Source organism: Triticum dicoccoides, chromosome 7A (genome assembly GCF_002162155.2).
Source record: "Triticum dicoccoides isolate Atlit2015 ecotype Zavitan chromosome 7A, WEW_v2.0, whole genome shotgun sequence".
Lineage (NCBI taxonomy): Eukaryota > Viridiplantae > Streptophyta > Magnoliopsida > Poales > Poaceae > Triticum > Triticum dicoccoides.
This window is the reverse complement of record NC_041392.1, coordinates 681,037,314-681,100,131: the sequence shown is the minus strand read 5'-3', so window position 1 is coordinate 681,100,131 and position 62,818 is coordinate 681,037,314. Positions and strand designations below refer to the sequence as shown.

Below are 62,818 nucleotides of genomic sequence, written 5' to 3'. Positions count from 1 at the left end.
TTACTGGCGGGGCTCTATGGTGAAGTTGGAGTCTGCTTTTTGATGGGGCAACCAATGATGACGATCATGCTAGCCACCCCTCGACAGATGTCCTTCTCTTCTCCATAGCTTTATGTTGTTCACGTTGGTGGCCCGGTCGGTCGGTGGTGTCCATGTTCATGATAATATGCGTTAGCTTATAGCTGATTTAGACCAGTATTCCGCAAATTAATCGGACAACTCTTACTCGTTTCTTAATTAATGAAAATGAAAATGAGAAATCTTTTGTATCGTTTCATCAAAAAGAAAAAAAAAACTCAACTGCAAAGTAAGCAGTGACAAATCATCTAAGTTGGAGGGGCAAAAGATCAAAATCCCCCAGTCGTGCTAGAATATTTCCTAGTCTATGCTATGTTTCCAGTCTAACCAATAAACTCGACACCATCGAGAGGAAATCCGTGGTAGCGTGCGCGATTGGTATTGGAGACGAGCTCGCCACCGCCGCCTGAAATAAGTAGCGAGCACCGCCAGACGGCGCCGTCGCTCGCCACGTGCGGCTCTTCATTTTCAGGCAGCGTCCCACATGCCGGAGCCCGAGCGATCCTCCCTCGTTGGTGCCGATGGCAGAGGCGGCCCTTGCAATACCTTCCATGGTCGACGGCCTTAAACAAGGGCAGAGGAAGGTTTTGTTTTGCGCTTTCAGGAGGAATTTGGTCCAAGAAGCCAGCGTACGTGCGCCAAAGAGCTGTTGAATCAATCTGTTTCCTGGAAGCATCATGTCCGGCCTAAAACCGTTGCCTTCATTGGCTACATACAGGTGTCACAGTTTGCTCGCTATGTCACCGAACACTCGGCATTCAATTACTACCACCGTCAGCAGAGTCCAGCGAGGACAATCATCGGGATGGCTCAAGAGTTTGTTGGCAGCAACAACATCAATCTTTTGAGGCCCTGCTTCACGTTTGGTACCAGACATTGGGTGGGTTAGCTTTGTATAAGAAGCAAGCAAGTACCCTATTTCATGAACGACTTCTAATACTTACTTCTTTTGACTGTTTACATTCGTTTCAGGGAGGCAAAGGTTCGGGTAGAGCGAAATACATCTCAACCAGATTAGCACCTATCACCCGTTTAATTTTTTCCAAAGCACGACGACGCTCTGCTCAACTATCTGAACGAAGGAGGATGGCAGATTGAACCCGCTTTGTAATATTATTATCTCGTTGAACATTCATTCATCCTTCAAGACAATTGATTTGTGCAACCTAAAATATGCCAACTCTAATTTGTTCAGCTATCTGCCCATCATCCCCATGGTTTTGGTCAATGGAAGTAAAGGCTTTGGCGCTAGAGGGAGCACCTATGTCCCAAATTATAATCCAAGAGACATCATCGCTAACCTGAAAAGGCTGCTACATGGAGAGGCAGTCGTACCAATGGTCCCTTTGTACAAAGGGTTCAAGGTCCGTCACATGCTTTTACTAGCACGGTTTGTTGCTTGATTTGACAATTTAGTTTTTGATGTAAATTTCCCATTAATAACCGGACAGGGCTCTGTGAAGGAGAAAAGTTCAAAAGCTGCCGGTGTCAGATATACAATTACTGGTATTATAGAGGAAGTTGATGACACCAAGCTTAAAATTACCGAGCTTCCCGTCCGACGCTGGACTTCCGATTACGAAGAAATTCTTGTACCCTTGCGTACGGGCAAGGATAAGGAACCACCGTTTCTAGAGGTAATTACTTATACAATAGTTCATTCTCATGAGTTTCAAACGTTTTTTACTTTCTTCAGTTGTAACCGATTTACAGGACGTAAGGTCCCATTACAATCATGGGGCCGTGGATTTTGATGTTATCTTGAGTAAGAAAAACTTGAGTATTGCTAAGGAACAAGGCCTTGAGAACAAATTCAAGCTTACAACCACAATAGGAACAACTAACATGTGCTTGTTTGATTCGGACGGTAAAGTTCGAAAATATGACACCCCAGAGGACAGTGAGTATCTCTATCTAATATGGACATGTATTGACCCCTTCTCTTCTAGTGGACTTGAATCTGAAATTATGTTGCATTTTCAGTACTTAAAGAGTTCTTCGAACTGAGGCTCCAATTCTACGGCAGAAGACAGGTACTTGTTGATTTTCCCCCTCTGTGATGATGATGTTCATGTGCAACCTGACACATTAACTAATTTATGTCGTGCAGAGTGCAGACAGTAATGTTGCAAAATATTGGGAAAGAGTTGTTGAAGCTTCAGAACATGGTGAGGTTTATTCTTGCTGTTATCTCCGGGGACATCAAACTGGTTAAGAGGAACAAAACAGAGCTATTCCTGGAGCTTAAGCAGAAGGGGTATGAACCTTTTCCAAAGAGAAACATTACTGCCGAACCAGTTGGTGTAGGAGCTACAGAAGTGGAAGAAGCAGCAGCAGTAGGAGTTCATGCCAGCGATTATGAGTACCTTTTCACGGCAGTTGGTAGATTCACTCTTGCGAAGGTCGAAGAACTGATTGCACAACAGAAGAAATTAGAGGAAGAAGCTGAAAGTCTGGGCAACGCAACTCCGGAAACTCTGTGGCTGAGAGACCTTGATGTCCTTGAAAAGGAACTGGATGTAATTAAGCAACGTCTCTCTCTAAGGTTTTGCTCCATGTTATGTGCTTCACTTCTTCTCGCTCATTGATTTTTATGCAGGTGATTGATGCAAAATTTGAAGCCGAACAGGAGGAAATAAGATGTTGGCGGGAAGCACACTCCGAAGGCAAGAAGGCGACTGAAGCAGCATCCAAGAAGACTGCAGCCAAAACTAACAAGGTACAATGCCACGCAAGAAGTGAGAGTTCTTAGGTTATTTGCTGCGTTCACAAGTCGATTCAACGCTTTCATAGGCAAGCGCACAGGTGGTGGTGAGAGATGATGAGGACAAAGTGCTCGAACTAAAGGATCGTCATGACTCGCCTCCAAAAAATAGTGGTAATGCCCATGTACAATCGTGTGTTTGTGCTCATGAAATATAACATCTCCTACAAAAACTTTACGCTTTATGGCGTGGCCACTTGTGCAGCCATGGAAGCTGAGACTACACAAGAAGAGCAGAAAGGAAAGAAGAGGAGAAACAACAGCTCCAGTGCTGCTCCTCCTCCTCCTGAGAAGGTGCGAAAGATGGGGCCTCCCACCTAAAGAGAGTTTCGAGAGCTTCGACAGGAACAGAAGATGCCGACGCTCCTCTCTCCGGCAGCTCTGCTCAGCTAGTTGCAGCGAGGAGTAATCCACATCAATTCCGGCAGCTAGACTGACTGGTGACAAGCGACAACACAAGCTATATGGGGTGTCAAATTGTAAACCAACTGTTACATTATTATTTTTAGAACGAAGGCTTAAGAAGAGCCCAGCTTTGAATTAACAAAGCCATCAACCGGCCAGGATTACAGGACTGCTGAAATTTAGTCTATTTTGAGCAGCCCAACAACTATTTCAGAAATTCCTAATAAATCCTAGAGGTCCACTTAGCCCATTTGTCTAAGGCAAGGGATAATACAAAAGTTTAGTCCCAACATTGCTAGTTTAGTGGGAGTTGGACCTCCTTATAAGGGAGGTTCTTTCCCCACTTGTACGAGCATGAGAACAAGAGGGATATCCACGCGCGCTCCTTCTCCGACGCCCCTCTCGCCACGGCGCGCCGCGGTTATACGAGTATCTAAAATTTTGTCACGCACTACGGGTATACGAAAAGTCACACAGAAGCTGAAAAGTTTTTTGTGAAAGTGGAGTTCGAATGCGAACGGTGCAAGTGTCAAGTGTGTGTGCAAGCTAAGCAACCTCGTAAGTCTCACACGACTGCAGAAACGAGAAATCTTGCACTACTAGAGCTCATACATTCAGATCTATGGGAAATGAATGATGTTTTAACAAAAGGTGGAAATAAATATTTCATGACGTCAATTGACGACTCCACTAGATACTGCCGTGTGTATCTTCTGAAATCTAAGGATGAGGCTTTGAACTTTTTCAAGATCTATAAAGCTGAAGTGGAAAACCAACTTGATCGAAAAATCAAGAGGCTTAGGTCCGACCATGGTGGAGAGTATTTTTCCAATGAATTTGATGCTTTTTGTGCGGGACATGGTATAATCCATGAGAGGCGCCTCCCTATTCACCTCAATCAAATGGGGTAGCCGAAAGAAAGAGTCGTACTCTAACTGATTTGGTTAACGCCATGTTAGACACATCGGGTCTCTCCAAGGCATGATGGGCGGAGGCGATATTGACAGCATGTCATGTCCTAAACCGAGTTCCCACAAAGAACAAAGAGATAACTCCATTCGAGGAATGGGAGAAGAAAAGGTTAAAACTCTCTTATCTACGAACATGGGGTTGTTTGGCGAAAGTCAATGTTCCAATTTCAAAGAAGCGGAAGCTTGGACCAAAGACTGTGGGTTGTGTTTTCCTGGGATATGCTTTTCATAGCATTGGCTATAGATTCTTGGTTGTAAAATCTGAGCTACCTGAATGCATGTCGGTACGATCATGGAGTCGAATGATGCGACTTTCTTTGAAGATATATTTCCCATGAAGGATATGGCTACCTCATCTAATCAAGAGATGCCCAATTCATCGAATCATGAACCAGTTACAATTACCGAACCTACAATTTCGATGGAACACTTTGAAAATCCTGTGGAGGAGAATAATGAAGTTCCTATTAGGAGCAAGAGACAGAGGACTGCAAAGTCCTTTGGTGATGATTTTCTTGTGTACCTCATAGATGACACTCCCAGTTTTATTTCAGAGGCCTATGCATCTGAAGATGCTGACTACTGGAAGGAAGCCGTTCGTAGCGAGATGGATTCCATCTTGGCAAATGAAACTTGGGAGATAACTGATGGTCCTTATTGGTGCAAACCTATATGATGCAAATGGATATTCAAAAAGAAGCTTAGGCCCGATGGTACTATTGAAAAGTACAAGGCTCGGCTCGTGGCTAAGGGTTATACCCAAAAGGAAGGTGAATACTTCTTCGATACTTACTCACCTGTGGCTCGACTGACCACTATTCGAGTTCTACTTTCACTAGCTGCCTCGCATGGTCTTCTTGTTCATCAAATGGATGTTAAGACTGCTTTCCTAAATGGAGAGTTGGACGAGGAAATTTATATGGAACAACCAGATGCGTTTGTACTAGATGGTCAGGAAGGGAAAGTGTGCAAGTTGCTGAAGTCTTTGTACGGACTTATGCAAGCACCCAAACAGTGGCATGAGAAGTTTGAAAGAACTTTAACAGCTGCAGGCTTTATTGTGAACGAAGCTGACAAATGTGTGTACTATCTCCATGGTGGGGGCGAGGGAGTTATCCTGTGCTTGTATGTTGATGGCATACTGATTTCCGAAACAAATCTGAATGTTATTAAGGAGGTCAAGAATTTCCTATCTCGCTGTTTTGAGTGAAGGATTTAGGAGTGGCTGATGTCATTCTGAACATTAAGTTGTTGAGAGACGATGATGGTGGGATTACATTGCTTCAATCTCACTATGTGGAAAAGATCTTGAGTCGCTTTGGCTATAGTGACTACAAGCCCTCTCCAACACCTTATGATGCTAGTGTGTTACTTCAAAAAAATCGAAGAATTACTAGAGACCAATTGAAGTATTCTCATATTATTGGCTCGCTTATGTACTTAGCCAGTGCTACAAGACCTGACATCTCTTTTCCTGTTAGCAAACTGAGTCGGTTTGTCTCAAAACCAGGAGATGTGCATTGGAAAGCTCTAGAAAGAGTTTTGCGTTATTTGAAAGGCACTGCGAATTATGGAATTCACTACACCGGGCATCCAAAGGTGCTTGAAGGGTATAGTGACTCAAACTGGATCTCAGATGCTGATGAGATAAAGTCCACGAGTGGTTATGTATTCACTCATGGAGGTGGCGCTGTTTCTTGGAAGTCTTGCAAGCAGACCATCTTAACAAGGTCAACAATGGAAGCAGAACTCACAGCACTAGATACAGCTACGGTTGAAGTAGAATGGCTTCATCGGCTCTTGAATGACTTGCCGGTTGTTGAGAAACCTGTACCAGGTGTCCTTATGAACTGCGACAATCAAACTGTGATCACGAAAGTGAGCAGCTCAAAGGATAACATGAAGTCATCAAGACACGTTCAGAGAAGGTTAAAGTCTGTCAGGAAAATGAAAAACTCCAGAGTTATTGCGTTGGATTATATCCAAACGTCTAAAAATCTAGCAGATCCTTTACTAACACTACTAGGGAAAACCTTATACCCAGAATCTTAGCAGCAGTGCGGTCTAAAAACAGACGCTACTGCTAATTAGCAGCAACGAGCTTTAGAAAAGAGCGCTGCTAATGACTAAGTAGCAGTAGCGCTCTAGGTGAAAAGAGCGCTACTACTATAATTGCCACGGTGTTGCCTCCAGGCTAGATATAGTAGTAGCGCCCTTCCCGTGGACGCGCTACTGCTAAAGAACTTAGTAGCAGCGATTTTGCTCAAAATTCGCTGCTGCTAAGTATGACCTCAACTAATTAAGTTTAGTCCCATACTGCTAAGCGAACAAGGTGTTTACCACCTTAAATATGTTGCTTCTCAACCTATCTCGAGCACTTGGTCTTCATTGAACTATATGTGTATGATTTGTGGTTGCAATATGAATCCTCGCCTGGACCTATACAGGTACAGTGCGGATTCATGTTGACTATTGAGATTATACACAAAAAGATCAATGATGACCAATGTATATTTTTGATGTTTTTACTAAACAAAAGAAATAACTGCTTCCATTAGCAGTAGCGGTTTCCCCCAAAACGCGTTGTAGATAAGTTAGCTATAGCGCGTTTTCTGTACGTGCGCTACTGCTAGTTCGAGTTAACCACCCCCCGCATCAAAATTTCGCTAAGTCCTCCTTTCCCCCCCACCGGCCTGTTCCCCTACTCCCTATCGCCGCCGCCCGAGCCCGAGCGCGGCTGCGCCCTCACCGCCGCCGCCGCCGCCCGCCCTCAACCTCACCGCCGCCGCTCTCGACCACACTGCCGCCGTCCTCGACCTCACCGCCGCCGCCCTTGACCGAGCCCACCAAGCCCGCCGCCCAGGACCGCCTCCCTCCCGATCCCGAGCCCGCCCTCGCCGCCCCTCCGTCGCCGAGCATCTCCCCGCCACCATCTCTCCCTCTGTAAGCCCCCTACCCCTCCCCAACCCCCTCTCTCTTTGCTTAGTTAGTAGATGATTTAAGTAGTAGTAGATGTTAATTTAGGGTTCATAGATAATGATTTTTAGAAGTAGTGGATATTAATTACTAGTAGTGATGGTAAACTAGTTGTATAATTAGCAGTAATACATGTTAATTAGTAGTAGATGTAGTAGTTAGATGTTAATTAGTAGTAGTAGATGTGCTAGTTTCTTTCTATTTATAGTAAGTTTATATTTAGTAAGAACTAGTTGAATTAATAGAACTAGTTTAGTTTTAGTTGAACTAGTTAAGTTTTAGTTGAACTAGTATAGTAAGTAAATTAATAACTAGTTGAACTACTTCATTTTTAGAAAGAACTAGTTTTTTTCTTTTTATACTAAGTTTATATTTAGTAAGAACTAGTTGAATTAATAGAACTAGTTGAACATGCCATATTTGGTGTTAGTTTTTAGTTTAAGCAATTATTTCATGTTTTGGTTACACCTCCGAGTGGCCTATGTTTTGCCGGAGTGTTGATTAATTTCCGTTCCGGCAAATTTCAGGCACTCGATATGTCCTTTTTTAGCAAAGGTCATGCCGGATTTTTCCGTGAATTCTGGCATGACTTGTGCTAGAATATGTACAAGTTTAATCTTTGAATTATGAACGTAGGAAATGTCGTACTCGGACGACGACAGTTTCCCGGGGGAGTGCAGTTGGTGCCACGATGATCGAGGTTTGTGCGACAGGTTCGTTCACCTGGATGAAGATCGGCGCTTCAGCATTAAGCTCGAGGAGACCTTCGATGTTGAAACGGTATGCAACAACAACAAGTGTTTTTTTCGTAATTAAGCATGACTTCAACTATTTTAACGTCTAATTTTCATCTTTTACAATTCGACTAGCTTATCCCATGCCATGCAAGACGCTATGTCTTGGAGAGGATGGGTTTTGAAGACCATGAAAATTTTTAAACAAAGAAAATACACCTAAGGACCCATCATGATATCGATTTTGAAGTAAATCTGTACAATTCTCAAAGCGTAACTCATTTTGGTTGCCAAAATTGGGAAGCACTTTGCAAAATGTATGGTTTTTATGAGGGTATGATTGTCAGCATGGATCTTGGTGATCCTGACATCGAGCAAGACAATATGGACATTTGGGTCCTTGTTGATACGCTTCCGATTCTACCGCAATGTGAGTTTCTCAAACATAGTTATTAACTAATTTATATTATTTATTTCAAAATAGTTGACAGCTTATTTCCATTGACAGCTTATTTTGAATCTTCAAAGAATGTGCAGAAGATGGTAGACAAAACCCACTACGCTGATGGCTCCGAATTAACTTATAAGGAGAAAAATCATCTGATTGCTTATTGTACTTTTTTTGAGAATTACAATACCTATTATCGAACTCGTCCAAATTATGGTGAATACGTGCCACTAGTGCACGTGTTGAACCACGATAACTTCTATGGAGATACCCTGGTAAGATATTTTACTATTACGACATCCGTGCATCTTTTGCATACTTCTAAAACTAGTACATCATTGCTAACTATGAAGTTATTACTATGTTTTTCAACAGAAAATCCCGATGGATAGTGTGCCTCATCTGATGTATTACAATGGTCGCCTTGAAGTTCTGAACCTACAGCCAGGTCATCCTACGGATCTCACATGTGCATATCGAATTTCTGAAACCGGTGAACACATGCTAATCAAAGAGTGGAAAAAATGTTTGGACATTCGTAAGGAGGTTCTTGGAAGCAACATTAAGCGAAAGGCAAGAATTGGAGACAGGATAATCTGCATTCTCCATAATGGAGAGTGAGGGGCTGTCTTGTTCTTTGCTATTTTACCTTAGAGAATATAGTAGGTCCTAAGAGAATGTAGTAGGTCCTAAGAGGTACAATATGTTTATTATGTGATACAATGTGTTAGAGTTGAAGATGTGAGGAGAACTTGTGATTACGACTAGTGACCAATGATATGATGATGATGATGATAAGTTGTTAATGATATGATGATGATGATGATATTTATTATATCATTGGGTGAAAGAACCGCGGATTAGTTTCAAGTGGATGTCCGTCCACTTGAAACTAGTCCACACGGTTCTTTCACCCTGTGATGTAATAACTCATTATGATGTAAAAACAATTTGTAAATTCCTTTTGTATGAAAATTTGTGTAAAGGTGTACGAATACAACATGAAATAAAAAAGAAATAAAATACGAAATAATAGTAGCAGCGCGGGCAGAGAGAAGCGCTACTACTAATTACCAGCAGCGCTCCTCCTGGACCTTGCTGCTACTAAGTCGATTTAGCCGTAGCGTGAGTGGAGGCACGCTACTGCTATTCGTTAGCTGTAGCGCCTTATCAGTAGCGCACCATCCCGCGCTACTGATAGGTCTAAAACCCGCGCTGCTGCTAGCCTTTTCCCTAGTAGTGTAAGGGTCTATCACGTAATGTGATACATAATGCATCAAGGGAGATGGGTATGAGATCCACAATATGAGTTGTTCACAGTGGTAACCTATTCTTTGTGATCGGAGATCCCGTGAATTAGATGTGGAAGACAAGCTGTTGGTCAACTGAGAGGAGAGTATCCTTACTATTCACAATACCACTCCATGAAGATGCAATACTCTCCTAATCTGCATGGCAGGTTGATGTATATCTTAATGTGTTCTAACTGGCTTATTTAGGTAGAGATGTTGTCCTGCAGAACATCTTTTGAAGAACACACCTATATGAGTCTGATTGTCAAACGTCGCAATCTATGAGAGTAGGGTTCTCTCTAGTAAACTCATGAAAGGTCATGGAGTATGACGCATAAGCTCCACCCACGGGGAAGACCCACGGTAGCCACATATCGGTCAAGGCTTTATGTGAAGCTAGATTCGCAGAAAACTTGCAGTTCAAGGCCCAGTCCACTGTTCAAGTTGCTTACTAGTGTAGCATAGAGTTCTAGGTGGAAGTTCAACTTAACAGTCTCCACTGCAGTACCGGTATATAAAACAGTGTTTTGGAACCAAAGGCAAATTTCTGTGTGCCTCTGGGATCTGGTGGGGGATTGCTGGAATTTAGTCTATTTTGGGCAGCCCAATAACTATTTCAGAAATTCCTAATAAATCCTAGAGGCCCACTTAGCCCATTTGTGCAAGGCAAGGGATACTACTAAAAGTTTAGTCCCACATTGCTAGTTTAGTGGCAGTTGGACCTCCTTATAAGGGAGGTTCTTTCCCCACTTGTACGAGCATGAGAACAAGAGGGATATCCACGCGCGCTCCTCCTCCGCCGCCCGCCTCGCCACGCCATGCCTCGCCTCGTCACGCCGCGCCGCACCGCACCGCGCCGCGGGATGCGGGAATGAGCCGAGCCGATATCTAAATTTTTGCCACGCACTACGGGTATACGAAATTTCACACAGAAGCTGAAAAGATTTTTGCGAAAGTGGAGTTCGGATGCGAACGGTGCAGCCCTTCGGCTGCTAGCTGTTCGCTTCGCCTCCCGTCGTTGCACTCTCGCCTCTTTCTCTTGCGCCTATAAAAGGGAGGTCACTCCTCCCAGAGAGACGCACCAGAACTACTCCTTCCCTCGCCATCGGTTCCATCTCTGAGCTACTGCTGTCTTCCTCATCCCGGCTTGTGGCGTGCACCGCTCGTCGGGACAATAGGCCTCCGAGACAGCACCTTTTGAGTCCTGTACGGGAGAAGGGTGATAAGGTTTTTGGGGAGCGCTCAGCGTGACTACTGGCTTCATCATCACGGAATCCGACAACTACTTCCCCGACGATGACTTCTTCCCTGACGCCGACTACCTCAGCAACGACATGGCTGGAGAGGATGTCGACCCCAAGTCCAGTGCTTCTGTTGCTGCTGTCCCGTATGTGTTCTTCTTCTTTCTGTTAGATGTCCTGCCATAGTTTCTCGTACTAGTACTTGCCCTACATGTGTTAGGTTTTACTCCATATATGAAACATGATCTAGTGTCTGTCCTAGATGTGTTCAGTTCAAGTTCATATATGCATATGCTATTTACTTTTTCTCCGCTAGGTTGCATGACTTGTTTTATCGCGGCTATATTAGTCATGCTTTGTCTAATATTTCTGTTAATAAAATCATTTGGTAAATTGCTCATATTTCCAACAATCCAAAAACCTTATTATAGGCAATTTACCCCAAGTGGTTTTGCTGCTTCCATGAGACCTCCTATGTTTGAGGGTATCCACTATAAGAGGTGGTGCATGAGAGCAGTCTTATGGTTTCAAACCATGAGTTGCTACGACGCCACTCTTGGCAAACCTGAAGGAGAGCTTGATGCTCAACAGGCACAAGCTTTTCAGAAAATGGATACTCTGTTTAAGGCTGCTCTCTTGAGTGTTCTTGGTGAGAACATAGTTGATGCTTATGCGTCAATTGATAATGGAAAAGATATGTGGGATGCATTCGTGGCCAAGTTTGGGGTCTCGGATGCTGGCACTAAGCTGTACATCATGGAGCAATTCTATGATTACAGGATGACTGAATTGCGCTCCGTGGTTGAGCAAGCTCATGAGATATAGTCATTTGCTAGAGAACTTGAGCACTTCAGTTGTATACTACCGGACAAGTTTGTTGCCGGAGGTATCATCACTAAGCTTCCTCCTTTGTGGAGGAACTTTGCTACCTTGCTGAAGCATAAGAGGAAGGAGTTTTCCGTCCCGGATCTCATTGGTACTCTTGATGTGGAAGAAAAGGCGAGAGCAAAGGACACACGTGATCGAGGTATTGAGGGAGGATCTAGTGACAATTTGGTACAGAAGAAGAACTTCCAGTCCCACAAGTTCAAGAACAAGGGAAAGTTTGATGGTAAATCAAAGTTTGATAGGAAGAACAAGGCTGTGCAACACACGAACTTCAAGAAGAAGAATGACAAGAAGAAAGATGCTTGTCATGTGTGTGGGGATCCTGATCATTGGGCTCCTAGTTTCCCCAATCGCTATGACAAGCGTCATCCTGGGAAAGGCGACAAGACCGCTAATGTTGTCATTGGAGACACTGATATGAAGGATGCTGGGTATGGTATATTTCCCACTATTCTTTCAGTATGTCATTCTCCTGATTGGTTGATTGACACGGGTGCTAATGTGCATGTATGCGGTGATATTTCCATGTTTTCGTCTTATCAGACCGCAGGGACTTCAACTGTGCTGATGGGAAACAGTTCAAGTGCTTCTGTTCGTGGTGTTGGCATGGTCTATCTAAAGTTTACTTCGGGAAAGATCGTGCGGCTGAAGAACGTGCATTATGTCCCCTTCGTCAATAAAAATCTTGTTAGATGATCTCTTCTGTGTAGAGATGGCTACAAGCTTGTCTTTGAGTCGAATAAATTTGTAATATCCAAGTATGGAACCTTTGTTGGTAAAGGCTATGAGTCAGGAGCTCTGTTTTGTTTATCCTTATCAGACATTTGCAATAAAGTTGTTAATCATATTTGCAACAATACTGAATCAAATGTGTGGCATTCACGTCTTTGTCATGTTATATTTGGTTGCATGTCGTGACTAGCGAAGTTGAACTTAATCCCTAGTTTCACCACTGTCAAGGGATCTAAGTGTCAAGTATGTGTGCAAGCTAAGCAACCTCGTAAGTCTCACACAACTGCAGAATCAAGAAATCTTGCACCACTAGAGCTCATACATTCAGATCTATGTGAAATGAATGGTGTTTTGACAAAAGGTGGAAAGAAATATTTCATGACGTTAATTGACGACTCCACTAGATACTGCCGTGTGTATCTTCTGAAATCTAAGGATGAGGCTTTGTACTTTTTCAAGATCTATAAAGCTGAAGTGGAAAACCAACTTGATCGAAAAATCAAGAGGCTTAGTGCTACGTCTCGAGCTAGCATTGGTTTTCCCCGAAGAGGAGGGGGTGATGCAGCACAGTAGCGTAAGTATTTCCCTTAGTTTTTGAGAACCAAGGTATCAATCCAGTAGGAGGTCACGCGCAAGTCCCTCGTACGTGCACAAAACGGTAGCAACTCGCAACCAACGCTTAGGGGTTGTCAATCCCTTCACGGTCACTTACGAGAGTGAGATCTGATAGAGATAATATATTTGGTATTTTTGGTATAAAGATGCAAAGTAAAAAGTAAAAGCAAAACTAGTAAAATAAAGTAATGGAGATTGATATGATGAGAATAGACCCGGGGGCCATAGGTTTCACTAGTGGCTTCTCTCAAGAGCATAGATATTCTACGGTGGGTGAACAAATTACTGTTGAGCAATTGATAGAATTGAGCATAGTTATGAGGTTATCTAGGTATGATCATGTATATAGGCATCACGTCCGTGACAAGTAGACCGACTCCTGCCTGCATCTACTACTATTACTCCACTCATCGACCGCTATCCAGCATGCATCTAGAGTATTAAGTTAAAAACAGAGTAACGCCTTAAGCAAGATGACACGATGTAGAGGAATAAATTCATGCAATATGATAAATACCCCATCTTGTTATCCTCGATGGCAACAATACAATACGTGCCTTGCAACTCTTTCTGACACTGAGTAAGGACACCGCAAGATTGAACCCAAAGCTAAGCACTTCTCCCATTGCAAGAACTACCAATCTAGTTGGCCAAACCAAACGGATAATTCGAAGAGACTTGCAAAGATAACTCAATCATACATAAAAGAATTCAGAGAAGATTCAAATATTATTCATAGATAAGTTGGATCATAAACCCACAATTCATCAGTCTCAACAAACACACCGCAAAAAGAAGATTACATCGAATAGATCTCCACGAGAGAGTGGGAGAACATTGTATTGAGATCCAAAAAGAGAGAAGAAGCCATCTAGCTACTAGCTATGGACCCGAAGGTCTGAAGTAAACTACTCACACTTCATTGGAAAGGCTATGGTGTTGATGTAGAAGCCCTCCGTGATGGATGCCCTCTCCGGCGGAGCTCCGGATCAGGCCCCAAGATGGGATCTCGTGGATACAGGAAGTTGCGGCGGTGGAATTAGGTTTTTGGCTCCCTCTCTGGTCTAATGGGGGTACGTAGGTATATATAGGAGGAAGGAGCACGTCGGTGGAGCTCCGAGGGGCCCACGAGGTAGGGGGCACGCCCTCCACCCTCGTGACCTCCCCGGAAACTTCTTGGAGTAGGGTCCAAGTCTCCTGGATCACGTTCGGTGATAAGATCACGTTCCCGAAGGTTTCATTCCGTTTGTACTCCGTTTGATATTCTGTTTCCTCGAAATACTGAAATAGGCAAAAACAACAATTCTGGGCTGGGCCTCCGGTTAATAGGTTAGCCCCAAAAATAATATAAAAGTGGAAAATAAAGCCCAATATAGTCCAAAACAGTAGATAAAGTAGCATGGAGCACTCAAAAATTATAGATACGTTGGAGACGTATCAGGCATCCCCAAGCTTAATTCCTGCTCGTCCTCGAGTAGGTAAATGATAAAAAGAGAATTTTTGATGCGGAGTGATACTTTGGCATAATTTCAATGTAAATCTTCTTAATCATGGTATGAATATTCAGATCCGAAAGGTTCAAGACAAAAGTTCATATTGACATAAAAATAATAATACTTCAAGCATACTAATTAAACAATTATGTCATCTCAAAATAACATGGCCAAAGGAAGTTCATCCCTACAAAATCATATAGTTAGGCTATGCTTCATTTTCGTCACACAAAGATGTTCCCAACTTCTATACCCCCGATGACAAGCCAAGCAATTGTTTCATACTCAAATAATCTCAAACTTTTTCAACCTTCACGCAATACATGAGCGCGAGCCATGGACATAGCACTATGGGTGGTATAGAATATGATGATGGGGCTTGTGTGGAGAAGACAAAAAAGGAGAAAGTCTCACATCAATGAGGCTAATCAATGAGCTATGGAGATGCCCATCAATTGATGTTAATGCAAGGAGTAGGGATTGGCATGCAACGGATGCACTAGAGCTAAGAATGCTCAACAAAAGAAAACTAGTGGGTGTGCATCCAACTTGCTTGCTCATGAAGACCTAGGGGAAGCCCATCGTTGGAATATACAAGCCAAGTTCTATAATGAAAAATTCCCACTAGCATGAACAAGACAACTTATGAGACTCACTATATGAAGAACAAGGTGCTACTTTGAAGCACAAGTGTGGAAAAAGAGATAGTAGCATTGCCCTTTTTATTTTCTCTTTTTTTGGGCCTTTCTTTTTTTTCTTTTTGGCCTTTCTCTCTTTTTTTTGATTGGGCAATGCTCTAATAATGATGATCATCACACTTCTATTGATTACAACATAATGATTACAACTCGATACTAGAACAAGATATGACTCTATATGAATGCCTCCGGCGGTGTACCGGGATGGTGCAATGAATCAAGAGTGACAGGTATGAAAAATAATGCATGGTGGCTTTGCCACAAATACGATGTCAACTACAAGATCATGCAATGGCAATATGACAAAAGTAAAGCATGTCATGATGATGATGATGATGATGATGATGATGATGATGATGGAAGTTGCATGTCAATATATCTCGGAATGGCTATGGAAATGCCATGATAGGTAGGTATGGTGGCTGTTTTGAGGAAGATATAGAGAGGTTTATGTGTGAAAGAGCGTATCATATCACGGGGTTTGGATGCACCGGCGAAGTTTGCACCAACTCTCAATGTGAGAAAGGGCAATGCACGGTACCGAAGAGGCTAGCAAATGGCGGAAAGGTAAAAGTGCGTATAATCCATGGACTCAACATTAGTAAAAAGAACTCATATACTTATTGCAAAAATTTAGAAGTCATCAAAAATCAAGTACTACGTGCATGCTCCTAGGGGGATAGATTGGTAGGAAAAAACCATCGCTCGTCCCCGACCGCCACTCATAAGGATGCACAAGCCAGATACACTTCATGTTTCAAATTTGTTACACAACTTTAACCATACGTGCATGCTACGGGACTTGCTAACTTCAACACAAGTATTTCTCAAATTCACAACTACTCAACTAGCACGACTATGATATTATCACCTCCATATCTCAAAACAATTATCAAGCATCAAACTTATCTTAGTATTCAACCCACTAAAAAGAAAGTTTCACATATCTTGAATACCAAGTATATTAACATTAAGAAAATTACCATGCTATTAACGACTCTCAAAATAATCTAAGTGAAGCATGAGAGATCAAGTTTCTTTAAAACAATCCACCACCGTGCTCTAAAAGATCTAAGTGAAGCACTAGAGCAAAAATTATCACGCTCAAAAAGATATAAGTGAAGCACATAGAGTAAACTATCAAGCTCAAAAGATATAAGTGAAGCACATAGAGTATTCTAACAAATTTCCATTCATACATGGCTCTCTCAAAAGGTGTGTACAGAAAGGATGATTGTGGTAGACTAACAAGCAAAGACACAAATAATACAAGACGCTCCAAGCAAAACACATATCATGTGGTGAATAAAAATATAGCTCCAAGTAAATTACCGATGGAAGTGGACGAAAGAGGGGATGCCTTCCGGGGCATCCCCAAGCTTTGACTTTTTTGTGTCCTTGGATTATCTTGGGGTTTCCATGGGCATCCCCAAGCTTAGACTCTTTACACTCCTTGTTCCATAATCCATCAAAAGAATTCACCCAAAACTTGAAAACTTCACAACACAAAACTCAATAGAAATCTCGTGAGCTCCGTTAGAGAAAGAAAACAAAAGACTACTTTAAGGTACTGTAGTGAACTTGTTCTTTATTTGTATTGGTGTTAAACCTACTGTATTCCAACTTCTCTATGGTTTATAAACTATTTTACTAGCCATAGATTCATCAAAATAAGCAAACAACACACGCAAAACAGAATCTGTCAAAAACAGAACAGTCTGTAGTAATCTGTTACTTACGCAAACTTCTGGAACCCAAAAAATTCTACCAAAATTAAACGACCTGGGAAATTTGTTTATTTATCAGCAGCAATTGGAATCACTATTTTATCACGTTCTGGTGATTTTTTACAATTCGGGCACTGAGCGCAAATATTCTGGAAATTACAGCAAAATCAAATAACTATCTTCCAAGAAGATCTAATAGGTTTAACTTGGCACAAACACTAATTAAAAGATAAAACCACATCTAAACAAAATCTAGATGGATTATTTATTCCTAAACAGAACCAAAAACGAAAAACACAAAAAAATTGGGTTGCCTCCCAACAAGCGCTATCGTTTAACGCCCCTAGCTAGGCATAAAAGCAAGGATAGATCTAGGTATTGCCATCTTTAATTTTCAAATTTTTAGCGGAGTCATGCTCGAATCCGGGGGGTTCTTCCCTCTTCCCTTCATACTCGGAAATTTTTAGATCTAAAGAATCCAACCGTTTATTGCAAAGAGTAATCAACATATTCATACGGTTAAGATTTCCGCTAATATTTTTAAGAGGCGCAAGAGACTTTTGTAAAATCTTTGTTACTTCGCAAATCTTCTCAAACACTTGGGTTTCTTCCTGGGTAGGATGAGATCCTCCCTTTTGGGGTGGTGTTCCCACTATTCCCTCTATAATCTCATGCGCAATACCGGGGTCAATATTAATGAAATTTCCCTTGGCCATGCAATCCAAGAGTTGTCTATGCGTCATGTTTAACCCAACATAAAAATTGCGAAGAAGAATTCTAAAGTTCACCTCTAGGGTGCACTTACGATAAGATTCCATCATCCTATACCAAGCATCTTTTAAGTTTTCTCCTTGCCGTTGCTTGAAGTGAAGAACTTCAAACTCGGGAGACATAGGAGTTGATAAGGAATTCGACATAGCGACAGGTAAGCAAACTAACACACAAGCAAACAAAAGGCAAAGGGAAAAAGAGGAGGAGATTGGGAAAGAGAGGGCGAATAAAACGGGAAGGGTGAAGTGGGGGAGAGGAAAACGAGAGGCAAATGGCAAATAATGTAATGCAAGAGATAGAGATTGTGATGGGTACTTGGTATGTTGACTTTTGCGTAGGCTTCCCCGGCAACGGCGCCAGAAATGGCTCGTTGACGGGAGAGTAAATCTTGACTTGACTTGGCGTAGGCCTCCCCGGCAACGGCGCCAGAAATGGCTCGTTGACGGGAGAGTAAATCTTGACTTGACTTGGCGTAGGCCTCCCCGACAACGGCGCCAGAAATCCTTCTTGCTACGTCTCGAGCTAGCGTTGGTTTTCCCCAAAGAGGAGGGGGTGATGCAGCACAGTAGCGTAAGTATTTCCCTCAGTTTTTAAGAACCAAGGTATCAATCCAGTAGGAGGTCACGCGCAAGTCCCTCGTACCTGCACAAAACGGTAGCAACTTGCAACCAACGCTTAGGGGTTGTCAATCCCTTCACGGTCACTTACGAGAGTGAGATCTGATAGAGATAATATTTTTGGTATTTTTGGTATAAAGATGCAAAGTAAAAAGTAAAATCAAAACAAGTAAAATAAATTAATGGAGATTGATATGATGAGAATAGACCCCGGGGCCATAGTTTTCACTAGTGGCCTCTCTCAAGAGCATAGATATTCTACGGTGGGTGAACAAATTACTGTTGAGCAATTGATAGAATTGAGCATAGTTATGAGGTTATCTAGGTATGATCATGTATATAGGCATCACGTCCGTGACAAGTAGACCGACTCCTGCCTGCATCTACTACTATTACTCCACTCATCGACCGCTATCCAGCATGCATCTAGAGTATTAAGTTAAAAACAGAGTAACGCCTTAAGCAAGATGACATGATGTAGAGGAATAAATTCATGCAATATGATAAATACCCCATCTTGTTATCCTCGATGGCAACAATACAATACGTGCCTTGCAACTCTTTCTGTCACTGAGTAAGGACACCGCAAGATTGAACCCAAAGCTAAGCACTTCTCCCATTGCAAGAACTACCAATCTAGTTGGCCAAACCAAATGGATAATTTGAAGAGACTTGCAAATATAACTCAATCATACATAAAAGAATTCAGAGAAGATTCAAATATTATTCATAGATAAGTTGGATCATAAACTCACAATTCATCGGTCTCAACAAACACACCACAAAAAGAAGATTACATCGAATAGATCTCCACGAGAGAGCGGGAGAACATTGTATTGAGATCCAAAAAGAGAGAAGAAGCCATCTAGCTACTAGCTATGGACCCGAAGGTCTGAAGTAAACTACTCACACTTCATCGGAAAGGCTATGGTGTTGATGTAGAAGCCCTCCATGATGGATGCCCTCTCCGGCGGAGCTCCGGAACAGGCCCCAAGATGGGATCTCGTGGATACAGGAAGTTTGCGGCGGTGGAATTAGGTTTTTGGCTCCCTCTCTAGTCTAATGGGGGTACATAGGTATATATAGGGGGAAGGAGCACGTCGGTGGAGTTCCGAGGGGCCCACGAGGTAGGGGGGCACACCCAGGGGGGGCGCCCTCCACCCTCGTGACCTCCCCAGAAACTTCTTGGAGTAGGGTCCAAGTCTCCTGGATCACGTTCGGTGAGAAGATCACGTTCCCGAAGGTTTCATTCCGTTTGGACTCCGTTTGATATTCTGTTTCCTCGAAATACTGAAATAGGCAAAAAACAGCAATTCTGGGCTCGGCCTCCGGTTAATAGGTTAGTCCCAAAAATAATAGAAAAGTGGAAAATAAAGCCCAATATAGTCCAAAACAGTAGATAAAGTAGCATGGAGCAATCAAAAATTATAGATACGTTGGAGACATATCACTTAGGTCCGACTGTGGTGGAGAGTATTTTTCCAATGAATTTGATGCTTATTGTGCGGAACATGGTATAATCCATGAGAGGACGCCTCCCTATTCACCTCAGTCAAATGGGGTAGCCGAAAGAAAGAACCATACTCTAATTGATTTGGTTAACTCCATGTTAGACACATCAGGTCTCTCCAAGGCATGGTGGGGGGAGGCAATATTGACGGCATGTCATGTCCTAAACCGAGTTTCCACAAAGAACAAAGAGATAACTCCATTCGAGGAATGGGAGAAGAAAATGTTAAAACTCTCTTATCTACGAACATGGGGTTGTTTGGCGAAAGTCAATGTTCCAATTCCAAAGAAGCAGAAGCTTGGACCAAAGACTATGGATTGTGTTTTCCTGGGATACGCTTTTCATAGCATTGGCTATAGATTCTATGTTGTAAAATCTAAGCTACCTGACATGCATGTCGGTACGATCATGGAGTCGAATGATGCGACTTTCTTTGAAGATATCTTTCCCATGAAGGATATGGCTACCTCATCTAATCAGGAGATGCCTAATTCATCGAATCAGGAACCAATTACAATTACCGAACCTACAATTTCGATGGAACACTTTGAAAGTCATGTGGAGGAGAACAATGAAGTTCCTATTAGGAGCAAGAGACAAAGGACTGCGAAGTTCTATTTCAGAGGCCTATGCATCTAAAGATGCTGACTACTGGAAGGAAGCCGTTCGTAGCGAGATGGATTCCATCTTAGCGAATGAAACTTGGGAGATAACCGATCGTCCTTTTGGGTGCAAACCTATAGGATGCAAATGGGTATTCAAGAAGAAGCTTAGGGCTGATGGTACTATTGAAAAGTACAAGGCTCGGCTCGTGGCTAAGGGTTATACCCAAAAGGAAGGTGAAGACTTCTTTGATACTTACTCACCTGTGGCTCGACTGACCACTATTCGAGTTCTACTTTCACTAGCTGCCTCGCATGGTCTTCTCGTTCATCAAATGGATGTTAAGACTGCTTTCCTAAATGGAGAGTTGGACGAGGAAATTTATATGGAACAACCAGATGCGTTTGTACTAGATGGTCAGGAAGGGAAAGTGTGCAAGTTTCTGAAGTCTTTGTACAGACTTAAGCAAGCACCCAAAACAGTGGCATGAGAAGTTTGAAAGAACTTTAACAGCTGCAGGCTTTGTTGTGAACGAAGCTGACAAATGTGTGTACTATCTCCATGGTGGGGGCGAGGGAGTTATCCTGTGCTTGTATGTTGATGACATACTGATTTTCGGAACAAATCTGAATGTTATTAAGGAGGTCAAGAATTTCCTATCTTGCTGTTTTGAGATGAAGGATTTAGGAGTGGCTGATGTCATTTTGAACATTAAGTTGTTGAGAGACGATGATGGTGAGATTACATTGCTTCAATCTGACTATGTGGAAAAGATCTTGAGTCGCTTTGGCTATAGTGACTGCAAGCCCTCTCCAACACCTTATGATGCAAGTGTGTTACTTCAAAAGAATCGAAGAATTGCTAGAGACCAATTGAAGTATTCTCAGATTATTGGCTCGCTTATGTACATAGCTAGTGCTACAAGACCTGACATCTCTTTTGCTGTTAGCAAACTGAGTCGGTTTGTCTCAAAACCAGGAGATGTGCATTGGAAAGCTCTAGAAAGAGTTTTGCGTTATTTGGAAGGCACTGCGAATTATGGAATTCACTACACCGGGCATCCAAAGGTGCTTGAAGGGTATAGTGACTCAAACTGGATCTCAGATGCTGATGAGATAAAGGCCACGAGCAGTTATGTATTCACTCATGGAGGTGGCGCTGTTTCTTGGAAGTCTTGCAAGCAGACCATCTTAACGAGGTCTACAATGGAAGCAGAACTCACAGCACTAGATACAACTACGGTTGAAGCAGATTGGCTTCGCCGGCTCTTGTATGACTTGCCGGTTGTTGAGAAACCTGTACCGGGTGTCCTTATGAACTGCGACAATCAAACTGTGATCACGGAAGTGAGAAGCTCAAAGGATAACATGAAGTCATCAAGACACGTCCAGGGAAGGTTAAAGTCTGTCAGGAAAATGAAAAACTCCGGAGTTATTGCGTTGGATTATATCCAACCGTCTAAAAATCTAGCAAATCCTTTTACTAAGGGTCTATCACGTAATGTGATAGATAATGCATCGAGGGAGATGGGTATGAGACCCACAATATGAGTTGTTCATAGTGGTAACCTATTCTTTGTGATCGGAGATCCCGTGAATTAGATATGGAAGACAAGCTGTTGGTCAACTGAGAGGAGAGTATCCTTACTATTCACAATACCACTCCATGAAGATGCAATACTCTCCTAATCTGCATGGCAGGTTGATGTATATCTTAATGTGTTCTAACTGGCTTATTTAAGCAGAGATGTTATCCTGCAGAACATCTTTTGAAGAACACACCTATATGAGTATGATTGTCAAACGTCGCAATCTATGAGAGTAGGGTTCTCTCTAGTAAACTCATGAAAGGTCACGGAGTATGACGCATAAGCTCCACCCGCGGGGAAGACCCACGGTAGCCACGTATCAGTCAAGGCTTTATGTGAAGCTAGATTCGCAGAAAACTTGCAGTTCGAGGCCCAGTCCACTGTTCAAGTTGCTTACTAGTGTAGCATAGAGTTCTAGGTGGAAGTTCAACTTAACAGTCTCCACTGCAGTACCGGTATATAAAACAGTGTTTTGGAACCAAAGGCAAATTTCTGTGTGCCTCTGGGATCTGGTGGGGGATTGCTGGAATTTAGTCTATTTTGGGCAGCCCAATAACTATTTCAGAAATTCCTAATACATCCTAGAGGCCCACTTAGCCCATTTCTTCAAGGCAAGGGATACTACTAAAAGTTTAGTCTCACATTGCTAGTTTAGTGGGAGTTGGACTTCCTTATAAGGGAGGTTCTTTCCCCACTTATACGAGCTTGAGAACAAGAGGGATATCCACGCGCGCTCCTCCTCCTCCGCCGCCCGCCTCGCCACGCCTCGTCGCGCCGCGAGTTGCGGGAATGAGCCGAGCCGATATCTAAATTTTTGCCACACACTACGGGTATACGAAAGGTCACACGGAAGCTGGAAAGATTTTTGCGAAAGTGGAGTTCGAATGCGAACGGTGCAGCCCTTCGGCTGCTGGCTGTTCACTTTGCCTCTGTCTCTTCATTTCGCCTCCCGTCGTTGCCCTCTCGCCTCCTTCTGTTGCGCCTATAAAAGGGAGGTCGCTCCTCCCAGAGAGACACAACAGAACTACTCCTTCCCTTGCCATCGGTTCCATCTCTGAGCTGCTGTTGTCTTCCTCATCCCGCCTTGTGGCATGCACCGCACGTCGGGACAGTAGGCCTCCGAGACCGCACCTTTTGAGTCCTGTACGGGAGAAGGGTGATAAGGTTTTTGGGGAGCACTCTGCGCGACTACTGGCTTCATCATCACGGAATCCGACGACTACTTCCCCGACAACGACTTCTTCCCCGACGTCGACTACCTCAGCAACGACATGGCTGGAAAGGATGTCGACCCCAAGTCTAGTGCTTCTGCTGCTCCTGTCCCGTATGTGTTCTTCTTCTTTCTGTCAGATGTCCCGCCATAGTTTCTCGTACTAGTACTTGCCCTACATGTGTTAGGTTTTACTCCATATATGCAACATGATCTAGTGTCTGTCCTAGATGTGTTCAGTTCAAGTTCATATATGCATATGCTATTTACTTTTTCTCCGCCAGGTTGCATGACTTGCTTTATCGCGGCTATATTAGTCATGCTTTGTCTAATATTTCTGTTAATAAAATCATTTGGTAAATTGCTCATATTTCCAACAATCCAAAAACCTTATTATAGGCAATTTACCCCAAGTGGTTTTGCTGCTTCCATTAGACCTCCTATGTTTGAGGGTATCCACTATAAGAGGTGGCGTGTGAGAGCAGTCTTATGGTTTCAAACCATGAGTTGCTACAACGCCACTCTTGGCAAACCTGAAGGAGAGCTTGATGCTCAACAGGCACAAGCTTTTCAGAAAATGGATACTCTGTTTAAGGCTGCTCTATTGAGTGTTCTTGGTGAGAACATAGTTGATGCTTATGCGTCAATTGATAATGGAAAAGATATGTGGGATGCACTCGAGGCCAAGTTTGGGGTCTCGGATGCTGGCACTAAGTTGTACATCATGGAGCAATTCTATGATTACAGGATGACTGAAGAGCGCTCCATGGTTGAGCAAGCTCATGAGATATAGTCATTTGCTAGAGAACTTGAGCACTTCAGTTGTATGCTACCGGACAAGTTTGTTGTCGGAGGTATCATCACTAAGCTTCCTCCTTCATGGAGGAACTTTGCTACCTTCCTGAAGCATAAGAGGCAGGAGTTTTCCGTCTCGGATCTCATTGGTACTCTTGATGTGGAAGAAAAGGCGAGAGCAAAGGACACACGTGCTCGAGGTATTGAGGGAGGATCTAGTGCCAATCTGGTACAGAAGAAGAACTTCCAGTCCCACAAGTTCAAGAACAAGGGCAAGTTTGATGGTAAAGCAAAGTTTGATGGGAAGAACAAGGCTGTGAAACACACGAACTTCAAGAAGAAGAATGACAAGAAGAAAGGTGCTTGTCATGTGTGTGGGGATCCTGATCATTGGGCTCCTAGTTGCCCTAATCGCTATGACAAGCGTCATCCTGGGAAAGGCGACAAGACCGCTAATGTTGTCATTGGAGACACTGACATGAAGGATGCTGGGTATGATATATTTCCCACTATTCTTTCAGTATGTCATTCTCCTGATTGGTTGATTGACACGGGTGCTAATGTGCATGTATGCGGTGATATTTCCATGTTTTCATCTTATCAGACCGCAGGGATTTCAACCGTGCTGATGGGCAACGGTTCAAGTGCTTCTGTTCGTGGTGTTGGCACGGTCGATCTGAAGTTTACTTCGGGGAAGATCGTGCGGCTGAAGAACGTGCATTATGTCCCCTCTGTCAATAAAAATCTTGTTAGCGGATCTCTTCTCTATAGAGATGGCTACAAGCTTGCCTTTGAGTCAAATAAATTTGTAATATCCAAGTATGGAACCTTTGTTGGTAAAGGCTATGAGTCAGGCGGTCTGTTTCGTTTATCCTTATCAGACGTTTGCAATAAAGTTGTTAATCATATTTGCAACAATAGTTAATCCAATGTGTGGCATTCACGTCTTTTTCATGTTAACTTTGGTTGCATGTCGCGACTAGCGAAGTTGAACTTAACCCCTAGTTTCACCACTGTCAAGGGATCTAAGTGTCAAGTGTGTGTGCAAGCTAAGCAACCTCGTAAGTCTCACACGACTGCAGAAACGAGAAATCTTGCACCACTAGAGCTCATACATTCAGATCTATGTGAAATGAATGGTGTTTTGACAAAAGGTGGAAAGAAATATTTCATGACGTTAATTGACGACTCCACTAGATACTGCCGTGTGTATCTTCTGAAATCTAAGGATGAGGCTTTGAACTTTTTCAAGATCTATAAAGCTGAAGTGGAAAACCAACATGATCGAAAAATCAAGAGGCTTAGGTACGACCGTGGTGGAGAGTATTTTTCCAATGAATTTGACGCTTTTTGTGTGGAACATGGTATAATCCATGAGAGGACGCCTCCCTATTCACCTCAGTCAAATGGGGTAGCCGAAAGAAAGAACTGTACTCTAACTGATTTGGTTAACGCCATGTTAGACACATCGAGTCTCTGCAAGGCATGGTGGGGGGAGGTGATATTGACGGCATGTCATGTCCTAAACCGAGTTCCCACAAAGAACAAAGAGATAACTCCATTCGAGGAATGGGAGAAGAAAATGTTAAAACTCTCTTATCTATGAGCATGGGGTTGTTTGGCGAAAGTTAATGTTCCAATTCCAAAGAAGTGGAAGCTTGGACCAAAGACTGTGGATTGTGTTTTCCTGGGATATGCTTTTCATAGCATTGGCTATAGATTCTTGGTTGTAAAATCTGAGGTACGTGACATGCATGTTGGTACGATCATGGAGTCGAATGATGCGACTTTCTTTGAAGATATCTTTCCCATGAAGGATATGGCTACCTCATCTAATCAGGAGATGCCTAATTCATCGAATCAAGAACCAGTTACAATTACCGAACCTACAATTTCGATGGAACACTTTGAAAGTCCTGTGGAGGAGAACAATGAAGTTTCTATTAGGAGCAAGAGATAGAGGACTGCAAAGTCCTTTGGTGATGATTTTCTTGTGTACCTCATAGATGACACTCCCAGTTCTATTTCAGTGGCCTATGCATCTAAAGATGCTGACTACTGGAAGGAAGCGGTTCGTAGTGAGATGGATTCCATCTTGGCGAATGAAACTTGGGAGATAACCGATCGTCCTTATGGGTGCAAACCTATAGGATGCAAATGGGTATTCAAGAAGAAGCTTAGGCCTGATGGTACTATTGAAAAGTACAAGGCTCGGCTCATGGCTAAGGGTTATACCCAAAAGGAAGGTGAAGACTTCTTTGATACTTACTCACCTGTGGCTCGACTGACCACTATTCGAGTTCTACTTTCACTAGCTGCCTCGCATGGTCTTCTCGTTCATCAAATGGATGTTAAGACTGCTTTCCTAAATGGAGAGTTGGACGAGGAAATTTATATGGAACAACCAGATGCGTTTGTACTAGATGGTCAGGAAGGGAAAGTGTGCAAGTTGCTGAAGTCTTTGTACGGACTTAAGCAAGCACCCAAACAGTGGCATGAGAAGTTTGAAAGAAATTTAACAGCTGCAGGCTTTGTTGTGAACGAAGCTAACAAATGTCTGTACTATCTCCATGGTGGGGGCGAGGGAGTTATCCTGTGCTTGTATGTTGATGACATACTGATTTTAGGAACAAATCTGAATGTTATTAAGGAGGTCAAGAATTTCCTATCTCGCGGTCTTGAGATGAAGGATTTAGGAGTGGCTGATGTCATTCTGGACATTAAGTTGTTGAGAGACGATGATGGTGGGATTACATTGCTTCAATCTCACTATGTGGAAAAGATCTTGAGTTGCTTTGGCTATAGTGACTGCAAGCCCTCTCCAACACCTTATGATGCTAGTGTGTTACTTCAAAAAAATCGAAGAATTGCTAGAGACCAATTGAAGTATTCTCAGATTATTGGCTCGCTTATGTACTTAGCCAGTGCTACAAGACCTAACATCTCTTTTGCTGTTAGCAAACTGAGTCGGTTTGTCTCAAAACCAGGAGATGTGCATTGGAAAGCTCTAGAAAGAGTTTTGCGTTATTTGAAAGGCACTGCGAATTGTGGAATTCACTACACCGGGCATCCAAAGGTGCTTGAAGGGTATAATGACTCAAACTGGATCTCAGATGCTGATGAGATAAAGGCCACGAGAGGTTATGTATTCACTCATGGAGGTGGCGCTGTTTCTTGGAAGTCTTGCAAGCAAACCATCTTAACGAGGTCAACAATGGAAGCAGAACTCACAGCACTAGATACAGCTACGGTTGAAGCAGATTGGCTTCGCCGGCTCTTGAATGACTTGCTGGTTGTTGAGAAACCTGTACCGGGTGTCCCACATTGCTAGTTTAGTGGGAGTTGGACCTCCTTATAAGGGAGGTTCTTTCCCCACTTGTACGAGCATGAGAACAAGAGGGATATCCACACGCGCTCCTCCTCCGCCGCCCGCCTCGCCATGCCACGCCACGTCATGGCGCGCTGCGGGTTGCTGGAATGAGCCGAGCCGATATCTAAATTTTTGCCACACACTACGGGTATACGAACGGTCACACGGAAGCTGAAAAGATTTTTGCGAAAGTGGAGTTCGAATGCGAACGGTGCAGCCCTTCGGCTGCTGGCTGTTCGCTTTGCCTCCGTCTCTTCGTTTTGCCTCCCGTCGCTGCCCTCTCGCCTCCTTCTCTTGCGCCTATAAAAGGGAGGTCGCTCCTGCCAGAGAGACGCACCAGAACTACTCCTTCCCTCGTCATCGGTTCGATCTCTGAGCTGCTGCTGTCTTCCTCATCCCGGCTTATGGCGTGCACCACACGTCAGGACAGTAGGCCTCCGAGACTGCACCTTTTGAGTCCTGTATGGGAGAAGGGTGATAAGGTTTTTGGGGAGCGCTCTGCGCGACTACTGGCTTCATCCTCACGGAATCCGACGACTACTTCCCCGACGACGACTTCTTCCCCGACGTCGACTACCTCAGCAACGACATGGCTGGAGAGGATGTCAACCCCAAGTCCAGTGCTTCTGCTGTTGCTGTCCCGTATGTGTTCTTCTTCTTTCTGTCAGATGTCCTGCCACAGTTTCTCGTACTAGTACTTTCCCTACATGTGTTAGGTTTTACTCCATATATGCAACATGATCTAGTGTCTCTCCTAGATGTGTTCAGTTCAAGTTCATATATGCAAATGCTATTTACTTTCTCTCCGCCAGGTTGCATGACTTGCTTTATCGCGGCTATATTAGTCATGCTTTATCTAATATTTCTGTTAATAAAATCATTTGGTAAATTGCTCATATTTCCAACAAGGACTGCCACTTACAACAAGAAAAAGAGAGCGAAAATAAAGATACAATGGGCTCAGTAGAACAACTCGAAGGCAAAATGCCATCGAACACCGCTACACCAAAACCAGCTAACCTACAAAGGCTACAGGAGGAAGGCACCACCGTGCATGTTTTGTGTCACTGACGGCCACGAGAGGAAAACAGAGGCAACACATGATCTGACTCCGCCACCGCAAAGACCCTACCCTTTCACCCGGGCTCGACGGGTGCCGCACTGACGGCCGGCTGAGTGGTTCACCCTAGAACCCAAATCAAAGTTCCCAAGCTGCCAAAAGGAGAGGCATCGGGAACCCACATGAAACAGAGAGCTGAACACCCAATCACCATCACTGGCAGTAGCAAGGCAGAGCACCGGATGAGAGTTGTCGAAACGAAGGCGCCGAAAACCCCGGAGAAGGCCAATGGGATGCATCACTGTGCATCGGTCGAGGATAGGAGTCTCCATAGCCCAAGGCATATCACTAGCACCGAGAAAGGGACCCCGATCCCCTCGCACCAGCGGCTGGAACCCTCCACACCTGGACTCGAGCATGCTGCCGAACATGAGATCAGACCAAAACAATCCGCCGTCAAACCACCACCAACTCCACCACCACTTGAGCACTTCCCGGACGACGCCTTCAGGAAGGGTCACGCCACCAAGGTGCCGTCGTCGCCATGAACAGGGAACTGGGGCTTTCACCTGAGCTGCTGGGTGAGGTGGGAGGTACAGGAAGCCCACTGAAGCCTTCAGTAAGGGAAACGACGCCCAAAGGCGACGTCTTCAGTGTGGCTGTCGCGTCGGCCAGGGGTTTCCCCCGGATCCGTGCCCAACCACCAGATCCGCGCACCCGCCATTCGGAAACGGCGACTAGAGCCACCAGGGACAGGGGACGGCTCGGATCGGATCAGAGCAGATCGAGGCTGAGGACGAAGACTCTCCAAGGTACAGCCGACCTGTGGGAGGCCGCTGCAGTCGCCGACGCCCGCCGCCTCCGCGCCGCCCGCGTGACTGGGAAGACGACCCACCTGCACCCAGCGGCGCCGCCCGCCGCACAGGCAACGCCGATGGCCGCCGCCCAGGGCCGCCGCCCCGGAAGACGAGGCTCTCCACACAGGTTGGAGATGCGTAGGTCCCCGCCGCCACCTTCATGGGTGCCGAGCAGCCACGCGGATGGCCACCTCTGGCGGCGGCGGAGGGAGGGAGGGGGTGGGGAGAACTAGGTGGTGGCGGCTAGGGTTGGCCCCCGAGTCGCCTCGGAGGAGACGACGCGGGGGGAGGGGGAGGGGTGGGAATCTCCAACTGCTACATTATTATAGGTAATGTATAACTACAAGTAACACCACCATGGAAAAGGAATGGCGTCGCTCTATTCGAACTCTTTCACCTACCTACATGAAAAAAACATACAAACAAAGAGAACGCCTTCAAAGTCCTCTGAAGCAATGTTGTGCTAAAAAATAACGTTTTATGACAAATGAATAAATACTTTTGTCCGAGCACTGATGCACGGTTTCCTGCCAGCAACATTTCCTATTTAAACATGCCACAGTTAATTAACATCCAAGGGAGTGACAAATCTAATCATCCAAAGTGTTTCACCATCAGAAATAAAATGTCTAGCATTATACCATTTGCAGGCAAAGCAGTCATTTACTTGGTCTCTGTCAATCAGATGCATATATTTACCCCAACTAAAAATCGACGATATCACCCGTGTAAGCTCCATAATAATATATCATATTTTTACATCATTTTTAGACAAAAGAGTGTTTTTTATTGACTCATAATGTAGTATCGATGGATACAATCATAACAAGCACATACTCGGACTCTGTATTGTTAGGATGCACACAACCAATACACAAAAAAATCATGCCATCAAATAGCAAAGTCAAATAAGACAAAGCTATGCCTAGGCGCATAAAAAAAGAAAGAAAATTAAGTCCCGAAGCGATCAAAACAGTGATCGATAATATACCACAGTGACCATTTGTACCATCTATCTTTTGACAACACATAGACTACGAGAAAAAGGTTCTTCAAAGACAACGCCTTCATGAAGGGAATGACACGCAAATGCCGTCATCGCCGGATCCAACCATCAAAGGTCAAATCATGTGTTTTCACCTTGAAGATCAGGTCGAGTAAACTCCAAGCAATGTCTCCATTAAGATAATGACGCAAAAGACGCCGCCGTTGACAAGTATAACCAACAAGGGCTAGACTTAGGGTTTTCACCCTAAAGCTCCAGACCGGGTTATATGATGTCTTCTCCACTTGCCACAAACCTATCAACTGCATAGGCGCACAGTCCGACAGATGACCATGCCCGGGCGAGCAGATAGTCAGGGCACACTCGGCCCATTGACGGGCCTGCTGGCCGACAGGCCACACTCGGTATAGCACACTATCACCTCACGATCTGGTAGTCGGTCCTTTCCAGTGTGTTCGATGTGTTCTTCCGTGGTATAGCTTGTTGTCGTGGAGACGGAGCTGCGGTGCAGTGACTCCAAGTGGTGATGATGACATGCTCTCGGTGGTCGTTTCCGTCAAACTCAGTCAATGCAAGCCCTGCATTTTCCCTCGTGAAGCTCATTGTCAAAGTTGGTGTTGTCGGTCAGTGACACTTGTGGCATGGGCTATAACGGGCTTCGTCAAGTTGTTTGCGGGGAATGACTTTGTTGGTGGAGCTCTAAGGTGAAGTCGGAATCACTTGTTCGAATGGGCGACAATGATGACAATCACACTAGCGACCCCTCGACGGATGCCTTTTTCTTCGTAGTTTTATGTTGTTCATATTGGTGACCTGGTCAGTCGGTGGTGTCCATGTCCATGGTAATATGGGTTGGGTTGTAATGGATTTAGCCTAGTTTCCGTAAATTAACCGGACAACTGACATTCCCGATGATGATGAGGTGTCTACGGTGACTTCGTAAATTTCAAAATGATATGCTAGCTTAGTCTTTCGGAGGTGCTCATAGGGATACGGTGTGCGTGTGTGCGTTCATAAGTGTGAGTGTATGCGCGTGTATATGAGCGCGTGTACTGTGTTCAATTTTTTTAATGAAAATTGAAATGACAAATATTCTGCCTCGTTTTTAAAAAGAAAAAGGAAAAACCTCAATTGACAAATCTCATCTTGGAGGGGCAAACCCGGTCGTGCCCCCGTCCTCCGTCCTCTGGCGGCTACTCCACCGTTCCTTCCTCCCGCCGACACTCTCCCCCGCGTACTCTGGCCGCGACCCCATTCATCCGCCGGAGGGGGCCGGGCCTTTCCCTCCTCCCGTTGCCCGCCCTCCCCTACATCCTCTGGCCGCGCCCACGGCCGGCTGCCGTGCGCAATGGAGCGGCCTGCAGATCCTGGTGCGGCTGATTCTTGCATCGGCAGAGGTAGATCCTGGTGCGGTGTAGTGTGCCGGCTCCGCCTCCACGCGATACAGGTGGGTGGTGGGTCCGAAGTCGGGACGGATTGGTATTGGAGACCGTGTCCGTCGTAACCGTGTGTGGTTGGTATTGGGGACGAGCTCGGTTTTGGATTCAGAAATAAGTAACGAGCACCGCCATCCGTCGCTTGCCACCTCGGGCACTTCTTCATCTTCAGACGGCGTTCTACCGGGCCTAAGCAGCCAGCCTCTTCCCACTCGCCGGAGCCGGAGCGATCCTCGCCGGTGCCGATGGCAGAGGCAGCTCTGGCAATACCTTCGATGGTCGACGGCCTTAAACCAGGGCAGAGGAAAGTTTTGTTCTGCGCGTTCAAGAGGAACTTGGTCCAAGAAGCTATGGTCTGTGTGTGTGCCAAACTATTCTTGAATTTATTTGTGCATCTGGAATCATCATGTTCCTAAATTGGTGACCTTCATTGTGTACATACAGGTGTCACAGTTTGCTCACTATGTCTCAGAACACTCAGCGTACGACTTTGACCATGGTGAGCAGAGTCCAGCAAGCACAATCGTAGGGATGGCTCAGGATTTTGTTGGCAGCAACAACATCAATCTTTTGGTGCCCTGCGGGCAGTTTGGCAACAGACTTTCGGTGGGTTAATTAGCTTTGTAACAAGCCAAGTACCCTATGATATCAACGACTTCTCATGCTTCTTTGCCTGCTTAAATTCATTTCAGGGGGGCAAATATGCGGATAAAGCACACCACATCTTCACCAGATTAGCACCTGTCACCCGTTTAATTTTTCCAAAGGACGAGATGCTCTTCTCAACTATCTGAATGAAGGACAGTCGATTGAACCCACTTGGTAACGTTATTATTATCTCTTTGAACATTCGTCCTTCAAGATGATCGATTTGTGTAAACTAAAATATGCCAACATTAATTGGTCCAGGTATCTGCCGGTCATTCCCATGGTTTTGGTCAATGGATGTAAAGGCTTTGGCCCTGGATGGAGCAGCCATGTCCCAAACTATAATCCAAGAGACATCATTGCTAACCTGAAAAGGTTGCTATATGGAGAGGCCGTCGTACCAATGGTCCCTTGGTACAAGGGGTTCAAGGTCCGTCAAATGCTTTTACTAGCGCAGCTTTTGGTCCTTAATTTGACAATTGATTATTGACGTAAATTTCCCATTAATAACCTCACAGGGCTCTGTGAAGGAGAAAAGCTCAAAGGCAGCTGGTGTCACATATACCATCACTGGCACTATAGAGGAAGTCGATGACACCAAGCTTAAAATTACTGAGCTTCCCATCCTACGCTGGACTAATGATTACAAACAATTTCTTGAATCCTTGTGTACGAGCAAGGACAAGGAACCACCGTTTCTGGAGGTAATTACTTGTACAAATAGTTCCTTCTCTTGAGTTTTAGATGTTTTGACTTTCTTCAGTTATAACCAATTTACAGGACATGAGGTCCAATTACGATCTTGCGAGCGTGGAGTTTGAGGTTATCATGAGTAAGCAAAACATGAGTATTGCTAAGAAACAAGGCCTTGAGAGGACATTGAAGCTGACAACCACAATAGGAACAACTAATATGCGCTTGGTTGACTCGGATGGTAAAATTCGAAAATATGACACCCCAGAGGACAGTGAGTAGATGATGTTAGGATTTAGTGACCTAAATTGTTCTATTCTTAGATGGACGAGACGCGCTGGCACGTCACGTACGTCGCGGACCTAGTGGCGGCGCGCGTGCTCACCGCCGCCGCCGGCGAGATCGTTCTCCGACACGCCACGCTTCACATGGTGCTGGTGGACTCGCGAGGCGTGATAGTGGACGCTCGATACCTGCGCAAGGGAGAGTGCATCGAGCCGGATCAGGTCATATCCTTCCCCTGTCACCAGGTTAGGGTTGACCGACCACCATGCAGCGGGTCGCTGGGAGTGGGGACATGCATGCAGGTGGGGGAGGAGGGGAGCCATGCAGCGGATGGATGTGCTCCATCTGGCAGCGCGCGAGATGCTGAGGTGGATCCATGGCGGCCCCGCCATGACGGGCCCAGATCTGACCAGGAGGATGTGCTGGACACGGGAGACGGAGGGGGAGCGGCTGCTTCTTATTCCCCAGCTACCCCCACTACCGGCTGCGATTCACATCTCGCTTATCTCTTTGGGCACCTTTGGGAGAAATCTAGGGTTCGCCATTCCCCATCCACTCCACGAGATTCCTTCGGCTGGTGGCGCGACAAGGTTGGCGGCGACAAGCGTTCCTTCGCTCAGGTGGCGGGTGAGCGCGCGCGTGGACACAGTGCGTCGCGTGCACTGATGGGAGATCGTGGCGGAGGCAGATCTGGAGGATGGCGCGACAACCCGATGCGTGGTGGGTTCGGGGCTGGACGCAAGGCGCCGCAGCAGAACCAGACGCGCCATATGGTGTGGTAGCGCCCAGATCCGCCACCGTCGTTGACTGGAGGGGCGGGATATGGGGGGGCTGAGGATCGATGGGAAGCTGCGGCATGGGCGGCGGGAGGGGATGCCAAGGGACAGCCTACGGCGACGACTTCGAAGGGCAAGGTGGCGCTCCCCGCTGTAGCTGATGCGCTAGATGCTCCGACCACCAAGATCAATGACAAGCTCTGCCTCAACTGCAACCTCCCAGGTCATTTTGCTCCTGCTGCCTTACTGTTCAATGTGAAAAGTGCAATAAACTTGGGCATATGGCACAGTTGTGTCAAACTCTGAGGCCTTGGGGAGTGCGTTCCTATTCTCTGTGGGTTTCAATCCCCTGGACAGGGCTTTTTCTATATACCTGATATGTGTGCTGCCAAGCAAAAGAGTGAAAAAACTAACAATGTGGTGATTATGATTGGGGGGGGGGGGGATGCTACGGCTAAAGAAATAGAATCTGAGTTTAATGGCTTCTTTGCTCATAAACCTGGCAAGAAGAAATGGAGTTGTACGGCTCGCACTATTGGCCATAATCAGTTTGTCATGCGCTTTCCTAATGCTAGTGAGGTGCAGAGGGCCTGCTGTTATGGGAAGCGCTTGCCATTGAAAGATGGGGCTGTTGTTGTTAGTATAAAACCCTGGTCAGCATCTGTGGGTGCTAAATGGGTAATGGAAAAAGCCTGGGTTAGGGTGAGCAATATTCCCCTAGAAAAAGATGCTCTGAGCACGCTGCCTATGCTGGAGCTCTGGTTGGTATTACCTTGGAAGTAGATGAATCCACACTTCACAAACCTGAGTATGTTAGAGTTCTCCTGGGATGCAGAGAGGTTAAGAAAATCCCTCCTTCTGCTGAGGGCATGCTGGGAGACCAATTTTATGACTTCTTTTATGAAGTTGAAAAAATTGTAAATGTGGGAGGTGAGAAAAATCAGTTCTCTATTACTGTATACAGCAGTGCCTCTCCTTCATTCCCAAAGAAAGCCAGGGTGGACTCATATCCTGCTTATTCTGATGGGCAAGGGGAAACTAGCATGTCTAGGGCTGGGAATTATACATCTCAACATTATGATAAGGGAGCGCAGAGGTTGGCTGCAGTGGTTGAGAGTGAGGAGGAGGGGGAAAGTGAGGAGGGGAACCATAATGAACTACTGATTGACACCATGGCCAGAGAATATGCAGCTGAAAAAATGTCATATTCTGATTCTTCTGTTGAAAGAGATTCAGATGGGAAAAATTCTGAAAAAAAGAGGGTGATATGATTAAGTCTCCTAATACTACTGACAACATGAAAAAAGGTGCTTGGGCTATCATCCAAACTCCTATTCCCTCTTCTCCGATGTTTCTACACTATGCTGGTGACACTTATGGAAAATCATTTCCTCCCTTGTCAGATTATGTGGTATGGCCATCTCTGCCTCATATTATGCCTATTGAAGAGGGATATGCAGAGGGAGGGGAAAGTTGCAGTGCATACACTGTAGAATCCCCATCTGGGTCCCTAATTCACGAAGCAATGGCTCCTGAAGGCAGGGCGTCGCGCAGGCAATACCAGAAGCTGATGCATGTGGAAGAGATGGCTACTATCAGGCTCAAGAAACGCGATGCTGAAGGTAAAAGTATGTTACACTCGAGCAATCAATTTTTTGTCTTGTCTGATGATGCTACTATTGTTCGGGCTTCCATGATGGGGATCCAAATACCTGATGATAACTTTGTTGGGGATCGTAGCAGAAATTCAAAATTTTCTACGCATCACCAAGATCAATCTATGGAGTAATCTAGCAATGAGGGGAAGGAGTGTGCATCTACATACCCTTGTAGATCGCTAAGCGGAAGCGTTCAAGTGAACGGGGTTGATGGAGTCGTACTCGTCGTGATCCAAATCACCGATGATCCTAGCACCGAATGGACGGCACCTTCGCGTTCAACACACGTACGGTTGGGAGACGTCTCCTCCTTGTTGATCCAGCAAGGTGAGAGGAGAAGTTGAGGGAAAACTCCGACAGCACGACGGCGTGGTGGTGATGGAGCTCGTGGTTCTCCGGCAGGGCTTCGCCAAGCACTACGGAGGAGGATGAGGTGTTGGAGGAGGAAGAGGGCTGCGCCAGGGGAAGGGTGCGGCTACCCTCTCTCTCCCTCACTATATATAGGGGGAAGGGAGGAGGGGGAGGCGCCCTAGGGTTCCCTAGGGGAGGGGCGGCGGCCACAGGGGAAACCCTAGATGGGTTTGGGCGCCCCCACCCCCTCGGAAACTTGCCCCCCAAGACGGGAGGGGCGGCTTCCCTAGGGGTGGCGCCCCCACCTCTCCTGGTTACGTGAGATGGGATGGGAGGGGCGCTCAGCCCCTTAGTGGGATGATGTGCCCTCTCCCCTTGGCCAATAAGGCCCCCCAACGCTTGCCGGGGCCTCCGAAACCCCTTTCGGACACGCTGGTCATCACCTGGTACCCCCGGAACAATTCCAGACTCCAATTCCCTTCGTCCAATATACCGATCTTCACCTCCGGACCATTACGGAGCTCCTCGTCATGTCCGGGATCTCATCCGGGACTCCGAACAACCTTCGGTAACCACATACTATTTCCCATAACAACTCTAGCGTCACCGAACCTTAAGTGTGTAGACCCTACGGGTTCGGGAACCATGCAGACATGACCGAGACAACTCTCCGGCCAATAACCAACAGCGGGATCTGGATACCCATGATGGCTCCCACATGTTCCACGATGATCTCATCGGATGAACCACGATGTCGAGGATTCAATCAATCCCGTATACTATTCCCTTTGTCCAGCGGTATTGTACTTGCGCGAGATTCGATCGTCGGTATCCGATACCTTGTTCAATCTCATTACCGGCAAGTCTCTTTACTCGTTCCGTAACACATCATCCCGTGATCAACTCCTTGGTCACATTGTGCACATTATGATGATGTCCTACCGAGTGGGCCCAGAGATACCTCTCCGTCACACGGAGTGACAAATCCCAGTCTCGATTCGTGCCAACACAACAGACACTTTCAGAGATACCCGTAGTGCACCTTTATAGCCACCCAGTTACGTTGTGACGTTTGGTACACCCAAAGCATTCCTACGGTATCCGGGAGTTGCACAATCTCATGGTCTAAGGAAATGATACTTGACATTAGAAAAGCTTTAGCATACGAACTACATGATCTTTGTGCTAGGCTTAGGATTGGGTCTTGTCCATCACATCATTCTCCTAATGATGTGATCCCGTTATCAACGACATCCAATGTCCATGGTCAGGAAACCGTAACCATCTATTGATCAACGAGCTAGTCAACTAGAGGCTTACTAGGGACATGGTGTTGTCTATGTATCCACACATGTATCTGAGTTTCCTATCAATACAATTCTAGCATGGATAATAAACGATTATCGTGAACAAGGAAATATAATAATAACTAATTTGTTATTGTCTCTAGGGCATATTTCCAACAGTCTCTCACTTGCACTAGAGTCAATAATCTAGTTCACATCGCCATGTGATTAACACTCACAGGTCACATCGCCATGTGACCAACATCCAAAGAGTTTACTAGAGTCAATAATCTAGTTCACATCACTATGTGATTAACACTCAATGAGTTCTGGGTTTGATCATGTTATGCCTGTGAGAGAGGTTTTAGTCAACGGGTCTGCAACATTCAGATTCGTATGTACTTTGCAAATCTCTACGCTATATTTGGAGCCATTTCAAATAACTGTTCTACTTGGAGCTATTCTAAATTGTTGCTCCATTATACGTATCCGGTATCTCTACTCAGAGCTATCCGGATAGGTGTTAAGCTTGCATCGACGTAACTCTTTATGTCGAACTCTTTATCACCTCCATAACCGAGAAACATATCCTTATTCCTCTAAGGATAATTTTGACCTCTATCTGGTGATCTACTCCTAGATCACCTTTGTACCCTCTTGCCAGACATGTGGCAAGGCACACATCAGGTGCGGTACTCAGCATGGCATACCGTATAGAGCCTATGACAAAAGCATAGGGGACGACCTTCGTCCTTCCTCTTTCTCCTGCCGTGGTCGAGCCTTAAGTCTTAACTTCATACTTTACAACTCAGGCAAGAACTCCTTCTTTGACTGATCCATCTTGAACACCTTCAAGATCATGTCAAGGTATGTGCTCTTTTGAAAGTACCATTAAGCATTTCGATCTATCTTGATGCTCAATGTTCAAGTAGCTTAATCTAGGTTTTCCATTGAAAAACACTTTTCAAATAACCCTATATGCTTTCCAGAAATTCTACATCATTTCTGATCAACAATATGTCAACAACATATACTCATCAGAAATTCTATAGTGCTCCCACTCACTTCTTTTGAAATACAAGTTTCTCATAAACTTTGTATAAACCCAAAATCTTTGATCATCTCATCAAAGTGTACATTCCAACTCTGAGATGCTTACCCCAGTCCTTAGAAGGATTGCTGGAGCTTTGCATACTTGTTAGCATCTTTCAGGATCGACAAAATCTTCTGGTTGTATCACATACAACCTTTCCTCAAGAAAATCATCAAGGAAACAGTATTTTGACATCCTATCTGCAAGATTTCATAAATAATGCAGTACCTGCTAATTCCAACAGACTCTTAGCATCGCTACAAGTGAGAAAGTCTCATCGTAGTCAACTCCTTGAACTTGTCGGAAAACATCTTAACGACACGTCGAGCTTTCTTAATGGTGATACCTACCATCTTTGTCTGTCTTTCTTTTAAAATCCATATGTACCCAACAACCTTACGACCATCAAGTAGTTCTTCCAAAGTCTACACTTTGTTTTCATACATGGATCCTCTCTCGGATTTTATGGCCTCGAGCCATTTTTCGGAATCCGGGCCCACCATCGCTTCTCCATCGCTCGTAGGTTCATTGTTGTCTAGCAACATGACTTCCAAGACAGGATTACGTACCACTCTGAAGTAGTATGCATCCTTGTCGTCCTACGAGGTTTGGTAGTGACTTGATCCGAAGTTTCATGATCACTATCATAAGCTTCCACTTCAATTGGTGTAGGTGCCACATGAACAACTCCCTGTGCTCTGCTACACACTAGTTGAAGTGATGGTTCAATAACCTCATCAAGTCTCCACCATCCTCCCACTCAGTTCTTTCGAGAGAAACTTTTCCTCGAGAAAGGACCCGATTCGAGAAACAATCCCTATTGCTTTCAGATCTGAGACAGGAGGTATACCCAACTATTTTGGGTGTCCTATGAAGATGCATTTATCCGCTTTGGGTTCGAGCTTATCAGCCTGAAACTTTTTCACATAAGCGTCGCAGCCCCAAACTTTTAAGAAATGACAGCTTAGGTTTTCATACGGTGTCGACTCAAACAGAATTGCGTGGTGCCCTATTTAAAGTGAATGTGGTTGTCTCTAATGCCTAACCCATAAACTATAGTGGTAATTTGATAATAGACATCATGGTATGCATCATATCCAATAGGGTGCAGTTATGATGTTCGGGCACACCATCACACTACGGTGTTCCAGGTTGTATCAGCTGTGAAACCATTTCCACAATGTCTTAATTCTGTGCCAAACTCGTAATTCAGATATTCATCTCTATGATCATATCATAGATATTTTATCCTTTTGTCACGACGATCTTTCAACTTCACCTTCAAATTACTTGAACCTTTCAATAATTCAGACTCGTGATTCATCAAGTAAATATACTCAAATCATTTGTGAAGTAAGAACATAACGATATCCACTACATGCCTCGGCACTCATTGGACTGTACACATCAAGATGTATTACTTCCAACAAGCTGCTTTCTTGTTCCATCTTACTGAAAAACGAGGCCTTTCAGTCATCTTGCCCATGCGGTATGAATTGCATGTCTCAAGTGATTCAAAATCAAGTGAGTCCAAAGATCCATCAACATGGAGCTTCTTCATGTGTTTTATACCAATATGACTCAAATTGCAGTGCCACAAGTATGTGGTACTATCATTACTATCTTATATCTTTTGGCATGAACATGTGTATCACTACGATCGGGATTCAATAAACCATTCATTTTAGGTGCAAGACCATTGAAGGTATTATTCAAATAAATAGAGTAACCATTATTCTCCTTAAACGAATAACCGTATTGCGATAAACATAATCCAATCATGTCTATGCTCAACGCAAACACCAAATAACAATTATTTAGGTTTAACACCAATCTCGATGGTAAAGGGAGTATGCGATGCTTGATCACATCAACCTTGGAAACACTTCCAAACCATATCGTAATCTCACCTTTAGCTAGTCTGTGTTTATTCCGTAGCCTTTTATTTCGAGTTACTAACACTTAGCAACTGAACCGGTATCTATTACCATGGTGCTACTAGGAGTACTAGTAAAGTACACATCAATATAATGTATATCCAATATACTTCTGTCGACCTTGCCAGCCTTCTCATCTACCAAGTATCTAGGGTAGTTCTGCTTCAGTGACTATTCCCCTCATTACAGAAGCACTTAGTCTCGGGTTTGGGTTCAACCTTGGGTTTCTTCACTAGAGCAGCAACTGATTTGCCGTTTCATCAAGTATCCCTTCTTTCCCTTGCCCTTCTTGAAACTAGTGGTTTTACTAACCATCAAAAATTGATGCTCCTACTTGATTTCTACTTTCGCGGTGTCAAACATCGCGAATTGCTCAAGGATCATCATGTCTATCCCTGATATGTTATAGTTCATCACGAAGCTCTAGTATCTTGGTGGCAGTGACTTTGGAGAAACATCACTATCTTATCTGGAAGATTAACTCCCACTCGATTCAAGCGATTGTAGTACTCATACAATCTGAGCACATGCTCAACGATTGAGCTTTTCTCCTTAGTTTGCAGGCTTAGGAAACTTGTCAGAGGTCTCATACCTCTTGACGCGGGCACTTGCCTGAAATCCCAATTTCAGTCCTTGGAACATCTCATATGCTCTGCGATGTTTCAAAAACGTCTTTGGTGCCTCAATTCTAAACCATTTAGCATTACGCACTGAACTATCATGTAGTCATCAAAACGTGTATGTCAGATGTTCGCAACATCCATAACCGACGTTCGAGGTTTAGCTCATTGAGCGGTGCATTAAGAACATAATCCTTCTGCGCAGCAATGAGGACAATCCTCAGTATACGGACCCAGTCCGCATAATTGCTACCATCAACTTTCAACTAAATTTTCTCTAGGAACATATCTAAAACAGTAGAACTAAAGCGTAAGCTATGACATAATTTGCAAAGTCATTTCGACTATGTTCATGATAATTGAGTTCATCTGATTATTTCATGAACTCCCACTCAGATAGACATCCCTCTAGTCATCTAAGTGAAACATGATCCGAATCGACTAGGCCGTGTCCGATCATCACGTGAGACAGACTAGTCATCAACGGTGAACATCTCATGTTGATCGTATCTTCTATACGACTCATGTTCGACCTTTCGGTCTTCCGTGTTCCGAGGCCATGTCTGTACATGCTAGGATCGTCAAGTCAACCTAAGTGTTTCGCATGTGTCCCGAGGCCATGTCTGTACATGCTAGGCTCGTCAACACCCGTTGTATTCGAACGTTAGAATCTATCACACCCGATCATCACATGGTGCTTCGAAACAACGAACCTTCGCAATGGTGCACAGTTAGGGGGAACACTTTTCTTGAAATTTTAGTGAGGGATCATCTTATTTAAGTTACCGTCGTTCTAAGAAAATAAGATGTAAAACATGATAAACATCACATGCAATCAAATAGTGACATGATATGGCCAATATCATTTTGCTCCTTTTGATCTCCATCTTCGGGGCTCACTGATCATTGTTGTCACTGGCATGACACCATGATCTCCATCATCATGATCTCCATCATCGTGTCTTCTTGAAGTTGTCTCGTCATCTATTACTTCTACTACTATGGCTAACGCTTTAGCAATAAAGTAAAGTAATTACATGACGTTTATGTTGACACGCAGGTCATAAATAAATTAAGACAACTCCTATGGCTCCTGCCGGTTGTCATACTCATCGACATGCAAGTCGTGATTCCTATTACAAGAACATGATCAATCTCATACATCACATATATCATTCATCACATCCTTTTGGCCATATCACATCACAAGGCATATGCTGCAAAAACAAGTTAGACGTCCTCTAATTGTTGTTGCAAGTTTTTACGTGGCTGCTATAGGTTTCTAAAAAGAACGTTTCTTACCTACGCCCAAACCACAACGTGATATGCCAATTTCTATTTACCCTTCATAAGGACCATTTTCATCGAATCCGATCCGATTAAAGTGGGAGAGACAGACACCCGCTAGCCACCTTATGCAACTACTGCATGTCAGTCGGTGGAACCAGTCTCACGTAAGAGTACGTGTAAGGTCGGTCCGGGCCGCTTCATCCCACGATGCCGCCGAATCAAGATAAGACTAGTAACGGCAAGGAAATTGGCAATATCGACGCCCACAACTGCTTTGTGTTCTACTCGTGCATAGAAACTACGCATAGACCTAGCTCATGATGCCACTGTTGGGGATCGTAGCAGAAATTCAAAATTTTCTATGCATCACCAAGATCAATCTATGGAGTAATCTAGCAACGAGGGGAAGGAGAGTGCATCTACATACCCTTGTAGATCGCTAAGCGGAAGCGTTCAAGTGAACGGGGTTGATGGAGTCGTACTCGTCGTGATCCAAATCACCGATGATCCTAGCGCTGAACGGACGGCACCTCCGCATTCAACACACATACGGTTGGGAGACGTCTCCTCCTTGTTGATCCAGCCAGGTGAGAGGAGAAGTTGAGGGAAAACTCCGACAGCACGACGGCGTGGTGGTGATGGAGCTCGTGGTTCTCCGGCAGGGCTTCGCCAAGCACTACAGAGGAGGATGAGGTGTTGGAGGAGGAAGAGGGCTGCGCCAGGGGAAGGGTGCGGCTACCCTCTCTCTCCCTCACTATATATAGGGGGAAGGGAGGAGGGGGAGGCGCCCTATGGTTCCCTAGGGGAGGGGCGGCGGCCACAGGGGAAACCCTAGACGGGTTTGGGCGCCCCCACCCCCTAGGAAACTTGCCCCCCAAGCCGGGAGGGGCGGCTGCCCTAGGGGTGGCACCCCCACCTCTCCTAGTTACGTGAGATGGGGTGGGAGGGGCGCTCAGCCCCTTAGTGGGATGATGTGCCCTCTCCCCTTGGCCAATAAGGCCCCCCAACGCTTGCCGGGGCCTCCGAAACCCCTTTCGGACACGCTGGTCATCACCTGGTACCCCCGGAACAATTCCAGACTCCAATTCCCTTCGTCCAATATACCTATCTTCACCTCCGGACCATTCCGGAGCTCCTCGTCATGTCCGGGATCTCATCCGGGACTCCGAACAACCTTCGGTAACCACATACTATTTCCCATAACAACTCTAGCGTCACCGAACCTTAAGTGTGTAGACCCTACGGGTTCGGGAACCATGCAGACATGACCGAGACAACTCTCCGGCCAATAACCAACAGCGGGATCTGGATACCCATGATGGCTCCCACATGTTCCATGATGATCTCATCGGATGAACCACGATGTCGAGGATTCAATCAATCCCGTATACAATTCCCTTTGTCCAGCGGTATTGTACTTGCCCGAGATTCGATCGTCGGTATCCGATACCTTGTTCAATATCGTTACCGGCAAGTCTCTTTAATCGTTCCGTAACACATCATCCCGTGATCAACTCCTTGGTCACATTGTGCACATTATGATGATGTCCTACCGAGTGGGCCCAGAGATACCTCTCCGTCACACGGAGTGACAAATCCCAGTCTCGATTCGTGTCAACCCAACAGACACTTTCGGAGATACCCGTAGTGCACCTTTATAGCCACCCAGTTACGTTGTGACGTTTGGTACACCCAAAGCATTCCTATGGTATCCGGGAGTTGCACAATCTCATGGTCTAAGGAAATGATATTTGACATTAGAAAAGCTTTAGCATACGAACTACACGATCTTTGTGCTAGGCTTAGGATTGGGTCTTGTCCATCACATCATTCTCCTAATGATGTGATCCCGTTATCAACGACATCCAATGTCCATGGTCAGGAAACCGTAACCATCTATTGATCAACGAGCTAGTCAACTAGAGGCTTACTAGGGACATGGTGTTGTCTATGTATCCACACATGTATCTGAGTTTCCTATCAATACAATTCTAGCATGGATAATAAACGATTATCATGAAAAGGAAATATAATAATAACTAATTTGTTATTGCCTCTAGGGCATATTTCCAACAAACTTTGCTACTATTGATGTGTTACATGAATTAGAATTGTCTAGAAATTTACTCCGAGACAAGAAAGTTGAGAATAATCCTGAACCTATTACTGTCAATGATGGTTTAGGAAATGACACACCTCTGTTACTAACATGGGATAATGAAAGAATAGAGGATGAAGAACTTTATACCCTTGTGCAGTCCAGGCAGGAAAGGAAAAAGGCACAGTATTAGTAAAAAGTAAATATCTTATCTCCTAAACATAGTGATAGACCTGTCACTAGGAGTCAAAAGAAAAAAGGGAATGGTGGGGATGCCCTGAATCTTGGCAGACCCACTAGGGAGAGGGGGAAACCTGAGAGATATAAATGATAGGAGTATTTTGGAACTGTAGGGGGCAGGTAAGAAGGGCATGTCTACCTGCCTCACTGATATGATTAATGCCAATAATGTTGATTTTATTGGTCTTCAAGAGACTATGAAAAAGTCTTATAAACCTTCCTTTTTTAGGAAGTTAGATCCTGGACAAAGTTTCTATTGGGAATGGATTCCCTCTTGAGGCAAATCTAGAGGCATTCTCTGTGGTGTTAATAAAGACAAGTTTGACCTTATTGATGTTAAGCATGGAAAATATATCATTCAGTTGGACCTATTGGATAAAAACATGAAATGCTGCTGGTCCTTGATGGTAGTATATGGAGCAGCTCAGGATGAGATTAAGCCCGAGTTTATTGCTGAATTATCTCATATGTGTCATGCCACTCGTATCCCTTACTTAGTGGGTGGGGATTTCAATATACTTCGTCACAGCGGTGAGAAGAATAAAAGGACGCCCATGTCTCATTTCTCGGATGTGTTTAATTCTGTCATCCATTTTCTTGGGCTTAGGGAGATCTGCATGTCTGGAGGGGTATACACGTGGTCGAACAAGCAGGAGAATCCCACTCTGGAGAAGCTGGATAGAGTTCTAATGTCACCAGATTGGGAAGACTTATATCCTCTTGTCTCGGTTAGCAAACTAGTTAAGGACCTATCTGATCACAACCCCCTGTTATTGGATGGGGACGGGCTGCAGCTAGAGCACCAGGGAATAGGTGCTTTAGATTTGATAACAACTGGCTGAATAATCCAGCCTTTCTACCTTTGGTTGCTGATATTTGGTCGAAACCTTTGTATACTGATGATCCCATAGATACCCTGAATATTAAACTGAAAAGAGTTAAGAAGTTTTTTAAAGGGTGGGGTTCTAACATATTTGGACATGACAAAATTAAGAGAAATATTATCAGACTTGAATTGCAAGAATTGGAAAAGCTTGAGGAAACTGTTGGGCTGTGTGGTGAGGCTTATACCAGAAAGCTGGATATATTGAATGAACTAAATAATATGTATGTGGGGGAAGAGTTTTTTTGGCACCAATTCTCTAATGAGAGATGGCTATTGAAAGGAGACAATAATACTGGTTTTTTCCATAAAGTGGCCAATGGGAGACGTAGGAAAACATTCGATGGTCTCACTTAAATGTGGAGCAACTATTATAGAAGGGACAAAAAATCTCTTAGCTCATGCTACTGAGTACTCTAAAGATCTCTTTGGACCAGTTCCTGGTAATCTATGTCATATAGATGAAAACCTTTGGTCACAAGAGGAAAAAATTACTTCGGAAGACAATGATGACTTGACTCGACCTTTTTCTATTGATGAAATTAAAAAGGCCCTTTTTGATATGAAATCTAACCGTGCCCCTGGACCGGATAATATACCCGTTGAATTCTATCAACATTGTTGGGATGTTGTAGCCCCGGACCTATTGGCCTTATTTGAATGGTTTTATGAAGGGAGATTGGATGTGCAAAGGCTGAATTATGGCATTATTACTCTTTTGCCGAAATCTGCTGACGCTAGTAAGATCCAGCAATATAGGCCAATATGTTTGCTTCATTGTCCATACAAGCTTATTACCAAGGTTATGGACATTAGGGCTAGTAAATATGCTTATAAGCTATTCAACATTCAGCAAAATGCGTTCATCAAAGGGAGGCATATAGTAGATAGCATATTATCTTTACATGAAGTTTTGCACCATACTCATATTAAAAAACAGGTTGGGGTTGTTCTTAAGCTTGATTTTGAGAAAGCTTTGACAAAGTCAATTGGGAGTTTCTGCTTGAATGTCATGAAAAACGTGTTGGGGAACGTAGCAGAAATTCAAAATTTTCCTACGCGTCACCAAGATCTATCTATGGAGAAACCAGCTACGAGTAGAAGGAGAGTGCATCTACATACCCTTGTAGATCGCTAAGCGGAAGCGTTCAAGAGAACGGGGTTGAAGGAGTCGTACTCGTCGTGATTCAAATCACCGGAGATCCTAGTGCCGAACGGACGGCACCTCCGCGTTCAACACACGTACAGCCCGGTGATGTCTCCCACGCCTTGATCCAGCAAGGAGAGAGGGAGAGGTTGAGGAAGACTCCATCCAGCAGCAGCACAACGGCGTGGTGGTGATGGAGGAGTGTGGCTATCCTGCAGGGCTTCGCCAAGCACCACGGGAGAGGAGGACGACTTGGGAGAGGGGGAGGGCTGCGCCAGAACTTCGTCTATAGCTCCCATGCGCCTCCCCACTATATATAGGGGTGGAGGGGCTGGTTTCTTGCCCTCCAAGTCCATTGGGGCGTTGGCCAAGGTGGGAGGAAAGAAATCCCATCATTTCCTTCCCCACCGATTGTTATCCCCCCTTTTAGGGATCTTGATCTTATCCCTTCGGGATATGATCTTATTCCTTCTAAGGGGGGATCTTGGTGCGCCTTGACCAGGGGTGTGGGGCCTTGCCCCACTACCCACGTTCATGTGGGTCCCCCATGCAGGTGGGCCCCACTCCGGAACCTTCTAGAACCTTCCCGGTACAATACCGAAAAATCCCGAACATTTTCCGGTGGCCAAAATAGGACTTCCCATATATAAATCTTTACCTCCGGACCATTCCGGAACTCCTCGTGATGTCCGGGATCTCATCCGGGACTCCGAACAACATTCGGTAACCACATACAAACTTCCTTTATAACCCTAGCGTCATCGAACCTTAAGTGTGTAGACCCTACGGGTTCGGGAGACATGTAGACATGACCGAGACGTTCTCCGGTCAATAACCAACAGCGGGATCTGGATACCCATGATGGCTCCCACATGTTCCACGATGATCTCATCGGATGAACCACGATGTCAATGACTTATTCAATCCCGTATTCAATTCCCTTTGTCTATCGGTATGTTACTTGCCCGAGACTCGATCGTCGGTATCCAATACCTTGTTCAATCTCGTTACCGGCAAGTCACTTTACTCGTTCCGTAACACATCATCCCGTGATCAACTCCTTGGTCACATTGCGCATATGATGATGTCCTACCGAGTGGGCCCAGAGATACCTCTCCGTTTACACGGAGTGACAAATCCCAGTCTCGATCCGCATAAAACAATAGATACTTTCGGAGATACCTGTAGTGCACCTTTATAGTCACCCAGTTACGTTGTGACGTTTGATACACCCAAAGCACTCCTACGGTATCCAGGAGTTACACACTCTCATGGTCAAAGGAAGAGATACTTGACATTGGCAAAGTTCTAGCAAACGAACTACACGATCTTTGTGCTAGGCTTAGGATTGGGTCTTGTCCATCACATCATTCTCCTAATGATGTGATCCCGTTATCAACGACATCCAATGTCCATAGCCAGGAAACCATGACTATCTGTTGATCACAACGAGCTAGTCAACTAGAGGCTCACTAGGGACATATTGTGGTCTATGTATTCACACGTGTATTACGATTTCCGGATAATACAGTTATAGCATGAATAAAAGACAATTATCATGAACAAGGAAATATAATAATAACACTTTTATTATTGCCTCTAGGGCATATTTCCAACAAAACGTGGGTTTAACCAAAAATGGTGTAGTTGGGTAGCTCAAATTCTTAAGAATGGGACGGTTAGTGTTAAAATCAATGATGAGTTGTGTCCTTATATTCAAAGTGCGAAAGGGGTCAGGCAGGGAGACCCAAACTCTCCTTTCCTCTTTAATATTGCAGCAGAGTGCTTAACTAAGATGATGACTTCTGCCCAAAAAAATGGTCTCATCAAAGGGTTGGCCTCTGATCTGATTGGGAATGGTGTGGGTATATTACAATATGCGGATCATACAGTTATCTGTTTCGAGCATGACATTGACAAGGCTGTCAATGTTAAACTCCTGCTATACTTATTTGAACTAATGTTGGGGCTGAAAATTAACTTTGATAAGAGTGAGATTGTTGTTATAGGTGGGGATAATGAGACTGATGCAACATACGCTGATATGTTTGGGTGTCAGGTGGGGAATTTACCTATGAGATACCTGGGTGCCCCTGTCACTTATTCCACTTTGAAAAATATAGAGTTGGACTTTTTGGACGCTAAGATGATTAAAAAACTTGATGCTTGGATTGCATATTCAGCATCATCTGGGGCTAGATTGACTCTGTTAAATTCCAGTCTGGATGGAATCCCATCATATCTTATGTCTATGTTTTTGTTCAACAAAACTTTTATTGAAAAAATGGACAAACACCGTAGAAGATTTTTTTGGAGGAGAAAAAATAAAAAGCGTGCTTACCATATGGTGAAATGGGCTAGGGTTTGCCGATCCAAAAGTATTGGGGGATTGGGACTCAAAGATCTCCATAAACAAAATATTAGCCTCTTAACAAAATGGTGGTGGAAGCTTGAGACTTGTGATGGGCTGTGGCAACGTATTATTCGTGCCAAATACTTTAAAAACAGGACTGTAGCTAATATTCGTAGCCGCTTTTTTGACTCTCCTTGCTGGAAGGCAATAATGAAAGTAAAAGAGACGTATATGGCTGGAAGGGTCGTCCAGATCAATAGTGGTAATCTGGCTAGGGTGTGGCACGACCAATGGCTGGATGAAAAACCTTTGCGAGATAAGATGCCTGTCTTATTTAGTATATGTCAAGATCAGGATGGGACTATTGCTGAGTTTGTGGCAAAGGACTATAAACTGGGGTTCAGACGGAGACTGTTTGGAGAGGTTAATGATCAGTGGGACTGGGTGGTCTCTGTGGCTAAAAAATATACCCTAAACACCTCCCCTGATGTAGTTTCATGGAGCCTTAATAAGAAGAAGAGGTTCTCCACCAAATCAGTTTATGAGTGGTTGGAAAGGGATTTGGCTGGTCCGAATAACAAATGGATTTGGAAAGCTAGTATCCCTTTAAAAATTAAAATTTTCTTGTGGCAGTTGTTTCAAAATGCTGTGCTTACACGGGATAACTTGTGGAAAAGGGGCTAGCCTGGAAATCCTGCTTGTTCCTTCTGCAATAACATGGAAGATGCTAATCATCTATTTTTTACATGTTCACTTGCTCGAACTGTATGGGGGGTCTTGGGTGTAACAGTTGGGGCTTCCTGTTGCCCTCGATCACTGTGGCAATGTTGGGCGTGGCTTTATAAATTCTTTCCAGGCGGAAAGAAATTCTATATGATTATTATTGCCGCAATTTTCTGGGGGATTTGGTGCCTCCGGAACAAAGTTACTTTTGATAAGTACAATGCTCGTACTCCGCTGGAGGCTGTTTTCAGTGCTTGTTGTTTTATGTTATACTGGGCAGGACTGCTGAAAGAAGAAGATAGGATGAGGTTCCAGGCTGGGGTGAAAAGACTGGCGTTTGCGGCAGCGGCTCTGGCAGACAGGTCGTACACACAGGGGAGGATGCTGCTGAGGGATGGAGATGAAGTTCAGATTGACTAGCTTGGTCATCTCGCCAGTTTCGCCGATTCCACTGGGGTTTGATGCCCGTTCTGGTGTTTGTCAGAAGTTGATTCGCAGTTGCCTTATGCCTATCCTGGGTGGCTGCGTAGTTTCTTCCATATACTTTGCTGTCTAGGATAGTAGCTTGTTAGTGTCGTCAGGTTTTCGCCCCATGGCGGTTGAGCCGTTTTAGGGTCTTCTTGTTGTGGGTTTCCTGGCGGTGCTCCAGCTCGCTCTACCCCTTTTAGTCCTATTTGGGTTCTGGTGGTCGTTTTATTTTGGATGTGGTTCCTAGAGACATGTTGAAACTGAACCTATGTACTTCCGTTGATTGCAAAATTAATGGAAAGGGGTGTGAGCCTGGTTGGAAAAAAAGAGGACAGTGAGTATCTCTATCTAATATGCACCTGTATTGACCCCTTATCTTCTTGTGGACTTGAATCTGAAATTATGTTGCATTTTCAGTACTTACAGATTTCTTCAAACTGAGGCTCCAATTCTACGGCAAAAGAGAGGTACTTGTTGATTTTCCCTCTGTCATGATGATTTTCATGTGCAAACTGACACATTAACTAATTTATGTTGTGCAGGTAGTAATGTTGTAAAATATTGGGGAAGAGTTGTTGATGCTTAAGAACAAGTTGAAATTTATTCTTCTGTTATCTCCGGGGACATCAAACTGTTTAAGAGGAACAGAGCAGAGCAATTCCTGGAGCTTAAGCAGAAGGGGTATGAACCATTCCCAAAGAGAAACAATACGGCCGAGCCAGTTGCTGTTGGAGGAGCTACAGAAGTGGATGAAGGAGTTCATGTGAGCGATTATGAGTATCTTTTAGCCATGGCAGTTGGTACTTGTACTCCCGAGAAGGTACAGGAGCTCATCACACAACAGAAGAAATTAGAGGACAAAGCAGAAAGTCTGGGCAAAGCAAATCTAAAAACTATGTGGCTGAGAGACGTTGATGCCCTTGAAAAGGAACTGGATGTAATTAAGCAGTGATCCTCTCTAATATTTTGCTCGGTGCTATGTGTTTCACTTCTTCTCACTCACTGATTTTGATGCAGGTTATTGATGCAAAATTTGAGGCTGAATAGAAGGAGATGAGATGTTGGCGGAAAAAAAAACCTCAACACGAGAAGGCGTCTCAAGCAGCACCCAAGATAATGGCAGCCAAATCTCACAAGGTACAAAGTAACGCAAGAAGTGATACAATTCTTAAGCAAGAGACTACCGGGCAGTATTGTGTGTGTTGGTGTTTATTCGCTGTTTTCACATATCAATTTAACAATTTCATAGGCAAGCGCACTGGTGGCGGTGAGAGATAACGAGGATGAAGTGCTGGAACGAAAAGAGTGTTTTCTGGTTGCTTATAATCTCGACTCCTCTCCAGAACATAGTGGTAATGCTCATGTACAATCTTCTGTTTGTGCTCATGAAACACTCCATCTCTTACAGAAGCTTGAACTTTATGGCGTGGCCACTTGTGCAGCCATGGAAGCTGAGACTACAGAAGGACAACAAAAAGGAAAGAAGAGGAAGGAGCCAAGCAAAATAGGATACAATTCAAGTGCTCCTCCTGGGATGAAGGTGCGAAAGATGAGGGCCTCCCACTTCAACAACAAGAGCAGCTTGGTTTGGTAGAGAGTTGCACGAACTTCAATAGTAACCAAAGATATCGACGCGGCGAGAAGGATAACATTCAACGACACATGCTATCTGTATTTGGGGTGACAAATTGTTAACCAGCTGCTACATTACAGATAATTGTAAACTCTATTAACTATCTGCTACCTTGTACAAACTTAAAAACAAAGAGGACATCTTACATGTCTGGTGAAGCAAATGTTGTGTTTAGAAAATAAAGTTTATGGAAGAATGGATATTTTTGTCCAAGCACTGATGTGCTGATGCCAGCACCATTTCCTATTTAAACAAGACAAAATTAATTAGCATGAAAGGGAGTGACAATGTAATCACCCAAAGTGTTCATCAGAAAATAAATGTCTGGCACCAAAGAATCTCACACATTATTATATCATTAGCAAGCAAAGTGGTCATTTACTTGATCACTTATCATGTCTTTTATAGAATGGTCATAGCATTTTTTCCCCTTCTCAACACTACATGAACTAATCTTAAGTAAATCAGAGAAGCTGCCATAGTACAGCATAGCTCCAAACTAAAAATGGTACACGCGTCATTCAAGAATATGAGAACCAAACCCAAATCCCCTGTTCCATAGTACTCATACAAGCAACAAAATACTGATTCAATGCTTATGAAGGCACCACACCACCAATCTCATATTGAAGTGACATGTGCAGTGATTGTAATAACTCTGCATACAACAATCAGTTTGACTTGCTGACTATTCATATTATACTCCATGAGTTCTGTTACTATAAATATCTGTCCCTCCAGATATGTCTGAAATTTCAATACTATGCTTCAATATCCACTCCTTGTTTCAGTCCTTGGGAACATAAACTAGTAGTCGCACTGCAACACCACTTTCATCTCTCTGAAAACTGGAATAATGCAAGCAGCCTTGTGACTCCTGAAGAAAACCATTACAGATGACCAGGGATAGGTAAGGTTGTCCATGTTTCCCCCTCGATCAGTGTCCACCGCTGCTAGACAAGGGGATGAGTTACCGCCGTAGGCATGAAAATGCAAGCAGCAATTGAGGAAAACAGTAGACTGGTACAGAAGACCATCATGCCAAATATTCTCCTTCAATCTATTTCCTTTGCAAAACCATCTGCATCTTCCCGTTTCCAACGAATACACCACCACTACAATGAGAAAACGGTCATTGCCGTCATCCGGCAACAACACAAACAACAACCCAAACACATGGAACTATGGAAGTAGGGAGACAGTGTTGGATCGAAACCCAACATACATCAGCCACCATGCCGGCCTTGCCACGGTCCGGCAGCATGACCCACTCCTCACTGGCGGGATTGCACATGATGTAATGGCAATCGTCACCCCCGGCAGCATATCGACCACATAGGATGAGGCTGTTGTAGCAGTCTAAGAGATCGAGGTGTCGATGGTTGGGCAGGAAAGGAGAGAGTGGTGTCTACCGTTGGGTGGCATCTCCCCGAGACATTGGTGAAGTTGGGTGCTAGATGATGTCTAGCTACATACAACTAGTGTACTATGAAGTTTGAACATTATGGTCGACAAGCACGACTAGATATAATGTTCTTTTTAGCAACACCATTACCTATTTAGAACATGCCACGAGTAACTAGCATAGAAGGAAGTGACAATGTGCGAAGTATTTCACCATCAGAAATCAAATCTAGTTGTAAACAAAAAATGATTACAAACATTACATCATAGCAAAATTTCACACATTAGATCATTAGCAGACATAGGATCATTTACTAGTTCTCTGTAGGTAAGATGCTTATACTTTTCCAAACTGCAAATATTTTTACTAACTGATCATTGCACGTTCACTCAAATAGTAAATATCAACCAAACATGTAGAGGTAGCAAGTACCAACAAAGTGCAAATTCAGATAACAATCTAAGATAGACCAACATAGTTGGCTCAATACTGAACCAACATTGCTCCAAACTTAAAAGCATGCAGAAGGTAGAGCGCTCCAATATGAAAATCCAAGAACCAAACTCAAGCATACATACTTAACCCTCTGCTCCATAGCTTAAACGATTGAGTCCTACTAAAGATCAACCTCCCATGACCACCAGCGGTCTCATATTGATGTCACTTGCGCAAAGATTCTAACTCCGAGTATAGTGGCACATATGGCAGATATGGTGTCTGGGCCTCTCCAAGTGTGATGAGCTCAATTATTTGCTGACAATCCATATCATAACGCTTTAAAGTTTTATCTGACCCATCTATGAAGAATATCGAGTTACATTCTGGATCAATCGCGGTCCATTCGAAGTAACTTTGAGAAACCCCTCCAAACTCTTCTTCTTCACCTCTATGCTTTAATATCCAGTCGTTGTTGGTGTGGTCCTTGAGAGCGTAAACTTCGAGTTGAATCCAAGCACCATCATCATACTCATTGTTCAAGCTGACATAATGCAAGCGGCCCTGTGACTGTTGAATCAAACCAAGATTCGATTATCTAAATAGACCACAAGGGGCATCGAAGCTCGACCATGATTCTCCCTTGGTGTCCACCGCAGTGATATAAAAGTGCCACTGATCACAAGCAGTGCGGAAATACAAACACCCATTAAGAAAAATGGTTGTTGACCGAGGATCGGCAAGGCTGACTTTGTTGTCCCATCCCTTCTCCCTATGAATCCATCTGCCAGACTCCGATGAGTACACGTCAACTCCGATGATGTGGCGGCCTTTAGCATCGACCAGCAACATGAACACATGGAAGTGTGAAGACACAGCCGGATCAAATCCCAAACGCGTCGTGCCTACCTTGCCTGCCTGGCCGTGCTAAGGTAAAACCACCCACTGCTCCGTGGTAGGATTGCACACGACGTACCAGAACTCGCCGCCTGCATCGTACAATCGGTAGAGGAGGAGGCCGTTGCAGTAGTCCCAGAGACGGAGGCGCCGGCGGCTGGGCAGGAAGGCAAAAGAGGGGTGGATCAAGGGGCGGCCCTCCTCGGGCAAATAGCTCCCATGCGACTTCGTTGGTGTGAATTATCTCTCATGCGATGTCGTTGGTTGTAATGACTCTCATGCGACGTCTCCCAACGTATAAATAGCTCAAGCAAGACAACCCATTTACGCGGCTAGTTGGCCGTTAGTTAGGCTGAGGTTTGGTTAGGACACTGGGGGTTATGTGCTCTGATTGGTGGGGTCCACCTAGGGCCACGTAGTCAAGAGTCAACCGTCCATGACTCGACTGGTGACTGTGTGACCGTGCTCGACTCGCCCGTGCTGGACTGGGCGAGCGGCGCTGCCGTAAGCATCTTCTCCGGCAGCGGTTTCTTCTTCGCGGTGGTGGAGCACATTTCTCGGCAGCGATAGAGCTATTGCGAGGTGAGCCCGAAACCCTAGGCCCACTCCCCATAATTTTGGGGGATCTGTGGCCTCATGTTGCCCCTCTGTTTCTTGGCGATTTAGAATCTTGATTGGATCCGGGGGCTGTTTCTTCTCCGCGGCCCGGTGGTGGAGTGCCTTTCTCGGCAGCGGCTGTTGCGAGTGAGTATTTTCCCAACACTAGTCCCATTCCACTGAATTTTGGATAAATCTGTGGCCTCATGCTGCCGGGCTGCCCCTGTTTCTTGGCGTTTTAGAATCTCGATTGGATAGGAGATGGAGCGAGGGCTGGATGAGATGGAGCGAGGAGACGGTGCTTCAAATCGTTAATGCCACCCTCTTTTCTCTTTTAGCTGTTATCGAACTCGATTTGGTAGTGACTGTCACTTACACTGCCGCCGCTTGCCATTGACAAAACAGGGGAGGTTCAGGTTCTGCCACCACATTCGCAATTATAGTGGAATTATTTCCCTATAAAGCCAAGCTCAGTGATGGCAGTGTCCAAGACATTGATAGAGATACCACCGTGAGGTTGGATGTCGAATCTGCAGATGTTGATCCCCAGGAATTGGAGATCATGAAGGAGAAGGCCGTGCACAATTTGGTGGAGAGAATTGGGGAGAGTATTGTTTGGGGTCCAGAACAAGAGGTATCTCTGCAACGTTTCGATAACTATAATGGTGAATATGTGAGAATTGAAGATGGAGAACCCATGGTTGCTGAAATTGATCAGCAAAAAGGGTGGGCAAGCAAACAAGTAACATTTTATGCAGAGCTAATTGATCTGCAAACTCATTCCAGAGTTGGTTATGTGCCATCAAAGATGGCTGCACAAGTGGAAGATGATGCGTGGGTTTCACAAAAGAAGATGTTGGCATTGTTGACTGAACCGACTGTAGTAGCTGAAGATACAGGGATTGATGCAGATGGAGAGGAGGGAACCCATGGTGCTAGGAAGATTGTTGTTGATTGGAATGTAGTAGAGTTGAATGAAAAAACATATTTGGTCATTACACCAATATCTGACATTGATATGGCCGAAATGTTTCGCATTCAAGTTGATGACAAAGATAAGGAGAAGGATGACAGTTCTTTGCCTGCTGATGGTAACACAGGCCCTAGAAATGCAAATGAGGATGGAGAAGAGCTGATGAGAGAGGCCGTAGATGATGTGGATGATGCAGATGATAATGAGCTGGTTTGTTTCTATGACAAAGAGAACCCAGTTATTGAGGTGGGAAAGTTGTGGCCAAGCATGAAGGAGTTTTGGATGTCTTTCATGACCTATGCAGTGAGAAAAGAGTTTGATGCCAAGACTATGTGGACTGATCGAAAGAAATGTTATGCTCGGTGCAAAGGTTATGATGGTGGTGGCAATCCTTGCAAATGGTACTTGTCTGCCAGACTACAACCTGATGGAAGTACAGTAAGGGTAAATCAAATACCACACCAGCATACATGTATGACCACTTCACAGAGAGTTTCAAAGATGACATCAGAACTTTGGATTACAGAGAAGATTACTCCTATTTTAGCCAAGACTCCAAACACTACTGCAAAAAGGCTTAAAGTTGACTAGGAGAAGTTGTACCCCATCCAGCTGCAATATACCATGATGTGGAAAGCAAAACAAAGGGCCATGAAATCATTGTATGCTGATTGGACAAATACATTTAGGATGTTGTATAGTTTTAAAGCAGAGGTGGAGAAGAGGTCACCTGGAAGTGTGGTGGATATAGATACAGACATAACAGAGGATGGCAAGGTTTTATTCAGCAAGTTTTTTATGTGTTTGAAGCCTTGCATAGATGGATTCAAAGCAGGTTGTCGTCCATATTTGAGCATACACTCATCTTTTTTGATTGGAAAGTGGAATGGTCAGTTGGCTGCATGCAATGCTTTATATGGACACAACTGGATGTTCCCAATTGCAATAGGAATGTTTCAATCAGAGACAGATGCATCATGGATATGGTTCATGGTGCAACTGAAAAGATGCATAGGGCCAGTTTCTCCTTTGGCCATCCACACAGATGCATGTAAAGGGTTGGAAAATGCAGTAAAAAATGTTTTCCCCCATGCTGACCAGAGGGAGTGCTTTGGACATATGTGGATGAATCTGATAAAAAAATTCAGAGGAGATGAATTTGGGCGCATGTGGCCAGCAGCAAGATCCTACACCAGACAGACAAATTCCTATCACCTTGGTAAGATATTGGCATCATGTAGTGATAATGAATTTGCTTCATGGTTGAACACCCACCATTCTCTGTTGTGGTATATATCAGGTTTTAATACTGCCATAAAATGTGATCATATCAATAACAACTTGGCAGAAAGTTTTAACAACAAAGTGAAGGATTTGAAAGACTTGCTTGTGCATGACATGGTGGACCAAATAAGGATCATGATCATGCGTTTGTGGGAGTTGAGACGAAAAATTGCTAATATTTTGGAAGGGGACAAGCTTCCAGCAGTGGTACAACAGGTGGTTAACAGGAGTAGAAATCTTTCACATCTATCTGTTGAGAAATCTTCCTTGTGGGGTGCTGAAGTTAGAGATACAAAGAGTGGCAAGAGGCATGTGGTAAATACTGAGTTGCATGAGTGCACTTGCCAAGAGTGGCAACACACTGGAAAACCATGTGAGCATTCCATACTTTTTTGACATCTAAACCCAGGTTAAATCTGCACCCGTATTTGCATGAGTATTATTCAGTACAAAAATTCAAAGCTGCATATGCAAGTCCAATTCCTGCACTGACTGACCAATCTCAGTGGCCTGAGGTGGAAATGGAATTTACCTTGTGTCCCCCTGTCACTAGAAGAAAGGCTGGGAGGCCAAAACAGAGCAGATTCAAAGCTTGGTTTGAGAAAGGTGGTTGTAGTAAGAAGGGAAAAAAGGAAAAGGAAAAGAATGATAAGCCCAAAAGGGCTAAAAAAGGCAACAAAAATAGGTGCAAGTTGTGTGAGGTACTTGGGCACAGAATTGGTTCATCCAAATGCATCTACACTCCTCAGAGGCCAAAGTATGTTTATGTTACTGTTTTTGCAAGTTTTTGATTTTGCTACTTGTTCTAGTATCTAATCAAGTCAAATGCTTTATTTTTTAGGAGGAAGCGTGCAGAAAAAGCCCCACCTCTTGTTGTTGAACAATGCTATCCAGTGAAAAAAACAAGACTCAATGGCTTTAGAAGGAAGAGCAATAAGCAGATAATGTTTGGTGACAAAGATATGGAGCAAATTGAAACTGTTACCGCTGAACATGAGCTAAGTGTTTCTATTTTGGACGATGTGATGCATACTGAATCTGTTTTGCAGGCGCTAGGGCAATCTGAAACTATTGCAGATGAAGCAACTGTTGTGCTACCATGTGAATCTGCTTTGACAACTGTGTTGCCAAGTGTTGAGTTGCAAACTGAAGTAGTTGAACAATGTGTGCCATCTACTCAATCTGCAGAAGTCCAAATTGAAGAAGTGGGACATGGTTAGGTGCAAAAGTTGAGGGGGCCTAGTGGAGTTGGCAAGAAAACTAAGGGGCCAAAAAGCAAGAGCATCAGCATCAGCAAACTATGCGTCGTGGAACCAAACGGTGGAAAAAAGAAGAAGAAATTGAGTGGTAGAAAGAAGCAAAAGAAATAGAGTCGAAATCATTCAAATTTGATGTGAAAACTTAAGTTTGTTGTCATTTGATGTGAAAACTTATGTTCTTTCATGTGAAAACTTATGTGCTATGATGTTGATTTGACTTGAAATAAAATTCAAATTTGAACCGACATTCAAATTTGAACCTATCTCCAATATTTTTGGAGTTCATTTGTTTGTTCTGTGATGTTGCCTTGTTTTATGTACTACTATGCACTTTAGTTCATAAATCCAACCCTTTTTGTGAAGTCCAACTCATAGTCACTTTAAATGTTGTCCAAACAGGCTCCAAAGTAAGGGAAAACGGCCCCATTTCTAAGCAAGTTTTTTTCGACCTTCTCAAAATCACCCAAAAAGATTTTCTTAGCTTATATTATACCTATATAGGATCAATACGAGGTCTCACCTTTTTTTGAATAAGTATTCATATTATTTAATTTATTTTTGAAAGACACACTTTAATACAAAGTCAGCAATAAAACAACTTTAAAATTTTAAAATGCAAAAATAACTTCAGATCCTCCTTAGTCACTCCAAAATGAAGCTAAGGTGAGGTTTTTGATTTTTTTGCATTTTCAAAACCTCAAATCCTCTTCTCACTCCTTTGAACTCTATGCAACCTCGGTCGAGATAGTCCAATTTGTGAAGGTTTTTTCATGCAAAGATCATTAGATCAAGTTTATCATTTTATATCATAACTATGTAACATAAAAAGACTATATGCGCAGGTTTTTCATTTTTTAGATTTTTTTGAATTAGTTATACACATTTGAATGTTCGGTCAAACCTTTCAAAACCCCGTTGACTGCCTCCAAAACCCATGTAACCCTAGCGCCAAACGTCCACCGTCGATCTAACCCTAACGCCAAACTGTGGCCGTCGGATAGGCCTTCTAGAAGGATTCCGCGGGGGCGATCCGTGGGAGCCCTGATTCTCCAATCTGATTGGCCACCGTTTTTTCTCTCTGACGAACAGATAACGTTGAGCGGGGGAGCATCTCAGTGACCGTTGGGCCGAGCGGATTGGGCCCGGTAGAGCCTGCCTGCGTGCGCACGGCCGTCGAGAGGGGGGATGGGCTGCATGCAAGAGGGTCAATGACATGTGGGCCATCCCTGTCCAATGCATGCCATGCAACGTTGCAGCCTAGCTATTCTGTACTCGTGAACGCTGTGACACAGCCTAGCCATTTGCATGCGGGATTGCATGCACGCATCGACGCAGTAAAGCAGCGGCAGGGGCGCAGCGTATAGGTACGTCGCATCTAAGCTATTTTAACAAATGCATGTTTGAATCTGAGACACGGACGGACGCGTCGGTGGTGCAGCTATTTTTTCAGTGTCATGCGCGGATGAACGGGCATGTTTCCCACGCGACGTCACCGCCGATGCAAGTCCACGAAACGATGCATCTCGCTTGTGCCGCCCGTGCCTCTTTGGATGCTCTGCCCGCCGTTTTTGAATTAATGCCCGCAATTACTTATGCCAGTACGAATGGAGAAGAGAAAACGATCGAAGGCACCGTGTACACATTGACCACGGCTGCAACGCGGCTATAAAAGGGCACCATTTCCTCATCCCTCTCACACTCATCTCTCAAGCCTCCTCCGCATCTTCTTTTCGAGCCAAATCCACCACTCGAGCCACCATGCAGTTCAACGGCCCTACGTACCGTCGCCCTCGCACCGTGCCGGAGAGGGAGTACCCGGCCGGAGTCATCGTCGAGAATAGCCTGAGGGTGTGGGCCATCTCAAGGTGGAGAGGCCCTAGAGAGTTGGCTCGCTTCTTCCTCCAAGCCGGCTACCGCCAGCTCCCTCCGGGCACTCCGCCCATGTTCCACCTCCACGAGTAGTACGATGGCAACGCCAACGGCCTGGTCATCAGCCTCTACGTCACCTTCACCAACCCCTACGATGCTCACCACCTCCTCGGTGAGGTGTTCTGGTGTGGATGTGAGTTTATCGCGTTCACGACCTACAACATCTTCACCAACTTCCACCATATCTTCCCTCCCAACGGCATGCACACCCTCCCCTACCAGATGCCGGAGAACGACGAGTGAGGGGCGCCGGCTAAGGAGGAGGGGCCAAGGACTTGTTCGAGTGCGAGTCTTTCTATCTATCTAGCTTGTGTTTGTGTTGGTTCGGGCGTGTGTGCCCATGTCTTCTATCTATCTAGTTTTAATTATTTTCCTTTCATGTTTTATGAACTATATGTTGTAAGGGGATGCCCCTCTATATGTTCTATCTATCTATGCTACTAGGGTACCCGATGCCCCTCTATCGTGCTATCTATTAATGTTTTTTCGGGCCTACAGTTTCTCCATTGCATTTTATTTATGTGGCCATGTGAACTAAAAAATGCACTAAAACATGATCCAATCATATAAGTTGTTGTTAGCACGTGTCTAGTTAATTATCTTCCTTTTATGTTTTATGCACTATATGTTGTAAGGGGATGCCCCTCTATGTTATAAGGAGATGCTACTAGGGGCACACTAGATGTCTTCTTTTTTTGAGAGGGGCACAACCTTTTTCGGTTGAAACACACGAGTAAAAACTTTGAAAACACCATAGCACAAATAAAAAAATTTAAAATGATGCTTGGTTGAAACAAACTAGAACCAAACAATTGCAAATTTTTTGGTTCACAAAGACTGCAAGTTAGACTGCTAACTAGAACCAACCTTTTGTTTTAGCCGAAACAACACGGGACCCTACCATCGGACACGATAGCTTATGCATAAAAATAGCTCAAATAATTATCAGATGAGTTATCTCAAAAAAGATGACTGCAGGAAACTTAAAATTTGTGAAATAACCTAAAGCCGAAAAGATATATCGATGTCAATGACAGTGTGCACTTTCTTTTGCACTAGCTACACTTCTTTCATCAATGGGCCTGGATATGTTCTATTCGGCCCTGCCTAACTTCTATATGGGCCTGGCCTTTTCGGGCAACTGTGAACCAACCTTTTTTTTCCTGTTCTCCCTCTACCACTGAAACTGAAATTGATGACGAACTGAAGAACTGAAAAAACAGGGCCGAAACAGAGTGGAGAAGACATGCCGAATTCGTACAGCGCAACACTTTTATTCAAACATCCATATCTTTATGATTACAAGTGATGCCTAATCTATTCACTTACGACTAATTAGCATCACATAAACAAATGCGAGAGCAATTACATAAACATAAAAAAGTTCGGCCATCAGCCCCATCAAATTGCCCTGCTTCTGCAATTCGATGAGTTTCTTCATCTGCTTGTTCAGCTTCTTCAGCTCTGTCGTCACTCCTGCATCCCCCACAGTAGCACCAATGGAATAGGCGCCCCAATGGAATTGCCAGATCCAGGGGCCCCAGATCCAGACGGGCCCAATCCAAACTTGCCCAACTTCTCCGCCTCCAACGGTAAATCGAGCTCCCATGATGCACCCTCCAGTTGAATCTGCTCTATGTACTCATCTAGCCACTCAAAATGGGTGCATTGCTTCAATTTCTGAAATCGGAAAGATGAACCCTAAATCCCAAATCCGATGAAAAATGGGCAAATATGAAATTGGAAGACAAAAACCAAAATTGGCATATTGAGAAGTAAAATCTCACCTTTCCCTGCTCTGGTTTGCTCTCGTATTTCACGAATTCCTGCCCAAGGTTGCCATTCTTGTCCGTCGTTGTGACTAGCCGTTTCAGGGGTGTGATACGTGGGCATGCAGGGCACCTTGTCATGGGCACTGCGCCATAGCACGGCCATGAGTGGCGGGAGGCTGAAGCGGAGCTCGACATTGCTA

At 44.4% G+C, this 62,818-nt stretch overlaps 2 pseudogenes; both read left to right on the top strand.

The window, feature by feature from the left end:
- Positions 1–599: 599 nt before the first annotated feature.
- LOC119333884 lies at positions 600–3,163 on the top strand (annotated as a pseudogene).
- A 28,634-nt stretch (positions 3,164–31,797) lies between these two features.
- Positions 31,798–51,481, top strand: LOC119333882 (annotated as a pseudogene).
- The last annotated feature ends 11,337 nt before the right edge of the window (positions 51,482–62,818 follow it).